Source organism: Urocitellus parryii, chromosome 2 (genome assembly GCF_045843805.1).
Source record: "Urocitellus parryii isolate mUroPar1 chromosome 2, mUroPar1.hap1, whole genome shotgun sequence".
NCBI lineage: Eukaryota > Metazoa > Chordata > Mammalia > Rodentia > Sciuridae > Urocitellus > Urocitellus parryii.
In genome coordinates, this window is record NC_135532.1 from 208,664,027 (window position 1) to 208,736,115 (window position 72,089).

Genomic DNA, 72,089 nt, shown 5'->3' on the forward strand with positions numbered 1-72,089 from the left:
TCTCACTATCTTCTACATATCTTCTAAGATGTTAGTTACTTAAGATTTCTTTTTAATAGATCCTTAAAACACAATGGAATTTTTAATGTTTTCATTAGTGCCTTATAATCATATGTAACAGTGGGGTTCGTTTTGACATCATCACACTTTTATAGGTGGAACATATAATAAAAATAAAGATGGAAGTATTTTTTTCTAAACAGCAGACTGCTTTAGTATCCCCCTCCCACTTGTCAAAGAATGTGGTAGGTAGAACCAGTGTTCTTTCAAATTGTCATATTTTGCTCCCTCAGAAGCCAATATAGTCTAGCAAACTGTTTTCATTCAGATTGTGTGACATCTCCAGGTGATTTTAACTCTAATCCCCAAAATCAGAGTACTCTAAGGCAGAAAATATATTTGGTTCCTTACAGGATATTTACTTATCTCTTTAGGGGACTAAAAACTTCAGTTCCTTGTTTTTCCAGAATGTAGCCCTTTGAAGCAACTTAATTACAATAATTTTGCAAACCTTTCCTTCCCCGTGTACTCATTAACTTAGCTGGTGACTGAAATGAATAGAGCCCCACATTTTACATGTAAGTAATTACAAAGTTGGAACAAAGTTGGAACAAATTTAGAACAAAAAATATTCTTATTTATCACTTCATTTGCTAATTAATTAGTGGAATTTGAAATTGGGTCAGTCCACAGAGCAATGGTGCATTAGCTAAATTTTTAAAAATATTTGGTGTTTGGATTTAAAAAAAAAAAAAAATTCAAATTTTTCAAAAAAGAGCTGACAAGAACCACATAGAGGAGGGAAAATGACGCCATACCTCTGGGCCTCAGGTGAGGCAGAAAACCATGGCAGAAGGTGTGACAGAAAAATTCAGTCTTTCTGCTCACGAGCAATAAAATATCAACCCCAAAGCCACACCTCCAGTGACTTTCTCCTCCAGCCACATCCTACCTGTCTATGGTTACTACCAGTTAATCTATATCAGTAGATTAATTCACTAATTAGGCTACACCTCTCATAATCTAATCATTTTAACTCTGAAGATCCCTGCATTGTCTCACACATGAGCTTTTGGGGGACACCTCATATCTAAACTGTAACCCCTAAAAGAAAGAAACAAATACAATTGATGGCCAAATCCACAATAAAATATAAACAGGAAGAAAAATACATCGAATTGTTTTAGTGAGGTTACTATTGAATGAATTGGTAAACTGATGAGTGAATGAATGGATAAATTAGTATTAAATGGAATGAGTAAATGAATAAATAAAATGTATTTCTCCATTACCTCATTTATTTTTATAATATTGACCATGGACATTCCTATTCTTTCCTCGCCAAATAGCAAGCCATTTGGATCCTCTTCTTCCAGCTCTTTCTATACTATGGAACAACTGTCATCTTTCCCAGCAGAAGACTTTATATCTCTGTCTATAATATCTGTCAGATGACACTAAAGTTCCTTAGATTTTCTTCTCTGTGACAAATAGAATACGCCCTCAAATACCACCAGCCTTGGCCTAATAACACGGCTTGATTATTTGTGTTTACTTTTAATTTTCCCACTCCAGCAGTCATTCAGAGTCAGCTAATCAATCTTTGTAATTACTAACAAAGGGTAAACCAATGCCCTATCACCTGTAGAGTGGTATGCAAAGATATGCCTATCTATAAAGTAAATTTAAAAAAAACTGTTATCTTGTGGTATGGCTTTTGTCTGTAGACATTTGTTTACTTTTCATTCTTCCTAAGCCAATAGTACACAAAAAAATGATTTAATTCTAATGTGTCATATGGTTTGGCCAATATTGGCACCAACTAGTAGACATTAGACACCCTTTAGGTTTTATTTAATGTTTAAAACATCTTTATGCAACAATATCAAAATTAATAAAGATAAATGCTGACAATTTTTCAAATAAATATAATAGAAAATAGTTGATACAAAATATTCTGCAGTCAACACAAATAGTACCAAGGAGAAAAATAAGTATCCTAAGAAATATGTTGGCTTTCAAGATGGAGCTACATTGATCTTCAATATTTTATGGATATTGTACAAATTGAACTACCTGAAAGCAAAAGTATTGCACCTGTAAATCTCCTGTCCTGTCACCTTCATTTCAGTTGCAATGCAGTTGGTGCATTTCCATTCTACTTAATGTGACATGAGAGGTGTCTTAAAGTTGAAGTTCATTATCTCAGTTTTGCAAGTGATAAAGCTGGAAAAGAGAAGTACTGAGTAATCTTTCTCAGACCCACAGGTATAGAGTAGCAAGAGCCATGCCTGGAACACAGGTCAGCTTTTTAGGAAATGGCATCTCATAAAGCACTGCTGGGGCCTGAACAATGTGTTTTAAAGCATTGATTTCACAGAGGCATCGCTGGCCTTTTGCACACCCCTAAATGTGTTTCCTTGCAGTGATGGAGTCCGTGGACAATCCTTATAGCCACACTGTTACAGTCTGAAGCCTGTAATATCCTTCAGTCATCCCGAAGCCTGCTTTCTGAATTCCCCCATGTGGCAACGTGCTGATTCTGAGAAATGGATCTGGGCACATACTATGTTATTCTTTTGCATTTTCATATCAATTACATATACCTTATGCAAACCCTGCAGGGTTTTATTCTTGCCACAACATAAATATTTTACTCATTTTCTAACACAAATTTTCTTCTCCTACTTCCACTGTCATGAAATACTGCTTGGGACTTTGAAACATAAAATTGAGTTAAATTTACCCTACACAGAATCCTCTCCCTGACATCTGTAAAATCTTTCATGTTTCTAAAATCTTGTTGTTTATACATATGAACTGAAAGAGAAACCAGTTCAGTAAGGAGCTGGTTCAAGATGTGCAAAGGAAAATTCCACTAGAATGGTTATACAACTCAATTACATAAGCTCCAAGGGACTGGGCAAATTATTGGGGCTATCCATACTATTTTATTAGAGTGAAATTGTACTGTGTTGACAAAGAGGGCCTATTAGCCAAACATTAAAAAACAAAGATATTTGTTGTAATGTTATTTGACTTGTTAATAAAGTATTTCCATCATATTTTATGAAGTTTTATCCATCATTTTTGCTTTTTAAGAAATGTCAAATTGCTAATAACAACAGGAAATGTTATATTTCTGTGGAGCACAGACTACATTATTTGTAGGTATGTTAATAAATATCACTTTCTGAAATATTGAAGCTCAACAGATTACTGATAACACATCAAAATCTTATCTTAATGAATAAACTACTAAGCAATTAAGTATTTAAATTATAATACTTTTTTCCAAAATTTCATTAATAAGTTTTCAACTTATAAACATTCTTATTAAAATAGATTTAACAAAGTAGTTGAAAGGGGGATAAAATGGAAAGACAAAATACTAAAACAATATCTGGAGATTATAAATGGCATGATTGATTTTTACAGTTCATGTGTTTCCTACATTAAGATAAATAGTCCTCAAGTTTACAAATATAAAAGAAGGGAAATAACTGCAGAAAATCCTTGAAGAAGCTGTATAGATTTTCTTTTGAGAAATTACCTCACATTATGTATGGAAATGCTTGACTGCTAATTGAAGCTACTGAACAATTCTAAAATGAAGCCTTATGATTTAACACGGCCTGGACAAGGAATCTGAAACTCTATATTTCAGAACCCTGTTGAATTTTCATTCATTATGTAAATTTTGGATGTTCTTTTTATCATTTCTTATGTTTCCTCCTTTTCATTTCTTCCATAAAGAAGAATTAGCTCTTTCCCTCCTAGTGTTTTTAGTGAAATAAAGGTTAATTCTTTCTGGACATTTATGCATTCAAATAAACTTTTTATCAAGAACTAGGCCCTCCAGCCCTGATGATAGAGTATTGAACAAGAAATTCAGATCCTGAGGTTTGCAGAGTAGCAAATGATAAATGAGTTTTCAAAAAATTAATAAGATGATTTTAATAAGTGTTTGATATGCATAAGAAATATATTCTGCTTTGCTGAAATAGAAAAGAGCTAACAAATAGTTTGAATTCAATGTTGGATAGGTCTCCATGGGAACGGTAAGTATATCTGATACATGATTTTATATAGGATCCAAAACTGGTATAGAGGCAAAAAAAAAAAAAATAGCTAACGTAAAGATTTCAAGGAGGTATATGTAAAAGAAGAAATTTAATATTGGGAACCCATAGCAATTAAGGGAGAAACTGCTATCTTTGATTATTTCACCCCATCTACTGCTTTGGTTCATTGTTGGAGTGTATTTTCCAACTTCCTTTTGATTAGTTATATTCATGTGACTGAGTATAATCAGCAAGGTCTGGGCATAAGACTGAGAATCGCTCATGTATTCTTCCCTGCACTTTCTCTAGATCCAATGCAGACATCACCTGTTGATTGGACAGATCCATAATATGAAAGAAGCTTGGTTTACATGCTCACTATTTGAAGCAGTAAAATCAATTTATCAGGAACCTTGTTTCTGACTTTTAGTGGAAAAAAAAATCCAGTGTTAAATCACTGATATTTCCATGTATATAATTTAATAATAACTAGATTATTGAAATTCAGTAAAGTATTTGGATTTATTTCAATGGCTATATAAAAATATGACTTTAAACAATGTGATTGGTATAAAAATTTATATGTCTAAAATATTCTTGATACTATGTACAGAATGGATTTTCAAGGGAAAAGAGCAAGGGAACTAGTTAGGAGGCTACTGGAATAAACCAGACAAAAGCTGACAGCATCTTTGACTGGGATGGTACTCACAGAGATTAAGGGAAGTGAACATTTATATTTAAATATTTAAACATTTATATTTAAAGTAAACATTTATATTTAAATGTTTTAAGGCAGAAACTAGCAAACTTTGCTGACAAGTTGGTTGGGGGAGGGGAGGGAGAGAATTTCCAAGGACAACAATTTTTTATTTTAAATTTATTTAAATAACTTAAAAATTTTTTACAATAGGTTTAGATTTACTGACATGTTGCAAAAATTTCACCCAAATTTTCAATGCATCTCTTGCCCAATTTCCACAGAATACTTCCAGCACCCTAAATATTCTCTATGCTTTCCTTAGTCAAATATTAATCTCCCTCCTATCTAAAGTTCTTGACCACTGGATGAACTACAGTCCTATTTTTTAAATGGTAAGGGCTATGGGGTTATTTCCATTAGGATTATTGAATTTGAGGGACTGTAAGGATTAATAAAGGGAGACACAGACAAGGGGCAGAGGCAGGAAAGTGGCAGAGTGGCTCCTTGTTCAAGCGGCCACGCTTATTGATACCAATAGGTTACATTAGGTCATTAGTACCATAACTACATTATTGTAGTTATCAGTATCAGTAAGGTTGCTTATTCTGCAGTTACATGTTACAGTTACAATATGCAATGTTAGAACCTCTGTGCAGCTCACAAAAAAGTCCATTGTCTGAAGTTACTGTGAGGCAGGCAGATCCAGGAGCACCATAGCTTGGTGAAACATTGTAGTTATCAAGCAAGCAAGTTCCTGTATTCCCAGGAGTTATGTGCATAAGATTGGGGTAGTTGATAAGACTCTAGCATGGAGGGCATTACCATAGTAACCGGGCATCCTATGCCTTTGCCCAGAAGCTTTCCCAGCCACCAAGCATGCCACAGCTATGAAGTCATCAGGGACCCCAATCCCCAAACACAGAACCCCTACAAGGAACTTTAATATCATTAATATTATCAGGTAGATATCACTACACTGTGGTCTAACTATGACCATTTCACACTCTAAATTTTAGAACACATTTCCAAAAGGAAGGGATTTGTAAAAAAAGGAAATCATTGAGAGAAGATATAGAAAATTCAGCAAAAAATTGAAACATATTTTTCTTCTCAATTCAGAGAATATTTTAAAATCTAAAAAGAAGTATGTTGAATGCCTATAAAAGGACATTCATTTGTACACTAGTTTAAAAGATAACTAGTTTCAGAGTCATAAACAATCAAGCCCAAACCAAGTCTGTGGGGTTTTCAAGGTCCTCATGAACTATAAGAGGATATCTTCACCTATGAAAAGATACATCATCTTAAAGCTATTTTTCTCAAAAAGTTTGCTGGAAGAATTAGCAGAAAACTTAGAAACACATACTAAAACAATTTTAAAGTCTTAAAAGTCTTTTATTAATCTTTTTTAATAGCCTTTTTTGGACACAACATGATGTTTTAATAAGTATACATTGTGGTATGACTGAATCAAGCTAATTAACATATTTGTTAATTCACATACCATTTTTGTAGTAATACCACTTAATAGCATTAATTGCAACTCTCATAAATATAATACATTGCTATTAACTATACATCGCCATTAACTGTAGTCTCATGTTGTGCAATAGACCTCTATCTAACAGAAATTCTGTGTCTTTTGACTAACCTCTACCCAAACATACCCCACTTCAGGGGGCTCCTGGAAACCATCATTCTATTCTCTACTTCTATCCAGTCTACTATTTTTTTTTTCAAATTCCACATACAAATAAGATCATGAGACATTTGCCTTTCTATGCCAGGCCTATTTCATGTTACATAATGTTATCCAGAGTTTCTTTCTTTCTTTCTTTCCATTTTTTCCACATTTTTGTTGGTACATTATAGTTATACATAATGATGGTATTTGTTCTTACATTTGTACTTGCACACAATATAACAATATAATTTGGCAAATATTACTCTCCAGCACTTCCTCCCCTCCCTTGTTAGTTTTAGTTTTTACTTTTTCTTTTTATATATACATGAGAGTAGAGTGTATTTTGACATACTATACATACATAGAGTATAACTTGTTCTAATTAGTATCCCATTCTTGTGGTTGGACATGACGTGGAGTTTCATGGGTCATGTAATCATATATAAGGATAGGAAAGTTATGTCTGATTCATTCTATTGACTTTCCTATTCCCACATGCACTCCCTTCCCTTAATTCCCTCTTGGTCTAATACAATGAACTTCAGTATTCCCCTTCCTCACCCCCACTTGTTGTGGATTACCATCCACTTATCAGAGAGAATATTTAGCCTTTGGTTTTTGGGGAACTGGTTTAAAATCAGCAAATTATAGTGGTATAGACAAATCAATGATTATAGACCCAAACTATGGAACCAATCTAGGTGCCCTACAACAGATGAATGGATAGAGAAAATGCAGTATATATACACAATGGGATATTACTCAGCCATAAAGAAGAATGATATTGGGAACTATAGCAATTAAGGTAATTATGACATTTGCAGATAAATGGATGAAATTGGAGAATCTCCTGCTAACTGAAATAAGCCAGTCCCCCCAAAACCAAAGCAAGATGTTTCCTTCTTTTTAAAAATCAAATGATATTCCTTTGTGTATATATACCACATTCTCTTTGTCTATTTATCTGTGATAGACAGATAACCTAAGGTAGACAATTAGGTTGATTCTGCACCTTGGATATCATGAATAATGCTGCAATGAACAGAGGAGTGCTGATAGATCTTCAGCATACTGACTTCATTTCCTTGGATCACATGCCCAGTAGTGGGATGCTGGGTCCAAGATAATAATAGGATTTATTTTTAATACAATTTATGCTCACTGCAAAACTGCTCAGACAGTACAGAGAATTCCCTTATGTCCCTCCCCCCACATATGCACATCCTCCCCTCCCTTCAAGTATCAACATCCTTCAATTTTTTAAGAAATAAAAATTCAAGATTCCACAGTCACATTCAACAGTTGGCAATAAGATATTTTATTTCTTTACTTTCCACTGAGAAAACCACGTGGAAAATAGTACATATTAACAAGGTATATGATGTTTCAAGTCGATTCTTAAAGAAGATAAAATATCCATAGCATTTCCCAGCTGAATTTTCTTCCATGCAGTAATTTTCAAAATTATATATTTTGGAAAGAAGGATATAGCATCAACAGCATACTTAACTAAATGACTAATTCTCAATTTTACCATAAGCAATTTAAGTCTGAAAATTAACATGAATTATAAAGAAGAAAAAATAAAGATGATCTATCTTCACACTTTCCCAAAGAGAAACATTGATTTAATCTTTGAAAACTGACTCAGGCTATTGACAGTATTAAGTAGTATGAATAATAAATCATATGATCTGTGAACAGAATTTAAATATGAATTTTGCTTGCATTTCTAGCAAAGGAAGAGTGAAATAGACATAATGTGCATGTGAGAGTGTGGGTGTTAGGACCGTGTGCAATGTCAGGCCAGTGTCCATTGTTTGCTGGCACTCCATGGGAAGGAAGCCACTCAGTAATCCCTTTGCAGTAGCCCAGCCACGGGAAATGGCAGAAGTTCTGTTTGGTGGCATGTTTCTTATGTCATATTGTGTAGAACATATATTCTAGAACACAAAAATCTTAGGGGCTTTTCCAGCTGACACCTAATGAATCAGCAAAATCTCATTACATATAAAAACATCTAAACATAATTTGAAATTATATGCAGCAAAATGAATATGAAAAACCAGATGTTTAAATTTGACACTTAAGAACATTGTTTTATTTTATACCATCAGAATATGAAAAGTTAAATACTTTTTTTCAATAATAAAAATAGTTCTTATAAGCAATTAGTATGAAGAATCAGTAAATAACTATTGGAAGCAACTCATAATCCACATGTACATAAGACTTTAATTTCTAATATGAAATTATTTAGTTTTTTCCTAAACCTTTCAGGCTCATGCTATCTTCAGTTATATTGCTGAAGATAAAACAATCCCAAAAGATGCAACATTAAACAAATAAACAGTAAAGGAGCTTCTAAATATAAAGGGAGGAAAGTTGGAATCCAGGATAATGGCAGCAGTGCAATGAGCTTGCAAACTCAAAAGCAACATTCTGGTCTAAGTTTAAAGAGCCTGGCAGGAAAGCAAAGGCTACATGGGAGTTAAGAAAGCTGTCTCCTCAGCCCTGCCAACATGCCAGGGTTATGTTGGCAGGAGGAACTTCCAGTCTTAAATACCATAATGAGAGAAACACCAAGAAGAGTATTTTGATTGTTTGATCTAGGTGAAGGTGACATGCTTCAAACAAAGAAATGTTTTCAACATTCCCTGAAATGATTTCTTAACAAATGTGGTCTTAAAAGACATTGTTTGCCCCTGTGGAGGAAATCTGAAGCCTTCCTTTTCTGTAGACTGGGTCTTCTACTTGATTGGCTCCTTGGATGCCAATCTGAAGGACATTCTGACATCAGCTCTGACAACAAGATGAGCCACACTCGTCTCTATACATCATCCCAGCATTCAGAAGTGACATGCTACAAAATGACTATAATAAACTGTGCCTTTACCTCTATATTTATTATTTCCACAGAATAATTAATGTCTCTTGCATAAATTGTAAACTCCTTTATTTATTACACATAGGTGGCCATTAGATGTATTTATCAAATAAACTTTGATGGAATAATACGTGTCGAGGCATGCTGAGCTATTGCCAAGCAGCCGCTCTTCTGTAATGTACAAGGCTAGTAGGCTGGAATTTTGTCCCAAAAAAGAAAGCTCAGAAATAGACTGAAGTCCATTTCTGAACTAAACATACCACTAAAAGGCATTTCAACCAGGGCGCAAGTGAAGAATTCTACAAGAAACAGTGATAAGACATTGGGTTAACTCTTAAAAGAGCTACAAGATTACTGTTGGTACAAGAAGATTCTGGAATGAGACGCTGCAGAGTGCAAATCCTAGCTTTTTACCCTACTTTGGAATGTTATTGAAAGGTGTTATATTTCAACTAGCTCATCTGTAAAATGTGGAGAACAATACTAGGAGCTGAAGAAAATGAGTTTAGTGACATTACACACACATACTACTTAGGAAAGTGTGTGTTCATAGCAAATGTCTGGTAAATGTTAGCTACCATAATTATCCAAAATATTATATAATTACCTCACCCATGGATTGGGGTTAACGTAAATGTCTGTGACAATAAAGTATAATAGAAGTTTTATCTTAGGGTGGGAAGTCTTCCTAAGTATTGCATGATAGGAAAAAAAAATGTTTGAAAGGGTAAACAATACTCTCTGAGTCCTTATATTATTTTAAAGTAATATACATAAAATTCAGATTTTGTGGAGTGGGGTGCCCTTATTAGGTGATATTTTAGAAGATAATTTGTGAGAACTGGGAGGGAGGAATGAAAGACATTGAACATAATACAAAAAATAAATTTAAACCAAAGCAGCATTTTTTCACATATAATAATGATAACGTATTATATTGGGAATTATAAATAAAAAGGCAAATAGAGGATTCCAATAATAGAGTAACAAATATTGGAATACATATAATATGGTCCAAAATTATACATTTATATTTTTGCATGAATGTATTTGTATGTATGTATCTCTCCCAAGGATAAATAGACTTAATATCTGAAAAATATTGTTAACAATTCTAAGTAGCAGAAATATGAGTGTCTTTAATGTCTTTATATTTCAGAGTTCCTCTTGTCTTCTACGGTATATTTATATTATTCATGTAGCTGGGAGAGGTATCTTAAAAGAACAAATTTATTTCTACAAACAGTAAGAAAATAATATCCAGTCAAGGGAAACTGTTAAATCATTTTCTAATACATTTCAAATACACTTGTCATATCAAGAATATCTCATATTTGACCCTGCTTGCAAGCTACCAAAATAGTCTGTTACATTTTCTTAGATATTGGCAGAAAGACATGCAGTTTCTAGGCCACAGCTGTAGCAGGAGCCAGAGTATTATCTTGCCCTTGTGTTCTGAGCCCAAATTCCCATGGATCAGCATGATGAGGCTCAGGTGTTTCCTACTCCCACAGCGGGATGAATTATGTAACACTAAAAAACAAATGCCATGATCTTAGGTAGACACTGCGGGCAAATGAGCCCAGTGTCCTTTCCAGGGTGAGACATTGCCTTTATTACCCTGGAATTTGTGTCCACTCCAGTGGGGGAACATCTCTACTCTGCAAGGCTGTTTGCTTTTAGAAGCATCCTGCAATGGAAATCCAGAGAGAATTGGCTAATGATGCCTTGGTGTAGAAAATGAAACCTGTAAAAATCAAAAGATCACAGGAAAATTGTATCCCAACAAAACCATCTCACAAATTTATGAAGATGAAAAAGGCAAGTCTGTTTGAAGGTACAAATTAGATGAAGTACTTCATATTTAGAGATTTCTATGTCAGATTGAAGCTTTCTCAGCCAAACCTCCTTAGTATGTATATCCTCAAAAACATGGTACTGATGAGTTTCCCTTTGTAGCTTCATTTGACTCACTTTCCCACATAATTTATCCATTCATGTGGAATTCCCAAAATTAGTATTCTGAGTTTGAGTTCATGTTTATTACGTTTAAATTTTTTAAACAAATTCTATAAAGATTTTCATGTCAGAGAAAAATGCATCAGAAGATCTTTTGTGGAAATTCATACGAACAATAAAAACATGTTTGCCAGATTTGCTAATGATGTTTATCAACCTTCTGTATTTTATTGTTCACTCCTGTCAGGCATTTCATAAAGCTAATGTAGACACATTCACACACATACACACACAAAAAAGAACAAAAGCAGCAACAATAATGATGTTGAATTGAAGAAGATCAAAGGTCAGGGGCAAGTTAGAAAATAAAAGCTTTGAGACATTCTATTAAGAGTGCATTTGTGGAGAGAAGTCCATGGAGTACTGCATACATGGCAGACGTCAAGGGCATCTGAGTGGCAGGCCACTCCCCTAGTGCTAGGCGTGTGAGTGTCAGGCCACTTACCCCTTAGGCACAGCCCTGTGTGTAAGCCCATGTGTTGCAGTCCCTGTGCTGGCTCCACAGCCGTCTCCTAGATTGGTCGCTGCGAGGATGGTTAGCAGAAAGTGCATTGGTGGCTGCCTGTAATCTGCTTAGCTACTGCCTGCGTATATATATATATACGTGGTAACTGCACAATAAAATCAGACCGGCTTCCTGCTTGGTCTCCGGAGGTCTTGATTAGCGACTCAGCAGCCACATGCTCCTCTACCCTGTTCCATGGACCTTCTCCCTGGATGAGAGAGAGCCCACGCATGCAATGACTGGTTTCATTTATTTCCTTACTTCTAATTTCAAAAATACACACCCTAAAATAATTCTAGGTGAAAAAATGATAAGAATAGAAAGCAAAATTTCTGTTTTTAAAAAAAGTTTAGACCTGTGATTTTTGTATTTATTCAGAAATAAAAACAGGCTTGATCACTGCCCACTGGGCGTCTTGAAATTGCACCTTCTATTTGTAGGAACAAGAGTGGGCAACCTACTCTATTTTACTCTGATGCTATGGTGATTAATAATAGACAGTGTGGAATATAAATCCTAGTGAAGCTAAGATGTCCATTCCCTAAGGAGGAAGTATGAGCTGATTTTGTGAACACAAGCAGGCTTTCTCACAGTCAGCTGGAGAGAAGGAGAGAAATAGTAGCAATACTTCAGGAAAAGAACTGTGTAATACTTGAGCCAGAACTGATTTCAGAGGAATTGATGGAGCCCAGTGTGAAGCTCTGAAGCTTAATGGGTAACGTTCATCCAAGTACCTGAAAACCAACTGTGTTGATACCCAGTCTCTCCTGGAAGCAGAGAGCAGAGGGGCCTGAAGATTTCTTATTTCTCCAGGAACTTTTAGCCACATTGGGAGATACTTAAGATTGCAGGGTTTAGGCGGGTTTCTCACTTCCCACATACATGCATGAATTATATTCTTTTTGCCTGTTTCCTGTAACTTCAAATGGAGACTACATAAAAAGGGGGGCATTGGGATGTCCAGTGTGTTTTCTGAGATATTGTGACTACAACAGGACATTCTAGTGCCCTTCCTGTATATGTGCTCTCCACTTAAAGTTACAGGAAACTAGCCTAAGCAGCCTGGTAACTCCCTGAAGAGTTCACCTCTTATGGTACCAGGGAGAGAAGTGCCAGAATCACCCATCTCTTTTTAGAATTTTACCTCAGCTTTTTCACTTGGGTACCTCATTTCTCTCCATCTTGCCTGGAATTCAACTTCTGCCATATTTGTCAACCCAAGACCCTATAAATTCCATACAGGAATCACTCTTGTTTGTCTGTCTGTCTAAGCTAATTTATTCTGGCCTGAAGTTCCTTAAATCCAGCCTCTGGGTTTTGCTAGTGAATTATAGCCTCCTACATATTAACCTGGCCTGTTTTGGTGTGTGGTTCTCAGGCTGACCTGCCTCCCTCACTGGAAGCCACCTCTCCAGACACGGTCTATGCAGCCACTTCCATCAAGTTTGGCAAAACAGAATCTGTGTTTTCTTTGCTCCTGATCCTTGCCCATCTTTCCTTTACTACTTCCATGGAACACATCATCCTAGATGTTTCTTTCTGTTCACAAAACAAATGCAACAAAAGTTCCAATTTCTTAGGGTCTTGATTATTTCCAGGTAGTGGAATTCCTCACTAAGGTATCATTGACTCATTAGAGGGTCATGGAGATATAGAGACTTAATTGACCCTAAACCTCTTAGTTTCTATCCTTTCTTTCAATAAAGAGAGGTTCATGGGGGAGAAAAGCAAGGTCCCTGGCCTGCTGCCCTGGCCAAGGCTCTGGCCACACTACCTACTGTTCTGCCTCCTCTGTAGAGGAAGCATTTTTGGATCTCCATGCCTCCCAGAGGCCCAGCTTACATTGTATGGAGCAGGACTACTGCCTGGCCAACCCACAGGACCCTGAGAACAAGAAATAGCTGTTGTTTTAAATCTACAGAGTTTGGGGCTGGCTGTGACGCAGCAACTGTCTCTAAGACACCACGTGTTGGTGAGGTGACGATGGACTGAGAATGGTCAAAGAGCAAGCAAAGAGTGCAGCTAGAATTCCTGGAGTCTGGATTCAGTTCAAGGTCTGCCTGAGTTCAGAACCCAGGACCTTCCAGCACAAGATGTGGCCTCTACCATCCAATCCTTGGGACAGTGCTCAGACTGAAGAGAACAGACCCAGAGGGAGAGGAGGGACAGCCAGTTATGTACTTCCAGAGCTGGAAGCTTCTCCCATCCCAGCCTTGGGCCCTTACATGACCATACTTTGACAGAGAGCTGTCTGTGTGAAGAACAGGGGTGCCTGTCCACATCTGGGTGTCTCTCTCTGGGTGTTTGTGTGTCTGTGAGCACGTGGTATGTGTGTGTGTGTGTGTGTGTGTGTGTGTGTTGTTATTGGCACATGTTGATCTGTGTTTGTGGCGTATAGGGAGATGTATGTGTAGCGAGTGGCACATGTTGGTACCTGTTTGTTGGGGGTGGTATGTGTGGAGGTCTGTTTATGTTGAGTGTTGTGTGCACTGTGGATGTATTGGGGGTGGTGACTGTGAGTTATGTGGCATGTGGCACAATGTGTGCAACAGGCAAGGAGACCTGGTGACTGGTCACGGGTGTGCATTCCCTCCTAGAGCATAGAGCATCCCAGCAACTTGGTGACACTGATCTGAGTCTGGGAACGTCTTTCCTGAATAAACATGATATCATTTCCATTCCAAAGGAAAAAAAAGTGGAGACTCAGAAGTGTAAAGTTAACACCAAAGCTGTACTTCAAACAACAGATGCTTTCTCAGTTTAATGCAATTTTATGAACCTACTTCTGGAGTTTCATGTTCATGTTGATGGCTTAAATTCCTAAAATGGTAGATATTAAATTCAAAATCTAGGAAATTCTGAGGCAGGGTACTGATTAGCAGAGCTTCATCTCTGTTCCAGATCACACAGATGGGCAGCTATCAACTTCATTCATGTGTGTTCTGTTCAAGGTTTCCTCTCAGTACCTGTGACATGAAGCCAGCGACTCTGAGCTGAACTACAAAGACCACAAGGATTTTCTAAGATGATCCCTCAATTTGGTGCTCAAAAATTCCCTTTTCCTTCTCTAAAGCCTATTTCCAGAAAAGTATCTGCCCTTAATTGTCTTCCCTTCTTAGTCACCTTTAAATAAAGCCTTCAAGTAACTACAACTTCGAGTAACTATATTGCAATTAACTATATATGTTATATATATACACATATATGTATATATATGTAGCTATATCCTCTGTGTCTAAAATAATAATTGGGTCTAAAATATTAATTTTAAAAACTTTCTTTTTTGCAGCTTGTAAAGAAGTTATTTTGAGAATTAAAACTATTTTGGAGTCTCTATTATCAATCATCATAGCTGTTGTCATGCTTTAGCCCAGTGTCTTATTAGATAACAATGCTTTCCAATTGTTTTATTAGAAAACATGCCTAGGAAAGCACAGACTTTTATAAACATATGTTGATATTGTCACTGATTCATCTGTTTAAGAATTTATTGATATTATGTCTACAACCTTATACAAAGCATCATATGTAATTTTTTGCATCAGTGCTTACCTATAATATGAAAAGAAAATTCAACTGCAATTAAGAAATTATAACATGCATTAAGAAACACCAAATACATTGATTAATTAATGCAGCAGAGAAAAATCCAAGGTATTTTTATTCCATGTATTTGTACAAAAAGAAGTACTTTATAAAGCAGACATATCTTTGTCTCCATTTAAATTGGTGGAGTTGAAATTGTTAACTAATGCACTTCTCTCACTTTTATTAGTTCACTTCAAGAGAGCAGTTGTTCATTTGTTAGTTCCTTTTGTTGTCACTTTTAATCCTGAGGTGATTAAACACCACTTGATCTTATTTTCATTTCATTCTGTTTGGTTTCTTGAAAATTAAATTGCAAAAGGCCTTAAAATTCATGACACAAATTATGACAAATAAGAGACTAGAGAATCCACAGATGTCATCAACAAGCAAGTAGGCATGGAAAATCTGTGACAGGGATTTTAACATTTACATAGCATTTTGAAACGTATAAGCAGAGTTTGCAGAAGAATCTCAATGTTCTGTCATTGATCATTTTCTGGAGAAAGGAATTAAATATTTGGGAATGTAGGTTTTTATTTATTTGTACTATTATTGTTTAGGGGAAGAAAAATAATTTCCTCTCTACCCTTTCTGATTCCTTAGCTGAGGGTGAATCTCTGTAACAATTAGCAGATTAACAACATGAAAACACAGAAGTGGAATAACATGCAGAGCTCTGGTACATATAGGATATGCCCAGAGAAACCAGAAAATTTGAAAGACGTGACTGAGTCTGGCTTAAATAACATAATTCCCTGAAACAACAAGAGAAGGAAAGAGGGAACGCTGGTTATGGGGAGGTAATCAAGAAGTAGTATAATAAATAAAAGTCAGTTTTGTTATGAAGATATGAGACAGTGCCTTCTTCGTTAATAGGAGTCTGGGGTGGTTTAGTCATGGAAAGGAAGAAACTTTAGAAATGGAGGCTTCTTTCACAGACATAGACTTCTCTTGCAAAAGAATGACTTATACTTTTTGTCAGAGTTTGCATTTTCTCAAAATAATCAGCTGGAAATAATTATTATGCTAAAGGAGCATATTTTGGAGTCCTATATCTGGCCACCTACAATAAATAGCAAAGTGAGGATTTTTAGACTCTGAAATAAAAAGAGAGTATTTATTACACACACACACACTGTTGGAGGAAGGAAAAGATTAGAAGAAAGAGATGGATGAGAAAAGATGTGGATGCATGAATTGAGTGCTCACTATACATCTGACACTATGTCAGATATTTCATTCAACCCTCAAAATCATACCTGTGAAATAGATGTTCTTATCCACACTTTAGAAATGAGATAACTAAGGACCAGATGTAATGCTTAACACAGAGTACAAACTTAGATTATATGACTCCAGAAAAATATTTCTTTTTTTTATTGGTTGTTCAAAACATTACAAAGCTCATGACATATCATCTTTCATACATTTGATTCAAGTGGGTTATGAACTCCCATTTTTACCCCAAATACAAGTTGCAGAATCACATCGGTTACACATCCACATTTTTACATAATACCATATTAGTGTCCGTTGTATTCTGCTACCTTTCCTATCCCCTACTATCCCCCCTCCCCTTCCCTCTCATCTTCCCTCTCTACCCCATCTGCTGTTATTCAATTCTCTCCCTTGTTTTTTTCCCCCTTTCCCCTCACAAACTCTTATATGTAATTTTGTGTAACAATGAGGGTCTCCTTCCATTTCCATACAGTTTCCCTTCTCTCTCCCTTTCTCTCCCCCCACTCGTCTCTGTTTAATCTTTTCCTCATGCTCTTCCTCCCTGTTCTGTTCTTAGTTGCTCTCTTTATATCAAAGAAGACATTTGGCATTTGTTTTTTAAGGATTGGCTAGCTTCACTTAGCATAATCTGCTCTAATGCCATCCATTTCCCTGCAAAATCCATAATTTTGTCGTTTTTTAGTGCTGCGTAAGATTTAAATGCAACCCTTTCCTTGGTTAACAAACAGAGTAGTGTCTTTCTATTCTGATATCACCTAGAACTTTCTTAATACATGTTCTGTGTCACTAACTACATTTTGATTTATAAGATAATTAGAGCTCTAGTGGTACAATTAGTTAGCAGAAACACTTTGACTTCTGTGTGCCAAAGTCTTTTCTCACCCTATACTCTGACTTATGATTATGAACGGAGATCATTGGCTCTGCCTCAGTCATACTTCTTAGAGATTCCTTTCTATGTCTTGTCTTGTATAGTGTATTCATTCTCTCTACCCCATGATCTCAACAATCCCTCCATGTTCTTTCAATCCTACAATCCTATACATTTTCACTTCTCAGTGCCATTTTTTAAAACCTAATCTGAATAACCTGGCTCACTACCACACACTATTGCATTTTACTCTCTCCTCTCTTGGACTTCTCTCTTCTGCTTACCTGCCAGGTAAACCCCAGTTCAGAGTACGTCAAATTATTTGTCTCTTTTATATATACCAGCACCCATGTTGCTATATATGGGGAGAGAAAATTATACAACCTTATGTTGATCATGTTACTTCAAATACTTCACCAAGATCTTCAATCTATACCTTAGTGCCATGGGACAATTATATTTCTTCTGTAATGACACATTTCTTGGGTCAATTTACTCAATTTTATGTGACCAAATAACATCTCACTCTTTCTGATAATTCCATATTCTTTTCCCCTTCCTCACATAAACTATTACATTGTCTCTTATTTGCTAGGAAAATAGGTAATCAAATAAATTTCCATATGCCTATAGAAATACAACATATTTGTATGTTCATCATGTACTTTGTCTACTGCTTACATTCTTACTGAAGAAAATAGCCTCATCTTATGCAATATTTTATTTCCTAATCCTGCAAATAAACCATATATTTTCAATACCATTATCTTCCCCTTCTACCAGATTAATGCCATCTGCATTTAATGCTTCAATATCTCTCATCTTGAAAAAACATCATTTTACTATTGTTTTTTTTCAACAGTGTCCATCACTTCTCTACTTCCCTTTGCAGATAAACTCTTCTGTTCTGTTAATTGATTTTATTATCTAAGAACTAATTTTAATTAATTTTATTATCTAAGAACAGTTTCTTAAATTCTCTTAGTTTCTTCATCTAAAATATGTGCATAAATATAGCATCTAGCATCTAAGCATCGCTGTGAAAGTTAATGAAGTTCATTCAAGGAAACTATTAGGAATAAAATTAACTTATAAAAGTTAGACAATGAAAATAAACTTTAAAAAAGCTTATATTTATTCTTCCATGTGATATATATATATATATATATATATATATATATATATTTGTTCTGTGAAGAATATCATTGGTATTTTGTTATGTATTGCATTGATTATGTAGGTTGCTTTTGATAACATATCCATTTTAATGATTAATGCTGATTATTCAAGAACATGGGAGGTCTAGCCATCTTCTAGTTGTTGCCTTCAATTTCTTTCTTCAGTATTGTATAACTTTCTTCATAGAGGTCTTTTACTTCCTTAGCTAGATCTTTTCCTAGCATTGACTTTTGTTGTTGCTTTGTTTTGTTTTGAGGAACAAAATTGTTTTCTTGATTTTTTTCAGCAGATTCATCATAAGTGTATAGAAAAGCTATTGCTCTTTGTATTTTGAATTTGCTTCCTGCAACTTTGCTAAATTTATCAGCCCTTCAAATCTTCTGGTGGAGTTTCCTTTGATCTTCTAAACATAGGAACATATCATCTGCAAAGAATCATAATTTGAATTCTTCATTTCCTACTTGTATTCTTTTATTTTCTTCTCTTGCCTAAAAGATATGGCTGAATTTCAAGTATTATATTAAATAGGAATGATTAGAGTGGTCTTTCTTTTTGCATCCTTCTTTTTAAAATAAATGTTTTCAGTGTTCCCCAATTTATATACCAGATTTGTTTTGTTCTTTTTTTTAACAATTCCTATTTGTTGAAATTTTCTTTCATAATCTGTATTTTATTCTTTTCTTTCATTCTTTAGATCTTTTAGTTTATTTATCACTTTAACAATATCCATTTTGAATTCTTTGTTTAGGATTCCATCTATGTCAACATCTGTGGATTCAGTTATTGGGGAGGTTATGAATTTTTACAAGCATCTTAATGGATTATTTGTTAATGCTTTCTGAGATGTCATATTTGCACATCTTTTGAGATAGAGTCCCCTTCTTTTTTAATGTAGATGTCCTTTAGTGTGTCTCTATCTCTTTATAATAAGCCCTGGTTTGTGATGTACCTTATCTCCAACACATCCAGCAGCACTTTGAGAGGAGAGAATTAGCACCAGTAACAGTAATAATTTAAGAGCAAACCATATATCATATTTCAATTGATATATGAAAATTATATTGAAAAATATTTCAATTTTATAATCTCCTAACATGAGGAAGTTCTTATGGCACAAATATCATGCCGTTTGTTCTCAGCTTTGAACCAACACGCCAAACTGTGTGAAGAGTTTCACCTACTCATTGCTTGAAAGAAAATGTTGGGGGAAGGTTTTTTAATTCAGATCTGACTTTATCTTAAAAATGGCTTTGTTATTGTGCAGGGGTGAGAGTGCAGCTGGCCAGCCCTCTCACTGTGCTGCTGTAGACTCACCTGGATAATGTCACACTGTGGAGAGTGATGACAGTGATTGGAAAACCAGTGTCTGAGATTGGGGTCCCTGATGACTTCATGGCTGTGGCATGCTTGGTGATTGGGAAAGTTTCTATACAAAGGTGTAGGATGCCTGGTTGCTATGGCAATGCAAGAGTCTTATCAGTTTTGATCTTAATTCTCAGGCACACAGCTCCTGGGAATGAAGGAACTTCCTTGCTAAGATAACCACAATGTTTCACCAGTTCCCACTGTTCCAGAATCTGCCCACAAATTAGTACCAAGGGACTTTCTTGATAGCTGCACAACATTGCACATTGCAACTGTAGAATGTAACTGAGGAAATAGTTGCATACTGTTGCTAACTCTGTAACTTTCATGAATACAAAGAATCATGCTTGCATAGTCTTTAATCTGATTAATGAGACATATATAATAAAGATTGCTGGTGTAATTTTTTAGACCTGCTTCTCCATCAGAGAGCAGTTCTCCACCTGACCCCAGCTTTATCTTCAAGATCTGCATGTGTGACTTTTTATTTTTTCTAATCTCTCATTGCCTCTCACTGGAAGCTACTAGTTTGGCCATGCTGGTTACAGCATCACACCCTTCATTCTGAGAGCTTAGTCCATGTACTGTGGGAAGGTGTGGGGGACATCAGTCTATATGTCTTCTGGGGATGGGGCTATGGCATGGGGCCTGCAGTAGGGTGTCCCAGGATCACCATTTTGCACCTGACCCTGATCTGTGCCAGTTCCAGCACCTGTCAGTCAGGATCCTATTAGAGATCAGACTGCCAATATCAGGTGAAAGCACCCCTCACTCTTCTCTGCAGATATACCAAGAACAAGACAAAAGACAGGGGGATTGGGTAGAAAAAGAAAGTAAAACATGAACAATAAATTAAACTGCCTATATTTTTAGTATCCTGCCCAGAAAATCAGAGTCTTTTTAAGCTCTCATGAACTCCCCACTTTCACTATCTCCCCTGGAAAGTGCCAGAACTTTCTCTCATGCCAGCTCAGTTCATATGAACGAGCTTATATTTTTCTCACATTGAAAATTTGTTGGGCAACAGTGCCTGTGTATTTTAAACTCAGTGGGAGAATTTCTCTTGGCTTATTGTGGGGGCTTCCTCTATCCAGCCAAGTCCCTAGACACCCCAAAACTGCTGCCATTTAATCCTTTTATTAATTTTCTTTCTACTCCAGAAACCAATAGCTTGGTTTTTACCTGGTTGTCAGCTCTCTCAGTTGCCAACCAGTGTTCTCCCACAGTCTTCCAACCTCAGTGTGTCACTGCAGAAAATTATTTTAATTTAATCTCGGGGAGCTACCAAAACATTGTAGGTTTTTCTAATCTGCCATTGATTTCCTCCTTGAAAGGAGTATTTTGTTAATAGTATCTACACCAACAAATATAAATTTATTCTAATTTCAAAGAAGTGAACACTAACATTTAAAAAAAAATTTACTCAGAATCATATTATGGCAAAGTATCTAATCATGCATCATTTATTTTCCAAATTCATGCATTTATGGCATAATGTTACAGTAGAATGTTCATAGGAAATGATGATAGGTCTGATTATAGGAGCATGAAAACACAGTATGTTAAGCATCATAGAAAAAAAGGAGAGAAAAGTTCTCCACAGATGTCTGTGTATTGTCAAAACTATGAATATCTTTTTGTGAAAGCGAGCTTGTTTCCATTTGATGATGTCATCTTTTTGCACACGTGCACTTCAGAATTGTACAGCATAGAGAAAAGACTTTGAATCCTAAGAAGTTGAATTCCAGATCTGTCTCTTTTATCTGTGTGACCTCTGGTAAGCAAATTAACCAGTTTGTGCCTCGGACCTGTGGTTTTAGTACTTACTCATAATGATGTATTCAACAGGATGATGTAGATGTAAAACTATTTAGAACCATATCTGCCACTCTGTGGAATTAGTGCTTATTTGGATTTCATTATTTTGTAGTTATTTGTAGATTTTAATATTGTTTTTTAAATTTTTCTAGATTGTAAAGAAAATAATAGAGGAGACACAGAGACAAGATGTAGAGGCAGGAGAGAAAGATGGCAGAATGGCAGAAGGGCCAAACTGCCAAGCTTTATTTATATCAATAGGTTACTTTAGGTCATTGGAATCATTAGTACGTATTGCTCATTGTATTACTAGACAGGTTACAGACTTCACAACATTATGTAGCTTATTCCTCAGTTACATACTAAGTTGTAATGTGCAATGTTAGGAGCTTTGTGTAGCTCTCAAGAAGTCTATTGTATAAAGTTACTGTTATGTGGACAGGTTTAAGCTCAGTGAAACATTGTGGTTGTCTAACAAAAGAGTTCCTTTATTCCCAGGAGCTGTGTGCTTGAGATCAAGAATCTAACACAGAGCTTCCTCATGAAGAATATTACTGCAGCAGCCAGGCATCCTGTGTCTTTGAACAGAAGTTTTCCCTGCAGCCAGGCATTCTGTGTCTTTGCACAGAAATTTTCTAGTCATCATGCATGCCACAGTCATGAAGCTATCAAAGACCTCAATCCCAAACACAGAACCCGTACACTATTTATTTGTCATGTACATTTTCATGTTATTTAATATTCCACAAATTCACATGGTATGTAAAATTTTTAAATGTTCTATTCTAAGACTTGATATATTTAATTTATTAATGCACTCATTCATTCTACTTTCTCTCTACAACATCATCTCAAACCTGTGAGATATAACTCAAATGTTTTCCTGAGAACTTTATGTATCTTAGATACTATGGAAGATGCTTTATATTTATCCCCTTTTCATAATGAAGATTCTTCCATGAATAGAAAAATTGATTGAAATAAAGCTTATATTTTAGTTTGCTATTTTATAAACTTTATACATGTCAAGTGGGATATATAATAAAGTCTACCACTTTTTCACTATTAAGAATAATAATTAAAATACAAACTGCATGCAGTTCCTAAGGGTACACATTCCTCAGGTTAAAACTCAAAAAAAACATAAGAAAATGTATTTTGATAAACTCTAAAATAATCCTAAGATTATTTGTATACACTTTGTGCATGTATGTATGTGTATACATTAAGGCCACATGATGATTTTTAAACCCCAAAAAACAAGTAAATAAAATTACATTTTTAGTACCTCTCATTCCTCAACACCTTTCCAGTTTACTTTCTCTTGCATACATAGCTACTAAGTATTGCCCAGAGTGACAAACTGGTCAAGATACGTTCCTCCAGAAATTTAAAAGCAGCAATATCCCATAGCTATAAAAAGAGATGTCAATTGTACTGTTAACAACTTTATTTAGAGTTGTTTACATTTTCTTTCCTAAAAACATTTATTCCAATAAAATGTATAAATTTGAGTTGATGTTTTTGACAATTACATATATACCCATGGCCTGTGCCACAATCCAACAAAGCAAGATTTAGCATATTTGTGCACCACAGAAGGCTCCTGTGTGTCTTTTTCCAATTTTTCCTCCAGAAGCAGCCATTTTCTGACTTCTACATATAGACAGATATATTTCTTCCCCCTGATTGTCTTTCTTCTTTAACTCAGTATAGTGCCTGTAAGACTCAGACATGTGCTACATCTCAATGGTAGATTCTATATTTAATTGGTAAGATGTACAGATTGTGGGTTTACAGTGTCTATCTGTTCTACTGTTATAGGCATGTGATTTGTTTCCATATTTGAGTTATTAGGGTTTATAGTTATTATAGATTATTGGTTTATAGTCAAATGTGTGTGCATATGTATGTATATGTATGTGTGCTTTATATATTTGCATTCAACATTGGATATAACCTAACAACCAGTAAATTTTAAGTTACTGTTTAATTTCCCTAATGATATTTTTTTGTAGATTCAACTTCTGATTTATAATCATGTCTACCTTATCAGTGTCTTCCACAATGAATATTTTTTCTGTATCCTTTCTGACAAACAGTTTGCCTATCCCTAGTGTTACAGAGATAATCTTCTATTTTTTGCCAAAATATGGCTTTAGAATTTATGCTTAGATCTATAATGTAGTTAAGAACAAATTTTGTTTATTGAAAAAAAAAATTATTTCTAGATGATTACCATTTAATTTGCTATCTACAAAATACATTTTGACATTTATACAAGCTGAAGGAAAGTTGAGCTTTATGTCTCCCAGCTGAATAGATTAAATTATAAAATAAAACAAATGGGGGACACTTCAGGACATTTGAATGGGCACAGAATTTTTGGACAATGACTCACAAGCAAAATCAAAAGCAAAAATAGACAAATGAGATTACAACAAATTAAAATTTCTGCACAGCAAAGAAAACAATCATCAGAAAGAGAATGAGAGAAAATATTTTCAATCTATCAGTGAACATGTGATTAACACCAGAAGATTAGGAATTCCAAAAACTGTATACCAAATTAAAAAAAAAACCTGATTGATAAATGGAAAATAGACCTTACTGAATATTTCTCAAAGAACATATATAAATTGCCAAAAGTGTATTAAAAACATGTTCAACACCAATAATTATTAAAGAAATTCAAATCTAAGGCATAATTACATAGCACCACTCCACTGTTTGACTTTTAAAATAATTTAAACATTATATTTTTTTAAAGTTTAAAGTGACTTAAACATTATATAAAATCATGTTACCCCATTAAGAGGTATAATTTTATTTTTTATATATCAATGATGAATAGCTTTTCTTTTTAAGAAAATATAGTAAATTTTCATATTTAAAGAAGTGCATCATATTACACTTATTTTTGGACAAATTTTACTTAAAGGTATATTATATGAATTAGTATAATAGTTCTCAGAATTTAATTGAGTCTCCCCAAATTCATATATTGAAATCAAAATCCCAGTGCTTCCAAATGTGACTATTTTTGGAAACTGATCATTTCAAGAGGTAATAAAGGTTAAAGTGGGTGGTCCATAATTAAGTTTATTGGAGTATTTGTAAGAGGAAATTTGGATCTGCAAATGGACACTAAAAACACATACGACCAGAGGCAGTAATATTATAGCTAGCTAGCTCAAGAAAAGAGGCCTAAAAGGATTTCAGTCATACAAGTGCCTTGATCTTGTACTACTTAATTAATAATTAATAAATTAATTATTTATTAATTAATTACCAAGGCGCTTGAGAAAATTATGTGTATTTTTTTTTCTTCTTTAGTCACCAATTCTATGGTATTTTGTTATAACACCTGTTACGGAATGAATTTTGTCAACCAAAAATTTATATGTTGAAACTCTAACCCCTGATATGACTGTATTTGGAGACATGGACTCCAAAACATGACAATCATGTTTAAATGAGGTCATAAGTGTATTCCCATCCAATATGACTCATTTTCTTAAAAGGAGGGACCCACATGGTGCTGGTCCACAGAGAAAAGGCCATATGAGGGCACAGTGAGGTGGACATCAACAAATGAAGAGCAAGAACTCAGGAGAAACCAAAATTACCAACTTCTTTATCTTGGATTTCACATCCCCAGAAATCTAAGAAAATAAATTGTAGTTGTCTAAACCACCCAATCCGAAGTATTTTGTTCTAGCAGCCTTGTCAGGCTAATACAGCAGGCCTAGAAAATTCAAATGGGTTTCAGCCAGAAAGAAATATTCTAAAGATAGAGAGGCAGAGTGAGAATTGTTGCTGAGGAAAACTTCTAGATTTGATTCAGTTTCTAATTTGTGTCCTTTTTGATCCCCCAATGGCATGGCCTACACAAGGCTGGCTGAGATGCCTTGTCATCTATCTGCCACATTCCTCTTCTGCCTATCAATTTATGTCCTCTTCTTGTTCTGTCTCCTCCACAGCAATCATGTAAATCCAAGTTTTCTTAAAGTTTGTCTCTGAAAGTGTAAATTACAAATGAACATTCTCCATCAAATTCCTGCCAATTGGTTGACTTAGCACCTCCATGCAGTAAAAGCAAAGAGATAAATTTTTTATCACTCTTTCCTTCCATTAGTTTTTGTTTGTTTGTTTGTTCGTTTTTGTTTTTTACTCATCCATGATGAGTAAGGAAATAACAGACCAACTCAAAATTTCTGACAACACTGATGTCTCTCTTCCTTCAAAGGAAGATTAGTGTTCTTGCTAGGGAGATGGGGGTGGGGGCTGCTAATGAAAAGCTGGGAAACATCAAAAGGAAAAAGCAGAAGACTGAAAAATGCTTCACTTTGTTAAAAACAAAGCAAAAGATGTTCATCGAAAGTGTTGTTTGTTCTTGCCCAGTTAATAAATAAATTTTCCCATTAGTTGGAGGAAAAAGTGCTAAAATAGCCCAAATTCCTTTCCATGATAGGTCGGTTATCCTCGGTAGTTTGATACATTCCATTTTTTAAAGCCCAAGAATAAAATTGAAATTTTACTTAAGTATTATCTAGTGAATTTTGCATATATTTTGTTTTAACATAAAATACTCTATTTAAGAGAAACAATATAGCAAGTCCTCTGAAGACATCCTGAACATCAGTATGCTCTTAAAATAACATGAAAAAATAAACAAAAAGTAAAGTGTTCATTTAGTTAGGATCAGTTTTTAAATTAAGGACTATCAAGAACTCAGATATAGTATAAAGTTAAGCTTATTAATTAATTAATTAATTTGGTTTTCTTTTGTTGTTTTTTTTTGTTCTTTTTAATTATACATGACAGTAGAATGAATTTTGACGTATTCTATATACATACAGTATAACTTCCCATTCTTGTGGTTATACATGATATGGAGTTACACTGGTACTATATTCTTATGTGAACAACGGAAAGCTATGACCAATTCATTCTTATGTCTTTCCTATTACCATCCTCTTTTTTTCCCTTAATCTAATCGAATGAAGTTCTATTAATTTAATATTATGATGATATAGTTGTCATATGAGGTAAGTCTGGAATAGCCACAGTTTTGGTCGAATAAATTCATGAAAATAATTATTTAGTGCTATTTATTTTAGATGACATTTCCCACTGCATTTATTTAATAAGTTTTTTTTTATCACAAACCACATAAAAATGTACTATGTAGTAGTAATATTCTGGCATTTTGATTTCAGGAACAAGTACAGTCAGACGATATTTTGAAATTTCAATTGTATACACAATTTGAATCAGTCCAAAGCCTTGTGTGTGTGTGTGTGTGTGTGTGTGTGTGTGTGTGTGTAAAGTAAAATTGATGAAGACATAGAATAAGCTACCTCTTCATCAGTTTTACAACTTTGGTTGTTTATGTGTGGTATTTCAACAATTTTCCAAGCTTTCAATGTGCAACTTTTATTTTGTCTTAGAGGTATTTTCCTATAGCAAAATTCCATCATAAAACACATTTGAATCCAAAATTTCCATAACCTCCCAAATCATTGAAAAACATATAAAGAACATACTAGAGAAAGGAAAAAGGAAACATTAAAATATTAAAATTAACTATATTTCATTTTATGCACAAACTATTTTGTTATTGTACAAATCCACTCAGGTTACTATAACAAATAACTGTAGAACAGGTATTTTATAGGCAACAGAAATTCATTGCTCCCAGGACGTGGGAAGTCCAAGATCAAGACATCAGCAGATTCAGTGTCTGGTGAGGGTCTATTCTTCATAGATGGATCTTTATATGTGTCTTCACATAATGAAAGGCATGAGCCACCCAGGACACTAATGTCACTCCTGAGGACTCTGCCCTCATGACTTAATCACCTCCCCCAAAGGCCTGACTTCCAGGATGGACTTCAACATAAATGTGGGGGTCTGAAAACACATTGAAATCATGCAGTTTGATATTTGGTGTTAGAATGATATTTATCATGATTCTTCCCATTAATTTTTTTTTCATTTAATGTCTTTTCACTTAAAGGCAGAGATTTTCGTAATAAAGTCATTAAGAACAAATATTAACATGTAGTGATTAAAACATTCTATTTTTAAATGCCTCCTACCTGGGACAGTGTAATTAAAAGGAATATAGAGAAATTCAAAGCAGTAGGATTAATATATATAAAAAAAGTTCTACCATTTTTTTTAATTCCATAAAAAGGTGGTAATGAAGCATAATTTGATTTCTAAGGAGGCAGAACTCAGTATCTGAGCACAGCAATCCTTTATAAAGTGGTACCTGCATCAAATCCAGAAGCTCCTAGTCCACATTTATTGTTTCACATAGTGACCTAAGACACCGATACAGAAACCTTAGGTGTTTGGGTTTGTTACAACTTTCTTTTTAATTTTTTTTTTGTTTTAGATATAGACGGACACAATACCTTTGTCTTATTTATTTTTAAGTGTTTCTGAGGATCAAATCCAGTGCCCCACAAGTGCTAGACAAGCACTCTATCACTTAGTCACAACCCCAGCCCTGCTGTGAATCTTGATGGTGATAAAATAACACATAAAAAAGAAGCTTTCACTCAGCGAATTGTATAAGTATTTATTAGAAAAAAAAAAGTGATTTTATTAGTCTCTGGTATCTTATTCAAAGAAGTAAATAATATAATAAAAATTTATCTCAAATGCTTTTCTTACAGAAATTTAACTTCATGCCTCCAGTTTTGTCACCCCCAAGCACATAACATCTCCAAGATGGTGCCTGTCTCATTTCCTTTCCTGTACTGAAATACCTGAATTAACTAAATTAGAAAGACAAAAGGTTTATTTTGGCTCACATTTTAGAGGTTCCAGTCTATGCTTGATTGGCCCCAATACTCCGGGCCTGTGACAAGGCAGCTTATTATGATGGAAGCTTGTAGGAAAGCAACAACACTCACCTTATCATCCAAAAAGAGGAAGAGGAAGGGCTCAGATCTTGAAGTTCTCTTCAAGGGCAACCCACACTGACCAGCTCCCTCCAATGAGGTCCCCAGCATTTCCCAGTAGTGCCATTCTGTGGACCAAGTTTTTAACATACGGACCTTTAGGGGACATTCAACTTCAGTGTCCTTGTTTGACACTCATTTTCAACATAACAGCAATGATGGTTGACATAAATACCTCATATAAAGGATTTTGTTGCTCATTTTGTATAATATGAGATTTTACTATTGAAGAGATATGCTGTAAAAGCCTTTCAGAAAATTTTTAATATTGAAAGATATATAACAATTACATGAAAAGTCAAATTTTATTTTGACTCTTTAAAAACTAAAGTTAACATCCAACATCTTTTCATTTTTATATACCATCTAAATAAATATTTATATAAATACATGTATACTACATTTATATGCAATAATAACCACAATAGTTATTATAAAAATCAATCATACCAATCAGCTTTAGTATTTACATAAGATTATAGAAATGAATTAAAGTAAAAATTTAATTCTAGATGGTATTCAAATTCTATTTTTAGATTTTAAAACAAAAATACTAATTATCCTTACTCTACTATCATTCTTTCAAAAAACATATAAATTTCATTTAGTCTTTCTTTTTGAAATTTGAGCAAAAACAGAACAATATTCTGATGACTTTAATAAATGTTTTAGAATGTTATGTTTTGCAAAGACAAGAAGCATGGGGTCTAGTTCAAAGGTCATTATTTCCATCTCACTCAGAATAAGCCTCCTAAGGTCTTGTTTATCTAATCAATGGGATATTTTTCAGAATATTTGATTTAATGTATTTATGATAACAAATACTTGCTATAGGTTGACTACCTATCTACATATTTCTTATATATGCATTCATTTGTTCAGGTTCACTGTATAAATATTAGCATTGGAAATAATATAAAAATATGTCAAGGAAAATACATCAACATACGCCTAAGTAGTTACATTGATTGAGCATTAAATTTAGTTCTTGGCATCCTGGTGAGATAAAAATGAAAACATGATAGATTATCCAATTGTCATGATCTGATAAAAACAATATATCAATACTTCAAGTGAGATCATTTTTTTTGCCTGATTCTAAGTTATCCAACCAATACATCAATTTAATGGATGATATATTATTGAGTAGAATTCGTGAGTCATATCATGATGGCTTACTGAGGAGATCTATCAATGCAGAATTGAGGTCACATCAAAGTGGGTTTGTTGCTAATAACTTACCCCATTATAGGGTAGAAGAAAAATCTTTTGGTTTAAGAAAATTCATTTGCAAGTGGTTATTTAAATAAAAGTGAAAATATTCAGCTTTAGTAATAAAACTGGAGATTGAATATATGAAGTGGACTTCTTCAAGCACTTAATCAAAAAATATTTACAACCCACACCCACACTGTCTTATTTATTTTTTCATTCCAAAAAAAATTGCAATCCGTTCAACTTTATACACCTAAATAAAAATCAGCTCAACTAACATTCATGAATGACCCCTACATTTACTAAACACTTTGCCAGAGTGTGAGGACATAAAAGATTGAATTCTGTTCATTTTACTCAGTTACAGAGCTAGTGTTGAGTGACGCTGTGTGTTGACACTCCCACAGCAATGAATCTGCCTCTGCTAAAACCATAGTTTCTGTTCTAAATTCACGAGGGCAGCACACTAGCTGAGTAGAAATTTTAAAGCACTATTCTTTTGGGAAGAAATGTGCAGTACCTTTAATGGACAATGCAGTAGTGCATGTGTCTTAGTCCACCCAGGATGGTTTTTAAAAATACCACTAACTAGGTAGCATATAAACAACAGCAGAAACTTATTTCTACTAATCTATCATCTGAGAAGTCCAAGATAAAGACCGTGGAAAATTCTGAGGGAGGACCCACCTCTTTATAGAGAGCATCCTCTTACTGTGTTCTTACATGCCGGAAGGGAGAAGGGATTTGCTTGGCATCTCTTATGGCACTAATCTCATTCCTGGGGGCTCTACACTCATGACCTAATCACCTCCCAAAAGCCAACATCTTAATACCATCACCTTGAGGACTAGAATTTTAACATTAATTTGAAGGGACACAGACATTTGGTGCTTAACATTGTATTTCCTGTTTTTAATTTTATTTTCAAGTAGGAAGAATACTCATGAAAATGACAATTGGACATGGTAAATATGCCATTTACCATGGACTTCACCTAGTTCTTCTTTTTCCTGCATGGATTCAAATATATATAGGATCTATCAGAGTTAATATTTCTAAACTCAAGCCACAGTCATTATTTTCCCAGCATTCAGGAGCACAATTGGATATATCCATCAATGTTCTCTCTTAGGAATAACTTGGTACTGTAAACTGGTTGTTCCAGTGTATCAGTTTTAGCCATCATTAATCCTCCAAAGATAACATTCACAAGAATGAAACAAAATGGAAACTCTTGATCCCTCTTACTTTCCTATCTTTCTATGTGTGAGTAAAGAGATCAGCTTTGATAGTAGATTAGTGAATGTCCCATGTTCTCATTGAAACATCAATGAATTTGGCAAGCGTGCACACACACACACACACACACACACACACACATTTAAAAAAAAATTCTGGATTTAGCACAAAAAAAGTACATTTTCCTGATCTGTCAACAGCACCAACTGAATCCTCATTTCTCACAAATGTCATCCCACCATGCTGAATATTTTCTTAATCATGCAGTCAGTTTATTATAATTCCTGTTTGGCACAGCTTCCAAAAATTCACATCTGTCACTTGGAGCTAAGAATTGTGAAGGCTCACCACTATTCTGGGAAACTGTAATGTGGTAGTTTTGTTGCATTTTCTGATTTAGATGCCAATAAAATATCTTTAAGGGACTTTAAGCCAGCTGTTTTCAGCTTACTTACAGATACTGCTATCAGCTATTTCTTAAGAGCTTACTTTAAGCCTCAAATTGGCAGCTTTGAGCACCAGTGTTTGTAGGAGGTAATGACCTTGTCCTTAGAGTTACATTCGGACAACATTCCACCATTATAGTCAGGTGTAAGCAAAATTGAATTGGTTAGGATTGCCCATTTTCTTACATTTCATGTACTTTTGGTCACCCAAGAAAGAATTTCCTATCAAAAAAAACTTATCAGACTTATGTCTAGAAAAGAAATACTGCTTAGTTGTCATTGAGGTATAATTATGTCAACCCAAATTCAAACATATTCCACTGTCTGCAGTCTCAGGGCATTTAGCTGGCCAGGTTTCTTGGAGACAGAAAGATAGACTTTCTATTATCCCAATGTAATGGAGTAAGAATAAATACATAAACATATATTGTCTTTATCTGTCTTTTTACTCATTAATTTGGAAAAAAAATAAAGCATATTAAGAAAAGGTGAGTCCAAGAGAAAATCCAAAAAACAAGACAATTTTTCTTCACTCAGAATAATTAGAATTATAAAAAATAATGTAGATTTCAGTGTTTCAATCCAAAGCCAGACACTGATAGTTATCAGGTATATAAGATATTGAGATATATATATATATATATATATATATATATATATATATATATATATATATAATCATTCTTGTTATTCCCCAGAACCTCTTCCAGAAGTAAAGAAGCCAGACCTGTGAATAGCAGTTATGGAATATGAACAAGAGGCCATTAGTTCACACAAGAAGTACTTCTGTCTTGTAGGATGTGGAACATTCTTAAGGGAAGTGACATGAGTTGAACCACTCATTCATTTATTTAAAAATATGTATTATAAATGGAATTTGGGGTCTCACATAATTTTCTTTGGAGAATGAGGTTTAATTCTCTCTAGGGGGGAAAAAGAGGCTCTTCCCATTCAGTCCTGTGGGTAATAATCCATTTAATCTCTTATCTGATCAAATGCAACTCCTAGTCAAGTTATGTAGTGATTTAATCCTAATAGTTTTTCTTGTAACCAGGACAGGAGATGAGCACAAATCCCAAGAATAAGACATGTATTCCTAGGGGAGCTGCAGTGCTGCCATATAGTACTACAGTACTGGCATTAAATAAGCACAGATTAGATATTAGAAGTAACTGATACCACAATGACCAGTAAGCAGAATTTCTTTTGTAGACATAAGTCTGATAAGTTTTTTGAGATGAAATTCTTTCTTGTGTCACCAAAAGTACAAGAAATGTAAGAAAGTGGGCCATCCTAACCAATTCAACTTTGCTTACACCTGACTATAATGGTGGAATGTTGTCCGAATGCAACTCTAAGGACAAGGTCATTATCTCCTATAAACACAGGTGCTCAAAGCTGCCAATTTGAGGCTTAAGGTAAGCTCTTAAGAATTGGCAGAGAAGATGCTAACCTTTAATAGAGAAGAGTCGATGCTTCTGCATGAACAGATGATCTAGGGAAATCTGGGAATTCAAACCCAGATATTTCCATCATATGACTAAGTCACTTTATTTTCTCAGTCAGTGCCTTGCTTTTACATAGGAGAACAGCCTTGGTTTTACCTTTGAAGCTTTAGTACTTGAATTATTAAATCTGTGTTCTAATTTCCTCAAATTTAACTGTACTCTGATTGTAGTTAGGGTGTGCTATTCTATCAAGGAAACCATCTAATGTTCTTACTTAACTTTTAATTACTCTCTAATCATGTGTGCCTTTGGATTACCTTTTTTCAGAGCATTAATTTGCTTCTAGGAGAAACCACTTGATCCCATTTTCTTTATGTCCATTTACCCCAGATATCTCAACACAGAGAGATGGCTAGTCTTTGATATTGCATTCCTTCCCAATAATATACCAACTCAGTTCACTCCCACTGAATGCTTTGACAATATTGCTCTCTTGTGCGAGTTCATCTGTGCTCATCTAATGTCAGTTATGGGATCCTCATCATGAGCTAGCATGTGAACTGAATTCCATTTGTTATTTCTCTAATCCATCATGGTGTCAACTATTCAGGTTGGTTTCCCTGCGAAGCAGAATCTCAGGAGGTTAACGTACAAGAACTTTACCACTGAGTGCTTGGCACTTTAAAGAGTAAGGAAACAAAGCAGGCCAGAGTGGACAGAAGAGAAGTTGAATTATGATGCAGTCCAAAAAATGGTCATCTCCAAATCTATGAGTATCTCTGAAACTGAACAATCACCCAACACTGTCTTTATGGTAGAGTGAGGAATGGGATTTTATATTCCTTCATCTATCAACATTAAATGTAGGTTGTCCCTGGGAGGGATTATGACCTGTGGTGAACCAGATGTCTCTAGCCTGGGGCATTTTCTAGAAAGAGTTGTCATCTGAAGGCAACTGACCTGTGATATTCTGAGAAATTAGATGATGACTACCACATATTTGAGTCCTGAAGGGAAGTCTAAGTGGTATGTCATAAAATTCACTCTGGAAATTTAGAGATAATCACTAGCCTCTGGTGCATGTAAACTCTTTTCAAAAAGATGCAGAATAATGGCATACTAGAAACTATAGCAGATGGACATATGAGACAGGCAGTTCTCCAAACTTCATGAGATTTTGGGGAAATTCAGAATTGCTTAAATACCCCGGATAGGAGTCAAAGACATTCTGCAAAGATGGTGGATCCATAATGACTGGAATCATTACAAAGAATTCCTCCAAACATCAGTGTGATGACTTCTGACACTACCTACCTATATTTGGGTCAAATTTGACAGGTTATCGACACAGTTCTCCACAGGACAACCCTTCTGTCAGATGCTAGCCACAAACTCAAGGATCCCAAGGGTGACCCATACCTCTGATCAACAGGCTACAACTTCAACAGTTCTCACTATGGCCTCAGTTTTAAAATTCAACACAATGACTTGTGGAACTCAAAAATGTGTTAAACTTACAATTTCAGTTTTATTACATCAGAGGGAAAACAAATCAGAACCAGCCAAAGAAAAGATGCATAGAGTTAGGTCTAGGACAGTTTCAAACTCTAAGCTTCTGATGTTCTAATCCTGTGGAGTCAAGAAATGTCATCTTCCTGGCACACTTAAGTGAAAAAAAATATGCCCAGAGTAATGATGACCAGTGAAAATCTCTCAAGGTAGACATCCAGAGTTTTAATTGAGGTTTTTTCACATTTGCATCATTGATTAGATCACAGGTCATGTGCCTGAGCTCGCATCTCAGAACCATGTAACCCCATCCTTCCCAGAATATCTGTAACAAGAAAGTTGATTGCTCTTTCTTGTGCTGTCTTTGGAGTATTGGATTTGGCTCTGGGGAACTCTATTTAATCGACGCAAATGTTTTTGCTCTCTGATTTGAAGTCTCAGCCATCTGAATACAGCTAGCACAAAATATGAAGCCTAATGTGTGGGAGGATAAAGAGAGAAGTTCAGAATTTTGCCAATAACATACTCAAGGGAAATCCACGAACTAAATAAACGTTTGATGGCTGCTGACTACATATATCACCGTGCCACAGTCACAGACTCAGTTTCTTGATTTTGAAAAGTTGATATTTCTGAATCTGTGTGTGAAATTTGGCTTGGTGGTCATACACCATGTTGCGTGCCTATAATCCTAGCTAACTGGAAGGTTGAGGAAGGAGGATCACAGGTTCAAAGCCAGCCTCAGCAGTTTCGTAAGACCTGGGGATGTGGCTTAATGTTAAGCACCCCTGGTTTCAGTCCCCCCTCCTCATCAGCCCAAGAAAATATTGGCTTGATTATGGCCTTAGAGAGACAAAAAAAATGTGACTATGGAAAAATTATACAGGAAATAGAGGGTGGAATATAAACGATGGCTAAAATCGTGGGTGAAAGAAATGATCTGCAAACTATGTTAAGCCATGTGAAAAACAATTAGGAAAAAAAATAAAGGCTTAAGCAAGGCACAATATATGTCAACTCTAGGGTCACCACAAAGACCATGTTCCCCTCCCCCATTTAAAAAAAATTGACTGAAAAAAGCAGGGCTTATTAAACATACCAAAAAGTGGAAAACTCCAACTTTACAAACTCTTAATAGCATCAAAAGGAGGAAGAAAGAAAACAGCATTACAGATTTTATCCCCTGGGATCAAATGAATTACTGTGGGTCTTTCAAGACAAGAAAAATAGTTGGAAGTTCATGTCATGCTTTGTTATAGTTTAAGATTAGTGAATACAGCAAGGTCAGTGTCTTGAAACCACAGGGGCAAGCCAGCTGCCGTCCTAATAAGTGAGTCTTCTGTCTATTAGAACAGGATTTTAGCCTGATGGGATAAAAGCCAGATGAGAAAATTCAAATAAATTGGTTTGTAGAACCTTCCCAAAACAATTTTTGGCTAGTTAACACTCTTTTATTTTCCCAAGAATTTCTTGAACAAACAGTTAAGTTTTATATATTACATCTTCTTTTGATCATTCTTCAGGTGAAGTTAGATGGTATCCCAATGCCACCTTCTGTGGTCATTCTATAAATACAGAATGCACCCTCATCCACAACTGGGTTCTAATATTGAAACTGATGATACCATATATGCACACCGGGAAGGTCTAAAATGTTTTATTATTTGAATTGGCTTCTCTTGTCGATCAAAGCCAATCATAAATCAAATCTCAAACGGCTTGGGAGAACATGCAAAGGAATTTGGTGCAGAGTCTTTAGTGTGAGCAGGGGCTGGGGTTGTGCCTCAGCAGCAGAGCGCTCACCTAGCACATGTGAGGAATTGGGTTCAATCCTCAGCACCACATAAAAATAAGTAAATAAAATAAAGGTACTGTGTCCAACTGCAACTAAAAATTATATTTAAAAAAAATTGTGACTGCAATGAGATTCGTGCACATGAGCACAAGCTTACCTGGCTTTGGAAAATGCCACACAGTATCCCATCAATATATACAATATGCATTGTTTTTATATCAGTTGAAATAAATTTAAAAAGGAACATACCTTTAGAATATATACTCTCAGTTACTTAATTCATTGTCAAGTTCTAATTTTGAAAAAGATGGGCTAAAAAACAAGCAAACAAGAATGTTACACATGGGTTGTTTAACTTCAGAAATGAAACTCCCACTGTAGGTATGTCTCAACAGGTTTAGCTGGTTGGGGTACATGCTATCTAAAAAGTCGCTTGGAAAACCAATGGACTGGCACCAAAGAAAAGTGAGTGGCATCCAAATACAAACCCCTAGTCTGTTTCATTTTATTATTTCATGTTTTAGCCAAATCATGAACCTAGGTATTATATCCGTATAGGAAATGATTGGGGAATAGAAAAAAAAAAAAACAGAGTAGAGGAAGACATGATAAAAAGGCAACTGAATTGGAGGGTGGATAGAGAAAGGGCTTCTGCAGGGGAGGCTGAGAACTGAGTCAGGAGCTCTGCAGGAGGCATTGGGAAAGGGAACAATAGAAACCTCAGCAGCAATCAAAAAGAACCTACAAAGTCCAACACGCATATGAGAGGGTTGGCTTATGCCTGAGTTTTGGACTCTTAACGTTCAAACTAATTCAGTTCCTCTTAATTAGACATGCTTCATTTTAGGGACTGAAATATAGATGGGGAAACAAAGGAAAAGCAAATACCAAAGCATAAGAAATGCAGAAATGCAAATGCATCTGAATTTGTCGGTATACATTCATTGAAAACCTGACCATTTGCAGATTTTTTAACATAATTATGGTTACTCCAGACTATTGTTCTAAAGATACAAATAATCAGGTGGCTATAAAACACTCTCTCTAACACTTTTCAAACAGAAAAGAATAGGAAAAAAAAAAAACAGGCACTCACTTGTTTGACTTGAATATGTCATGCTGACCCACCCAAATCTCAATTTTTCAAGTACCAGGAATGTATCTGCCTTTGCACAAAGCAGATATGCAAAAAGACTCAGAAGGTGGGACAATAAAGTCATGTTGAACCTTTTACAGGATTACTTCTGCTGTGTTCAGAGCAATTGCTTTTGCTGTGAGTGGGAATTAAATATGCTGCCATTGACAAGTGCAAAAAAAAAAATCAAATGTATCCCTGGGAATTACAACATAAGCTATATGCAAATAGCTCCACAAGTTCTAAGGGCCTGTCTTCTTTTATTTGGTACTGCTGATACTTCAATTTTAATTTGTTGAGTCTCTTTTTCCCCTTAGAAATGGAAGCAGAATCTACTTATTAGCATCAGTATAAAATAACCTATTGTCCTGGGGGGAAAGGTTATGAGTCACTTAATAGAGACTATTTCCTTCTAAAAATAAAAAAAAAATCATTGTCTTATAATTAAAGCAAATTATACAGCCAAAGAGCCTTTTGAAGGCTAATATTGAGACCAGGATGCTGTGATAATTTGATTCACAAAATATGTGAATATTAAAACCTCTCAATTTTGTATGCAAATATTACATAATAGTCAGTAATGGCCTATTTGGCCCTTATCACTGTAATAATGCTCTTGACACAGTTATGAATATTTAATCATGAACAAAGTTTTATCCACATCCAGAATTATCTAGGTTTTAAAAATAGTGAATAATAATATACACCTAAAACTTAAGAATATCTTAATTACAATAACACATGCATGTAGTTTAAATAGCCAAATAATCTGTAATTCTTCTAGAATGTAATCATTTCCTGTGGAATTGTGGAGAAAATGTTTCTATGTCTTTATATTAAGAGCTTTATGGATACATTTTGTAGAGACTGGAAATGGATGAGATCATTTAACCAATGCAGTAAGAGAATTCTACAGGAAAATTTTCAGTGATTAAGATGGGGGCTGAGAAATGGGCTTTTTCAACCTAGCTTTTCTGACCTAGACACAATGGCCATATCTCTCCTCTGGAAAGACGAAGGTTCCAAACTAGAGTAAAATACCCTTGCCAGGAAGCACAGAATCCAGATTCTTTCTTCCTGGGCCACTCAACTGTGATACAAACCAGTATATGCAGGATAACATCCACATCTCACTGCTTCTCCTCTGGGATCAGGAGTTGGGGCATCAAGAAGCCACATGCCTGTTTGCTGCGAGTAAATTGGGCTGGGGTTGGAGCTCGGTGGTAGATTGCTTGCCTAGCACATGTGTACTGGATGGAATTCTCAGCACTGCATATAAATAAATAAATAATAAAGGTCCATCGACAACTAAAAAAAATATTTTTTAAAAAATGAATGAATCATTCTATGCAAAACTCTATCTATGGGCACAGAAAGAAGCTGTTACCAGCAGGCATTATTGGAAAAGAAAGTCTTGTGGCAAGAAGGCTTTATTTGTGTACCTTCAAATATCAGAATCATGTATATTTTCCCTTCAACCAGCCTTCTCTGTTTTGTTTTGCTTTTGTTTGTTTTATTATTTTGCAGAATAGCATATTGGCTTTCTGTTTTTATATGAACTTGAGAGAAGAGCATCATTTCTAGTTCTGTGAGTTCTAAGATCAGGTGAAGATGGGGCTGTGTGTTTTGTCATCTGTGGAAGAATTTTTTTCTGAATTCTCTTATTTTCAGTGTTCTACTTAGATTTCTGTGGTGTCTTATGATCCTTTGTTGTAATTATTTCTGGCTTTATCTTCTCAGAATATGGGGTTCTAGGTGGGCAGTGATTGGGAGAGGAAGCTGTCCAATTAGTTGTGTCAAAGTAAGGCTCAGGGGTCTGCTGTTCCCTGCGTGCATTTCTACTCTCCTCCAGTTTTCAGTCCGACTTGCTCACCATCCTTTGTTTCTTCCCTGATACAATGTGCAGCATGTCACGAACCTCTCCTTTAATCTACAGAGAAAAGTGAGTTCCTCTCTCATTTTCGTCTGGATGATCTCAATGGTTAACAGTTCCAACTCCTGCTCTGCCCCACCACCTGCAGATGTCTTAGGCTTGCATTCACCTACAACGCACAGTAAGCTTCATACTGCACCATATTTATTCTGGTTTAAGAAAGAGAGAAGAAAAGGAATCATAGCATGTGTAAGACCAGTAGATTCAAGATCTTATGACTCCCAAGAATGGGCATGAGAGAGGAGGCTGAGTGGCTGCGGACCAACTTAACTCTAAGAAGCCATCAGTTCTAGGGTCCGTATAGCTATAAACATGTTATAAACATGCTTTGTCTCTGATGATGCTAAAACTTATCATTTACAAGACATTCATCAAATAGGTTACTAATTGATATAGTTTAGATCTGCAATGTGCTCTAAAGGCTCATGTGTTAAAGGTGTGGTGCTTCTAGGAAATGATATAACCTTTAAGAGTTAGACCCTAGTGGGAGGTCTTCAGGTCACTGAAGGCATACTCCAAAAGGATCATGGGATGCTAGTCATTCCTCTTTCTCTTTTGCATGCCCCAGCCATGAGGTGAGCAGCTTGCTCTGCCACACTCTCCCAGCAAGATGTACTAATTTACCACAGGGCCCGAAGTATCAAGGTAAACCAGTCATGGACTAAAATCTCTGAAATGAAATGAAGACACCTTTCATCTTTGTAAGTTTACTTATCTCAGGAATTTGTTATAGTTTTGGAAAACTGACTAGTATGCCAATCCATAAGATGACCTAATTAACAATCTCTACAACTAGGTACAGAAGCTTTATTTGGTACAAAGCAATTCCAAAAGTACTCCCATTTTGTATGGTTTAGGGTGATCTTTTACATTCCTTGAATCTATGTCACTTGCTAATTTAGGCATCTGTTGTAAACAAACCATGATTTTCCAAAATTCATATGTTGAATCCCTAATCCCCAATATGACTGTACAAGAAGCTATCTATCTACAAACCAGGAAGAGAGCCCCCTACTGGATACAACTAATTTTGAGTCAAATTAATGTAAAGGATTTTTTTTATAATAATGTTCTAAATTCAAAGGGAAAAAGTAGAAGCCAAGGACAATAAGTTAAGAATTGTTCAACTTTGTAAAATAAATAATTTATCATTTTACCAAGAAAACTAATCTTGAAAGCCTAAGTTTAATAAATGGCAAAGCAAAATTACAATAGGAATAGTGAAGTGTATAATAAACACAGCAAATTTCTCAATGCATAACTTAGCCTGGACAGATAAAAAACACAGAATTCTTCATAGTTAATATGAATTATGCTTTGCTTTGTACTCTCCTGGAAGTTCTGGCAGCACTAATGAAGCATTTAGCAGTTTCCTATCTAAAAATAAATGATATTCTGGGAGTACTTTCCATTCATTATGATGTAATTTTTAGGAAAGAGATAATAGTGCTGTCCTCACATATTTTATAGCAATGAGGGATAAATTTTATTCTCAGGGTATAATGCTAAGGAAATACCAAAGTTACCATTTGTTGAGATATCTTTCCAAATATTTTTTAAAAAATAAAATTTAAATATAAAGTAAAAATAAAAGCGTAAGAATTGAAAATTATTTTCTTTCTCATTTGTGACCTATAGATTTCTTATTAACTTAATAAATAGCATCTTATACAAATCCTTAACCATATTACTTCATAAACAGTTACCATTTAGACATAGTTATAGATTTCATTTTTTGAATGAGATTTTGAGAGTCAAGCAGCAGTTTTAGCTTCAAAGCATAAACCATTCTGATAAAGATTTATATTCATTAGAGAATCTGACCTGAATTTTAAAAATATGTAAGTATTCAAAATAATAATTCAAATAATTGACTCTTAGAAAACTCCAAGTCAAGTGGTTTCAAATGTATCAGAGCAATTTGATAAAACAACCAGAAATCTGTAAAGTACATAATTCTACTATGCTAACATTTATTAGTTTAACACATCTATCTATTTAAGAAGACCCTGAAGCCTTATAAAAGACATTTCATTCTGTGTAGTACAGCTAGCTGTCATTATGCAACTATTAAATTGCCATTTTACTACATTATACATCATCTCTGATAACCGTGAGTCCTAGTAACAGGCAGACAGGTCTAATTGAATTCACTATACAGGTTGTTCCAGTTTCCTCCTTCTTATATCAATATGAGAGTAACCAAAAATCACACTTTGATAGTTATTGTAACTGTGGAATTTTTTATTTATTTTTTTACTTTTGTTTTTATTCAAATATGTAAAATAAGCTATTTTCAGATTTATGCTGTCAGAAGGCATGACAGAATATTTACAAATATAGTCAATGACATGTTTTCAGCTATTCTATCAGGAAGAATTTTATTAATTTAGAAAGTCTTAGCTCTAAAAATTTTGATTAACCAAAAAGGATCAAAAATAATGCAGAAGATAAACAGAAACATAATATATAATATCAAAGTCCTTTCTATAATGTAATAATCTTAAAACTGAAATTTGTGATTACACCTTTGTTAATCTTAAAACTGAAGCTATACAATGTGTATACTTGAGTGTGCTACTAAAGATTTATCTATTTTCTTTACTGATATTAAAGAAGAAGAAGCATTGGAATATTTTAAAGACAAAAATTGGGCAAAAGTGAGAAATTCAAAGTTAATGCTGAGAAAAAATAGTCATTGTTAGAAAAGTGCACGGTGTTAATCTTGCAAATTGAATTTTACATCTATTATTTTATTTGATAAGAGTAAGAATATCTACAAAATACAATTTCATTCTGGCACAGTATATAGTCTTATTTTGTGTACATTTTTTCATCACCCAGATGAGAAGAGCAGAAGGATCTACCTACAGAGTTGCAGTGAAGATGAATTAAATATAAATACATAACACAGTTTGAGCAGCATATGCAAAGTCACAGTGCCACTTAAACACTTCATACTATTTTATTATCACAAGTTTGTACTGAGTTGCAGAGACTATAAAGTGTAACTGTGGGATCCTGGGATTCTAACACATTGGCATTTAAATAAGAAGACTTGACTCATGAAAATAACCAGGAGCAATCCATTGAGAACAATAGTTTTCCAGAAACAGAAATGCAATTTTAAAATATATTTTGTCATATATTAATATTTATGTGTCCTTACAAGTATATATATATATATATATATATATATATATATATATATTCATACAGATACATGCAGCCCAAAGTAGAGACTCATCCATATTAAGCTATGAGAAATTAGACATTCCAATGAAGCAGAACAAACCAAGAGTCTATAAATAAAAAGGCCATCAATAAACATTATAATAAAAAATATAGAATAAATGTCTAAGTGAATTAAAAATCAAATTATTACCACATAAAATATTTTTCTTTTTTGTGCAGTCAAGGTGTATTCATATTTCCTAACTAGAATTCATCTCAGCCACAGCAGAGCAACATTTTAGTCCTTCTTACTATTGAAATAGGTACTAAAGACTCAAAATTATTTTGAGTCCATGTAAATTAGAAGGTTCTTGTTTTTTTGAACCAATATCTTGAAATGTGGTATTAGATTTGACAGCCATTATCTAGGAACACAAAAGCTTTAGATGACTGTGAAAAAGAGTGGAAGCAATAACTTTAGAAATAAAGTTAACCCCTGACAGTGCTTAGTCAGCAAAGAACATCTGCATCTTCCCATCAATTATTGATGACTATTGGATGCCAATTTCATGAACAATAAACCAGAACAGGTTCATTTGGGGTTTTTTTTATTATATTTTTGCATGAGTCTGTTTTCCATTGCCCATTTCTATTAGGAAATACCTAAAGCTAGGTACTTTATAAAGAAAGAAGTATTATTCTACTATAGTTTCTTATTAAAAGTCTTATTCAATTATAGTTTTAGAGGATGAAATCCTAAGAATTGACAGTTCCATTCATTTGGACTCTAGGGAATGTCTGAAACATTTGGCAACACAACACTGCACATGGTGAGACACAAAGCCAGAAATCAATTCAGTGTCTGGCTTGCCGTTTCATAATAATTCACTCTTGGCAACTAACTGGGGTCCTATGAGAGTTATTTTAATCCATTCTAAGGGGGGTGCCCTCAATGACCTAACTACCTCCCACTACTCCCAATTTCTTAAAGGCTCCGCCTCCTCAGCACCACCTCACTGAAGACCAAAATTCACCACATGACACGTGCTATGTTTAGGGGACATACCACATCCAAACTAGTTCAGGGACTTTGGATATGAGTTGATAATGTTTCCCCAGAAGTCTAAGGCCTTATTACATTCCATGTCAGTAAATAAACGTGGTGTGGTGGGGATCTTCCGGATATAGCAGAAAAAGTTCTTTCAAATCAGTCCTCACACAGGTAACCATTACCAGCTCTGGAGAAAATACAAAATACAACTACTATAAGCTAATGTAGAATGGGTGACCAAGAGCAAACAAATTCAAAATTCAATCCTGAAAGTGTGGAACAGTACTGAAAATTCATGATCATATGTGTTTTCGCCTGAGGTAATTTCCCATATGCATGAGGCAGATGAGGCAGCACAAGCAGAATAAAGCAGAAAACTATATTACTATATTACTACAGTATTTTTTGTTTTCTGAATAATAAGAGAACATAATTCAAAGCTTCTTGAAAAACAGTCAAGGGAAATATAAAATAGAGGAAACTGTAAAAATATAAATATATATATTAATAAATATATATTAAACTATAAATAGTAAATATATATTAAAATATAAATAATATATATACACTCTAAATATATATATATATATATATATATTTTTTTTTTTTTTTTCCAAATTCTGGACTTCATTCTGCCAAATTTTTGGCAGATTCCTGAACTAGGCCTATGTATAAAATTTCAAACAGTCAAGTTAAAGGCAGTAGCTGAAAGAATAGAAATGAATGAAAATTTTAGTCTATGTTCAGCTCAGGAGAAACATATTGTATTCATCAAGATAAGCTAACTGCCTTCAAGAACAAAAATCAAATAAATTACTGTAATTTGGATAAATGTACCCAAAAGTCCATGTGTTAAAGATTTTGTCCCCTAGGTGGTGCTATTGAGAAGTTCTGTGGATATTTAAGAGATGGGGTTTATGAAGGGTTCTAATGTTGTTGGACCCTCAAAAGGGATTGTGGAATCCCTCTCTCTGAGTCTTTCTCTGCTTGCTGGTTCATGAAGGTGTGTTGCCTCACCACATCCTCTGACATGATGGGATGCCTTTGCCAAATGCCCAGAGGAATATGACCAACCTACGTAGAGTGTAAACTACAGCATCATGAACTAAATCAACATTTGTTTTTTGTAAGTAGTAAGTAACAAGTAGTTCATTATAGCAACATGAAACTGCCTCAAACAAAAAGACAAAAAACATACTTCTTAGTGGAAGGAAGGAGAATCCAGACTCTACAATATCCCATCCCAAGGTCTAGCAAATTAAAAAAAATTATTAAATGTAAAAAAAAAAAAAAATGAACTCTAGTTCAAAAAAGTAAACATAACTAATCCCAACATGATTTTCATATTTTGTTTAGTAGATGCAGGTACTACAAATAAGTTCTAGGATCTAAGAGAAATAATTGCTTGTATTGAATGGAGATATGGGAAATCTGAGAAGAATTTTTAAAAAAAAATTCTAGAACTAAGAGGTAAAATATCTAAAATTTTAAAAAATGTAGTTACTTGGGCTGGGGATGTGGCTCAAGCGGTAGCGCGCTTGCCTGGCTTGCGTGTGGCTCGGGTTCGATCCTCAGCACCACATACCAACAAAGATGTTGTGTCCGCCGAGAACTAAAAAATAAATATTAAAAATTCTCTCTCTCTCTCTTAAAAAGAATTTAAAATGTAGTTATTACAGTGTCTTAACAGAAAAATTAAAATGACAGAATAAATATTTGAAGTACTTGGGCATAGGTATATAGGAATTATCTGACCTGACAAATAAAACAAAAAGATTTTTAAAGCAATAGAAACTTTGTGAACTCAACTATGGAAAATGTGTCATGTCCTAATTGATGTGTCATTGTATTTGCAGAACAGGAAGCTGATAGGAATGCGGCAGCAAAAATAATTGAATAAATAATGGCCAAATATTTTCAAAATGAGGTGAATCTTCAATTGTGACAAATACAGACATAACCTGGATGGGCACACATGTAGACAAACTGATCAAAACTCTAAATATGGGGAAAAATACAAATGCAGCCTGAGGGGAAAAAAAAAATGATCACTTACTTGTTAGACAACAACAAGATGGTTAATGCTGACTTTTCATCAGAATTAAGCTAGTCAACAGGACAACGAAATGACATCATTAAAATTTTGAAACAATGTGGTGCTTTACACAGGAAATTAAATCTCAAAACTTAAGACAAAATAAATGTATTCACAAATAAGCTAAAGCAGAGCGTGTGTTACTCGTGGACCTGCCGTGAAGAAATGGCAGTAGTTGATGTTGAAGATAATGACACCAGGTGAAACCTGCAACTACTGTGACATATAAAGTATGGGAAACACTAAGTAAGTGTTGGATTTTGTCTGATTCCTTTATGAGACACATTTGTTTGAAACAACAAATACATTATTTTTTTCTAGGTGTTATAATATAAGCTTATACATTTGACCACTACAGCATAAAAGATGATATAAATGAAAATATAATAGTCATTGATTTTTTTTGTAAAATGAAATAATATTAACTCTCAGTAGATTGTGATTCCTTAAGGCCACATATTTTAATTCCTACAGTGCCACAAAAATATTAGAAATAAATATAGCTTGTTGAGACACAGCCAGAATTTGAATATGATTTGATTTTTTAAATGTGTCTAGAATCTCATAAACTTAATTCTAAAGTTTACTAACCTACCACCTATTAGTAATCTGATTTTTTTCAATTAACTTATCCTCTTTGCAAAGCAATTTGATCAGGCATATAAATAATCTCATGGTTGTTTTTTAAAGGACTATAACATAAAATAAAAAAGAACCAAATATAGTCTCTGTGGTTCAATAAAGAGATTATAGTCATCTCCAATTTTCCTCTTCATCCTACCAACAGCCACAAGGTTACTTCACTGCCAATAGCAGCAATTCTCATAAAATTTCTTTTATAAGCATCTGAATATAGTAGAAAAATAATTTCAGTGTTGAAAGAAATATATGGAATTACAGATAGGTTAGTGATTGATATGTCAAATGAGAGAACATATAAGATTGTATGAACATGTAATTTAACTGTGCTGCAAAAAATATAAAGCTAATCCAAGAAGGTAAGAGTGAGAGAATTCTCTTAGAGTGAATGGCATGTAGAGAAGGAAGGATAAAAGAGAGAGATGAGAAGCAGTGTAGAGATGTGAAAAGCTCCTAGCAGCTCAGAAGACAGGGATGACATCATCGTCTCCGCTCAGAAGCAGGTGCACAGAGGAAAACTGCAAAATCTTTTCATCTCTCAGTCTTATTACTAGATGACTGGTCTGTGAAGAATCAATCTTAAACTTAAAAGTGTAGCCTCATTACCTAGTTACTTGCTTTATTAAATATTAAATTCTACCTTGCAGTGACAAACGTGAATAGCATGGATACATGAAAATGAAGCTGACAATTTTTTAATGCAGTTAAATTATAATTGGTCTACAAATTCAGATTAAAATTATGGGATAAAGAAGTCCCCCTCAGATGCTAAGCCCTAAGAAAACTCCAAGGATTTGAAAGCAAAGCTGTAATGTGTGTGAGCAGCTTATATAATCACTTGAATTTTGATAGACTCTCTTATGACTTTTCATAATACACAGTCATGTTTCAGCTTTAGAATATGATGAAGCCCAAAATATTGTGTGAAAATATTGATTTTAATATATCACACAACGTTCAGCTTGTGGTATTTTATTCATTACTATTATAGTTTATTATAGGATTCAGTAATTCAGAGACAAATGGTATAGTGTGCTCAAGTCAATGAATCGAATCTGTTTCTTCGTGCACACGACACATGCTTTGAATCTTTACTGAAGATGCTCATAAATTTAAAAAACTTGCTAAGCCCAATTTCTAGGAGCCATAAATGCATGAGATACAGAAGTGTCTTTGAAGAGTTATGTTGCTAGTAACACTATCAAAAAGGCTGTACTTTTTCTACCAATTCATAGGATTTCTTAAGAGATAAACAGTAATTTTTAATAGGAATGAGGATGTACAAAGGATGACAGACAAAAGTAATAAAAAGTATATGTACAAGATAACAAGGAAGGTAACCAGAAGGAAAGGAAGAAGAGGGAATGAAAGAAGGGTGGTAATTTGTCTTGCTTCAAATCCCAGGCACCTGAGAGGCTGAGGCAGGAGAAGTACAAGTTCCAGACCAACCTGGGCAACTTAGTGAGACCCTGTCAAAAGAAAGAAACTCAGGGGAAGGGGAGGAGGAAGTGGGAGCTGGGGTGTAGCTCAGTGGGTAGAGCACCCCTGGGTTCCTGGGTTCAATCCCCAACACCACACACACACACACACACACACACACACACACACAGAATTTAACTGTTTTGATGTTTGTTTGTTCTTTTTCTTCTGCCCCCCATTTGGGTAGGAATGTTTGGGTGCTCCCTCCAAACTGTATACAAGCCCCTGCCCATCCTAAGGAGCATTAACCCCAACTCCATCCTCATTCACCAATAAAACTCCCAGTCTTTTTCCTCCATGTCTTGAAATGATTTCCTCCTCCACATCCTTCTGCCATGTTGTTCTGCCTCATCTCAGGTCCAGAGCAATGGAGTCGGCCATCTATGGACAGAACCTCTGAAATTGTAAATCAAAATAAATTGCTCTTGTCAGGTCTTTGATCACTGTGGCAAAAAGCTGAATAAAACAAGCCTCATCCAGCTTCTGATGACCACCAAGTGCCTTTAACGTAAAATAATCAGCATATCAAGGTGCCATATTTCTAGTATTTTTTTAAGCCCCAACTCTATCTTGTCCATATGATGTTTGGGGTTATTTTCAGGTAAGCTTTTCCATTAAAAAAAAATCTTTGCTGAAGAATTCCATTGGAATATTGGGTGTATCTAACATTACACATACTCAGGTAACACAGAACTGATATCTAAATGGAAATATGCAAAGTTGCTTGGAATATGACCTCAGTCTTGGCCTTTGCAGATGAACAAATAAATCTGTCTCTACAATGTGTATCACAGTACTTTACACTTTTGTTATTGAGTATATATGTTTCAATGATCACATTGCTCTCTATACTACAAGTTCTGCTTGTCAAATTTTCATTGAAAGGCCACATACCTTGACTCCTTTGCCTCTGCAATCTCAGAAGCTCTTACTTGTCCAATTTTACTCCATCTTTGTTTTTAGTCTAAATTTCTCTATTCAGTATCTTGTAGATTCAATGAACCATAGGACAAAAAATATTTGAAAAAGAACAAAATATAGCAGTTTAACAAAAAATAATAAAAAATACAGTATAACGACTACTGAAATTGCATTCAGTATTCTAAGTAATCTAAAGATGTCCTTGTTACCTGGTAAGAAGTGCATAGTTTATACACAAATATTGTGCCATTGGATACAAGGGACTTAAGCATCTATGGATTTTAATACCTGTGGGGTTTCTGAATATTGAGTGTTTTAGTCAGCTCTCACTGTTGTAACCAAAAGATCTAACAAGAACAATTTTAGAGGAGGAAAAGTTTATTTGGGGGCTTACATTTTCAAAAGTCTCATTCCATAGATAGTCACTCCTCAGCTCCATTTCTTGGGGCTCAAAGTGAGGCAGATTATCCTGGTAGAAGAGTGTGGTGGAGGAAAGTAGCTCACATGATGATCAGAAAGCATAGGGAGAACTCTACTCAGGAAGGACAAAATATGAACAATAAGGGCACATCCTCAAGGAATGCACCTCCCCCAGCCACACCCTACCTGCCTTTAGTTACTGCCAAGTTTATCCCTATCTGTGAATTCATGCACTGATTGGGTTAAGGATCTCATAACCCAATCATGTCACCCCTATACCTTCTTGGACTGTCTCATTGTGAGTTTTGGGGGACACCTCATATCTAAACTATAACCTTGAGGGACAATTGTTTTCATTATTAGCTTTTATAATGTTACCTGTGTTTCTCTTTGATATTGGAAGAGGAGGATGAATGAGAAAATGAGTGTGAAGGAAAGGGAAAGGGAAATAAGACAATGAGAGAAAAATGGTAAACTTAGCATTATTCTAGCTTGATAGAGGAACAGAAATGTAGTTATAATAAATGATCCTAGCACATGGTTAATACATGTATATCCTATAAATTAATTTGTCTCCTGTCATTTGTACTGCAAGATAAAGTGAAACAAATCAAGTTGAAACATATTTTTCAGATAAAATGAGTTTTGTGAGATGAATGAATTAGTTTAAAAAAAAATTTAGGATTTTTTAAATGCTAAATCTACCACTGAATCTGGATGAAGCATTGAAAAAATTAAATTTAGGATAGAAGTATGTTATATCATTGACTTAGTTACAAAGGGTGCCTCAAAGATCCAAAATGGTATCCACTGATTTCTTCCAAGGAAAGAGATCAAAACACTTTGTAACTTAAAATTTCTTACAGTTGACAGTTTAAATAAAAGTTAAGCTTTATTTTACTGTCTCAATATGAATGGTTGGAAAATTAAACCATTTTCCCATTTGCATAACAAAATCTATTATCTGTGATTAACTAACTTTAGAAAATGTATTTTTCATTTCCTCCTGTCCAACATATCTAGAAATTGTTATGTTAATAAGCAATAACATGTAAGCAACCACATTAATGTGGAGGCTATGGTAAGTGATAGATGGATGAATCAGTCAAGTCCTAGTTGATTAAACAGTTATCATCACATAGTTCAATTGAAAACATATGGAGAAATATATCCTTGCTAAGGGAAACAAAACCCTAAGATACCATCTTGTTTACACTAATCAGCTAAGGAAATCTTTTTAATCAATGCCATTTACTTAGAATTCCTTTACATTTTATAACACTATAGTTTACACCACGGCAAAATATGAATATGAAAACCCAATTGTTCCCTTTCTAATTATTCTAATTCAACTGTAATATGTGAGTACTTTCTTATTGAAATTAAAAAAAAAGTTTTAGTGATATTTTTTAAAATCTATAGTAATGTAGTAGAAATTAATTTTTTTCACTCCACTCTTGTTATAAGAATTAATTTTTCAGAATTAATATGTATATCCTCTCATTATAAAATATGGTTTATTATCCCCTCAGGAAGTAAATAAGGAGGGAGATAGATAGATGGATAGATAGATAGATAGATAGATAGATAGATAGATAGATAGGCAGGCAGGCAGATAAATAGGCAAGACTGAATTGTATGGCTATAGAAGTTAAACAGATTGCCTTCTTTTCAATATATTCAAAACTTTAACAACAAAACCCTTGTTTTCCCTTAGAGTTTGTCAAGTTCTGTTAAATGCTCTATCTAGTCATTACAATTCATAGAAGGAAAAGCAGTTGTAGCAGGTGGCATTATGAATTTAAATTAGATCCAATGTGCAGAAGGACAGCAGGGGATCCTCTATATCAGTTTCCTGAATGCATGACACCAGCAATATTGTGTTTTCCAAACTAGTCAGTCCATTACTGCTCTACGAACATTTTTTTCCATTTCACTAGAGTGCTTTATTTCTCTCAAGATACCAGTGTATTGACTCATCAAACTCTTTTCCCTAACATAAGAAATTTAGGGTATTGGAAATGGAAGATGTAAAGTGGAACTAAGTAGAGTGCATGATTTTCAAAGCCAGTTCTAGAAGGGTGAGCACTCTCACGACATGCAAAATCAAAAGCAATGTCCAAATGAACTTCATAACTTACAGTTGTCAACAAAATTAAGTATATAAGTTGCTTAATATTACCTCAGGTAGAATTTATATGGCTTTACTTTTTTAAATCCTGGACTTTTGATACATTAAAAAAAATAGCTTTTTATGTTTTAGAAACTTTAGAAAGACTACAACCCTTTAAAGAAACAATTCATATATTCTTATCATTTATTTCCTATCACAATAATTAGCCACAACATCCATCTAGATATTTGAGACTTGTGATTTCTTCATCACTATTCACACATATGTCCTTCAAGTTTTACCTCCTAAATTGCTCTGAAATCATCTCACTTACCACCATCTCCACCAAATTCACTTGTTTAAAGAAATCATTCCTCTGGGTCAGATTACTGGACAGAGGAAATACAACCCCTAGTTCTAAAGTAGAATTTAAATTCATCAAGAATTAAGTTGTTTCTCACTTTTTCAGGAATATATTAAAAATATTTTAACTGTAGATGGACACAATACCTTTTTTTTATTCATTTTTATGTGGTGCTGAGGATTGAACCCAGTGCCTCATGCATGCTATGTAAGCATTTACTACTGAGCCCCAGCCCCTTACAGGAATATTTTTAAGTTATATTTTTTATTGACTGTTAAACATCTTATACACTACACACTTAATTATTAAATCTTGTCAACCTGACCATTAAAAATTTTATGAGTTATAAATAAGCATTTATCTCTGCTTTGTCTAATACTAATGTTATTAATGACTGCTATAAATTGACTGTTTAAACCACACAAAATTCATATGTTGAAATTTAATCTCCAGTATGGGATTTACTTTTGTTTACCCTTATTCTAGAGCTATTGAAAATACTATGAAATAATTAATTGAAAACTAGAGAAATTAATATTATACATAATGTTTTGTATTTATACCAAAACCCTAAAAATCATCACATATAAGAAGCTACAAAAGTTTAACCCAGTAATGATAAAGTTGTTAGATGTCTATAGAGAAAACTATGTATCTGTAGGTGCATATAAATAATAAAATAAAAAAGACATATAAGTCATGTTCTTGAATTAAGCCACAAAAAGATAATTTCTTTCCAAATTATTGAGAAGTTTTCATGTAAACCAAAGCAAAATACAACTTTGTCTTTCTCTTCTTTGTATTTTTCCCTTCTTCCATCCATCCATTCTTCCTTTCTGATTCCTTTATTCATTACATTAAATGAATATTCCATGTAAAAGAATATGTATCACCTACTATAGAAATTCTAAAAAACTAGAGGCAATAATATACATAGATATTCATATATATATATATATATATATATATATATATATATATATATATATTCTCATATAACTATGTATAATGTGTGTGTTTATACAGTTATATACATATTTCTTCTTTTTCAAATAAGAGTAATAAATGAGAAAAAATGGAAAGATTTAAAAGACCTCATATTTGTTTTTTTTAAAGAGTTGAATGAGAAATCTTATGAAATGTTAAGAGACTTCTAAAAGATAATTCATTGTATGTAATAATAACCTATTTTGCTGAATAAGTAGGACTATTTCTCAGATACTAATTTTACCCAATTTTAAGTATAGGTTTAGCAGCACCACGATTAAATTTCAGCTAAGAATCATCTTTTAACTTTGAACTCAGATGATTTTAAACATTTGTTCAGAAGGAACAGGCAAAAGTAGACAGGAAGTGGCTGGGAGGGAAGCCCAGGCAGGACTAGGTAAAGTGCATCCTCAGGGCCAATGCTGCACCTCTATCCTGCAGCAAACTGAATACCTGGGAAGAATCATGTAACGGAGTCTTTGAGGGTACAGAGAAGGAAATCTAGATGGGTGATGTATGCAAAATGCTAACTAAGAGAAAAAAATTCTATAGAGAATTCTAGACAAAAGAGAAGAAATAGAAGCCTGGAGAAAGCATGATGCACTGAGAAATTGAAAGCTGTTCAGGATGGATGAAACATATAGTGTGGGAATATGGAAAGACAGGGCTGGAAAGGTCCATTGGAACTGCATCCAAAGGTCACACTAAGTTCAGTGGACTGAATGTGTGCACCTCAAAAATCATGTTTGAAACCCTATTTCCAAAGTGATGGTGGTGAAGCTTTTGGAAGTAATTAGGTCATGAGAGTGGAGTTCTCACGAGTGGGATTAGTGATCTTTAAAGGGGAGACCAGAGGCTCTGAAAGCTCCTGTTCTACCATGTGAATGGAAAATAAGAAGTCAACTATTTGTAACTTGGAATAAGCCCCTCATCTTATGCCAAGCCTAATAGTACTTTGGTCTTGTACTTTCTAGCCTTCAGAACTTTGAGAAATAAACTGAGATTTATAAGCCACCTGCCAAAGGTACTTGTAGCAGCTTTAACTGATAAACATACTAAGTAAATAAGTCACTCTGGACTTTACCTTGAGGGCAAAGAATCATGGAACTATTTGAAGCCAAGGCAGTATCAGATTAAATCTGCATCCTGAAAGAGTCTCACTTGATTTATTTTTTGATGTAAGGAATTTGAATATTTTGAACTGCTAGTGTTATGGGCCAGGCTCTATGGGCAATGACCAAACAGACTCCAATTTACCCTGAGATTCATATCATGTAAGAAATGCTTCTCCCATGGGAAAGCCCCACTCTGTATGCATTAATAGTTACCTAGAATAATATAATTGGCAACACAAAATAGCAATTCTTATACAATGTAAAATTGTTCTCTTTAGTTTCCATTTTTCTTGGGCAGTGTGCCTTGTCAGAGATTGATTGTCTAGATGTTAGTAACCTCTCTAACTTTTACTCAACTAGGGTCATTTTCACTCACTCACTTTCTTCTTGCTTGCTGCTATGCCAACCTGGAAATTCCCATGGGAAATACTAATGTACCCATTGCATGATCTTGCTAACTGCCCAATTCAGCTTCTGTACCTGATTGCTTGCAGCTATGTCAACCCAGATGTGGTTTTTGCCTTTAGATATCCTAAAATGCTCAGGCTGGGGACTCTTCCTTGTAGAGACAGTTATGAGTTCTGCAGGGAACAGTCGCCGGCTGTCCGAATAAATAAAGACTCTTCAATTTGGACAAAACTGGAACTTGGTGTGTCTTCTGAGTGACCTGTCCCACAACACTAGTTGAAGGAAATCGATAGATCAGGAAAGGCTGATGATAGAGGGTAATTGATGAAATGAAAATCCCACCGGTGTGAGTCTCAGATGAAAGGCCTAAACTTAGAAGAAGTACTATACCTATAATAATGTTAATACACTTGAAGAGAATTTCTGTACCTCTTTGAGACCTTGTTAAGCAATTTTTATGAAAGAATTAAGATACCACATGAAAGCCCCAATTTATATACTATGTAAGGCTCATTTATATCTACCTACTAAGATTCCATCATATATAAATAAGAAGCAGTGTAATGAGTAATTTACTTAGTTGCTTAATACAATATGTAGTAGAAATCATTTATGAATATATTATTATGGCAATATTCCTGGATTAAATTGCATTTTTCTATTGTCCAATGACAAATTACTGGTTTTAAGAACATATAAAATGTCAGATTGGACTTTTATAATCTTAAATATGACAGATACATTTAATATCAAAATTTATCCTATTAATAATAATGAATTTATTTTAAAATAAGAGATAAAATTTACATTTTTACATAAAATTTACATTATATACTATAGTTTGTCAGAAGCAGAAATATGCCTTTTATTATGGACTATGCATTTTCAGATCTAGCTGAGAATGGATTATGTGGTATTTGAAATGGGCAAATGTGATCTATGTAAGAATGTCTCTTGGGTTATGAATGGCCTAATAAAATCCATACATTGTTGCTTTGTGAATAGTGTGGCAGTGACTGAGGGAATTATCTAGGAGATTATGTTCTCCGTGTAGGGACAGAAAGGAGTATATCTTTTCTCACCCCTTATGAAGGTCTTGGTTGATGCGCCTATAATGAAAGAAGGTTATCAAGAGAAAAGCAAGATAGATTCATTTAATTAAACTTTTATGTGACAATGAGCCTTTAGGAATGAAGATCCAAAGACCCAGAGAACACTGCCTTTTTTGTGTTTAAGTTCAATGAAAAGTAGCCATATGGAAATATGACTGGAGAAAAGATATGATCTAATGATAACAGACTGGGGGGACAGAGCATCTGTTCAGATTCTTCTTGGCCTCCTTATGTACTATGTATTCCTCCCAGGTAGCGGGTAGGATCATATGCACTACAGACAAAGTAGGAATGATGCACTATTAGACAAAGTAGGTCCTAGAATTTCTTTGTGGCCAGTTTCCTCACATAAAAGCAAGGTAAGGTTAGAGAAACATTTCTAATTTCTATGTTTCTATGCCTGACTCAGAGGAGAATGAGGTTGAGAGACAGGAAGGCTGAATGGCAGAAGGAGACTTTGCATTTGTTATAGCCTGGATATGAAGTATCCCACAAAACCCCTGTGTTAATACAAGAATATTCAGAAGTGAAAAAAAATTAGATTGTGAGAGCTGCAATCTAATCAGTCCACCCTAGGTTGAAGAAGATGGGTCACAGGGAGCATGACCTGAAAGGGTTTATCTTTTCTGCAGTCTTCTATCTATCTATCTGTCTGTCTGTCTGTCTGTCTATCTATCTATCTATCTCTCTCTCTCCTTCCTGGCCACCATGAGCAGAGCAGAGTGCTCCTTCAACAAACCCTTTCACCATGATGTTCTTCTTCACCCTTAGGCCCAGAGCAATGGAATCACCTCACCATGGACTAAACCACGAGCAAACAACTTTCTTCTAAGTTGTCCTTGTCAGGTATTTGGTCACAGAGAAAAAGCTGACTAACTCAGCATCAAAGGCTGCTTCTGAGGCCTTCTTATCGCTTCTAATTCTAAGTATTCACCAGGTCAAAGCACTCGACTTTAACCTGAACCCTAATAAATGATATACCTAAAATTTCACAACTATTCTTACATAACTGAGAGTGTAGATGGATTCATTGCCAGCATGTTTTTCACAGAAAGCTGACAGAAAATTTGCACCAAAACTTGCTTCTTTCTCTCTATATCTGGTGTCATCTTTCTGGTTTTATCCCACCGTCTTTATCAAGATGACCAGAAACCTGGAGTCCTGCAGCATGTATAAAAGGTGCCAGACTACTTCATCCAAGAGATTTCTTTTTTTTAATCATACACTATTTAGTAGGAAATATCTGAGGACTTAGATAAATACATGGGATCCTCAGAGCAGCTAAATAGGAATGAATAGCCATTATCCAACATGCTACTGAAGCATGGTCCTGCCTGTGACTTCTGTCTTCCCTCCAGATCTGTTCTACACATTGCTTTGTGCCCTCAGAGGCTGACCCACAGGGATTACAAGAAACACCTTCTTGTTCTATGCTTCCATTTAGCCAGCAAGTACTACTGCTGTCTGGCTGGAGGCTGAAGGAGCTTTGTGTTGGGGTCTCCCTCGGGGACTCTTCTTGTAGTGATTTATGATTGGATTTCAGTCAACCAAAACATTTCTTCCAGGAATTTTCCCTCATCACCTCACATCCTAGTGAACCATTTCTTATCTTTTCTAATAAGGGAAACTTGAATGCTAGGGAGAACCCTTAATTAAATACAAATCAGGATTGACCTTGGATGAAGGACAGAGTTGTCCAGCACTGTCCCCAGCAAATTGTAGCCCTTAGTTAAATACCAAATAAATTGATAAATCATACCTATCATTTCACCTTGAGGAAGTTTTGATACAAAAGAAATTACACTAAGGTCACTTACTCTGCTTTTCTTAAGTAAAATTTGATGGGTTATTAGGTAAACTAATTTTTATTGTTCTTTAGGGACATGAGAGATGTTCTCACATTGCAAGAAAATATGTGTCAGCTTTTTCAGCACCAGTTATCCAATTATCTGACACCAACTGGATACCTAACAATTTAATTCTGATACTAACTATTCAGAGTTAAAATCAGATCCCAAGGTTAAGAACTCAGTTACAAAACACAATCCCACTCTACAGTCCAATCATAATGAAAGTGCTGTGGCTATTCATGGTTCTTCCCAGTTGACTGCAAATTTCAAACTTCCCAGAAACCTCTCTACTATAATTTGGATATGGAATGTCCCCTAAAGGTTTATGTGTTAAAGGCTTAGTTCCAAGCCTGTGGTGCTACTGGGATATGGTGAAATCTTTAAAAAGGGGGACCCTAGTGGAAGGAAGTTAGATCATCTATAGCATGCCCTTAACGGGAATATTGGAACTCTAGCTCCATCATCCTCTTTCTTTGTTTCCTGGCCACAACATGCTCTTCCCATCATGTACTGTCTCACCACAATATACTGTCTCACTACAGGTCCAAAGTCAATTAGGCCAAGTGACCATGGACTCAAATCCCACAAACTTGGAGCCAAAAAAACCTCTTCTCCTTAAAAATTGATTGTGCTAAGTATTTTTGTCACAAAGATAGAAAGTTGACTAATACATCCCTTCTGATTTGATCATTCACTAGAACAACACCCAAAAGTCAGGAGATCCATTTGTAGATTATTGCAGGCTCAATTCAAGAAGAATTAAATTAAGGTGACACATAAGGTGCCATATAGGGAATGATGTGATACTCCCATGCCTAAACAGGCCCACTGCCCCTCCCAACACCTCAATGAGTTTGCTGACCTGAAGGCTCTCTGAGTCCTACCACCTAGGAAGGGTTTTATGAGGGATTCATTAAGCAGTTATGATTGATTAAATCATTGTCCACTAATGATTGAACTCAATCTCCAATCCCTCTCACTTCCTGGAGGTAAGGGGTGAAGCAGTAAATAAAAATTCTAATAATCTTCTAATCATAGCTTGGATATTTAGATAATCATGTCCCATTCTAAAGTGGTCTAGGGATGACTAAAGACATAGCTTTATGTATATGTGTATACACACACATCACAAACATACATACATACATACACACACACATATTTTGTATATTTTATATTTATATACTTTAAATATTTTTGTATTTTATATATTCATAGTTTTATATTTTTTACTATATAACAGATATAAAAATCTGTTTTATAGAAATAATCCCCTTCATCCAAGTCCTTTTACTCCTATGAGTCCACACTTTAATTTTTTTCCTCCTCTTTTTTGAATATTTATTTTCTTTTGCTGTTATAGTTCCTAAAGCATGAGTCATTATATCAAATTTAAATCATGCTTAACAGCCACATGGAAGACTTTCAGGTAAAACCTTTAAAGGAAACATAAATATACAAAATGATTGCATTCATAGAGCTCAAATAATTGCTTGGTTATTAACCACCTTGAATGATCAGGCCTCTATATCAAAGGGACAAAATAGCATTCAAATGACAGTTGAGCACAGAGCAAAATCAATTTAATATGAATATCATTTAATTGTAGAGGCTGAGTTTTATCTGTACTTTATGTATAACATGTATCATAAGCTTTGGCACAAAATATAAAGTCATGGATTACTGAATGACTGGAACACACTCTATGAAACACACTGACAGACAATTTCATTCTAGGAACATCAGAGTGTAGTAACACAAACCTAGATGGTTTAGATAAGTCACTCACTTGATGTGGCCCCTTGAGGCAATCAAGAGACACAAACAGAAGTTGTATGAGACTTCTGCCAACATAACACAGACTACTCTCTTTGAGTAAACTTTCTTTAAGTAGAAGAAGTACATTCTAAACTAATAATAAAAAGTATAGTATTTTAAATACATAAGCCAGGAACAAAATATGTTATTATTAATATCAACATTATTTGTACTACACATAATTATTGTAAGTGCTATCTTTGTATGACTAGCAGTGCTGTGGGATTTTTTACACAGCATCACAACAAACACATGAGTAATTCTTTGAGCTATAACACAGATGCCTCCAGCATCCCTAGGAAATTAGAATTTCTCAGCTCCATTATAATCTTCTGGGACAACTCTGAAATACCCTGTCTACTGTTGAGTAAAACATCTTTAGGTGGTGCATGGCTATACTTGATAAATACTGTTTAAATAATGAATGTGTGTACATCGTTAAGTGTACCTCTGGATAGGTTTCTATAATTTAGATACACATACTCTTTCTGTTTCCACATCCTAAAGTTATAGGAAAGTTCTGCTTCTGTGTGTTTCTTGGCACACTCTCAGGGCCATGAGGTTATGTAGGTGTCCACAGAGTGTGAGCAAATGTGGTGAACAGCATTACCAGGCCTGGCCTCTCAAAGGTTGCCCCTGTTTCTCTACTGTCTCCATTTCTGCAGTCTCTGTGGCTGGAAGCTGAGGATAATAGATAATAGAGGCCTCTGATAGAGAGGTACCAGGTGGCTGAGTTATTTCATGGAGGTAGGAAAAAGAGAGTTGCTTGATCTCCTTCAGACTGTGACTGTGCCAGAAATATTGTCATCGTGTTAACTATAGGGATATAGTCAAAGATCGTGGCACTGAGGTCAACGTTTGAGAGACAATATCTACCTTGAATTTTGAGCCAAGAACCAACTGATACAATTCAAGAGGCAGTAACCAAAAAAGGGGGGGATACATAATGCTCTCCAGAACCTGTTTAGCTCAAAACTTAATTATATATTCACATTCCCCACCCTAAGGTTTCACTGTAGTTGCACAAGAATCCTTACTGCATAGAACCTTAGTATTTAAGAATTTGGGAGTCTGTTTTTTTCACCTATTCTCTGTGCAACAATTGCCTCTGCATCACCCTGACATGCAGCTCAAAATTCATTGTGTAGAGCAATTCTTTGTCTGTAAATGCTGCTGCTCTATTGATGGTTATTGGAGGATGGAGATAAAAAGATATATAAATGATACATGGATGGTTGGATGGATGGATGGTTAGATAGATAGACATCTACCTTAGAAAAATATGTTTAAAATAGAAAATTCACAGATATTATTTTTTCTCTAGGTGTTAAGATTATGGAAAATGCCTATATGGAAAAATACATGTTGCATTTTTCAATTTTTATTTCCTGAATTCAACATTTATTGTTTCTGCAGTAAGAACAAACTCTGCATTCATACTTTAAAGAAAATAAATAAAAAGTTCTTTTTCTTTTTCTTTCTAAATTAAGAACACTGTTCCTCAGGAACAAAACAGAATTCAATCAATGATTTATATAAGAATTCTACAGATACTAAGCTATAACAATATATCCCTTAGACTTCTTTCTCTGAGTTAATCATGACTTTTTCTCCCCCACCCCTCACTGATTTACTTAAGGAAGTTTTCTTGAGATTATGTTAAAATGGCTGAGATTATCTGATGGGCTTATTTTGTTCAGTAACATCACTCCTCAGAAAATATTGAGCTTATATGTATTTTATAAAACATAAGGATTAATAGTGAAAAACTCCTAAGGAATTTTACAAAATTACATTTTTTGCAACATAAATGACCTGGTGTTTACAATGGCATTTAGTTTTGTTCATAATTATCAGCAAGGAAATATTTAACGTAAAAGAACAACTGATAGGACTATCTGAATAAATGTGGCTTTTTAAATGAACATTCAAAGGTAAAACTATAGATGCATGATTAACAAAGTCACAATTTGACATTTTGAGAGAAGAAAAAAATATCGATTATTTTCAGAAAGAATTGATGTTTTGACCTAAAAATATTTTGGTGAAAATATCAAGTAAATCTACATCCTGATTAGAGTATAAGTAATGAGTTCATATATCTATGTGAAACTTAACAACTTGTTTTTGTTTTTGTTTCTACCAAAAAGAAGGGGGCAAAAATAAGCAAGAAAGTTTGGTTTTAATCACACAAAAGAATATTATTAATAATGATGAATACATATGATACTATTTATTAATTAGCTGGTAGTTGTTTATAACATCTAACATAATCATATATACAGAGAGAACTTACCATATTATATTGGCTGTTAACATTGTTGCTTACAAGTATGTGTAACTATCTAATATGGTATCATGACAAACCAATGCAAGGTATTTTATTCTTTAAACATAGGCTGTCTTCATGTGTGTGTGGATTTTTTCCTACTCATTTATTCTTGTATTTACTTAGTTCATATGACAGCTGATTTGCAGTATTTTGCTTGTCACTAAATTAAATCTGTGCAGATGAGAAAGAATCGGCTGAAATAGCTACGGCTAATGAATAGCTAATGCTGTTTACCATGTAATTATCTTGCCTGAAATAACAGGATTATGTACAGCAGTTGATAGGATAATTTGCCAGATATTATCCCTCTTTTTAAAGGTTTCATCTTAAATCATGTAAAATACATTCTGACAGCATCTTTAAGTTTCTAATTAACTTACAAAGAACTTTGGAAGTATCTTTTCTCACATGTCAATTTCCCATATTTTCTTCCAATTGCTACTTGCTTATTTCCTAGTAAAAGCACAGTGGTACTACCTTTTAATTTTTAGGAAAAATCACTCATGTGAGGAAACTATAGTTGTATCTGTGAATGAAGCCTGATGAAACATTTCAAATGGCTTCTTATAGTCCCCAAATAGTCAGACTTTACCTGCAGAAACTTTATTGAGAAGTTAACCTCTAATAATAATAATAAAAATACATTTTCTGTTTATATTTAATATCTCTACTACAGGCCCAACTCTGTTCCACGTTCTTCCTTTATTAAATGCTTACCAGTAAATTATCTGGGAATGAATAGGCTTTCAGAAAATTTGATATAATCTGATTACTGACATGAAGATAACTAGATAAGATTGACAAGGAAATTTTTATATTCTTGAAGAATTTTATTTGTTGTTTTGTTTTGTTTTGTGTTTTGCCACTTTAAGTAAAGTTTGGATTAGATACCAATCTAGGTATTCGTTGAAGATAAATGATTAACATATGACTTCTTCTGCTTTCAACAATGTGTTTTCCATATTAATGCTTCCAGTTTATTTCAGATGACCTTAGTACCTTCATTGATTTTAATGAAATTATACAAAATGTGATTTCTCCTTCTTTTTCTATGAATTTTATTCATTTCTTATATCTATCTGCCAAATAGGCTTAGTGTATAGGGACTCATTCTGAATGACATGAGGCAGGTTTGCTCACCCAGCAAACACTTTGATAGCTTTTGCTTTCAGCAGTTTAATTTTTCTTAATGCTTAAACCCATTCAATTTTTCAACCATGTTCTCATGCAGTCAGAAGACAAGAGAAGGAAGAGACATCACATCAGCAAACCATGCTCATTCAAAGGAAGTATGTATTTCTGTATTTTATAAAATAATGGCTCAGATGAGTACTACTTGGATACAAGTGGAACATCCTGATTTCTTTAACCTGCCAAGGAATCGCAATACTTTCCGTAACACCTAAAGTAAAAAATAGTTTTAAACAATCTAGCAAGAAGTTTTCTTTGTCATTTTGCTAAAATCCGAACAATGCCTTAGTACCAGAAAACACAGAAAAATGTATCATTTATTCAGCCTAAAATACTAATTAAGAAATGCATGATAAATGGCATGTATAATGGTTAGCAAATTTTACAAGGTACTTTTATTATTTTAAAAGTACTTTTATCCATGTATTTCCATAAGCTTTCCTATCATAATCTCCTCCTTTTTTTAGCTTACTGTAACTTCAATATTCTTTCACAGCTGATATTCTTTCTTCTCAAGAAGAGAAATGATTTGGGAAATGATGTGGAATAGGATTCTCCTGCTGCTTTCAATCCAAAAGATGTTATGGGGTGAAACTCGCCTGGGGGTCCCTGCTGCTCCATAATGTTCCAACAGCATTGCCAAAATGTTGCTCCTAACTAGCTATCTTATCTATTTCTTTGCCCACACAGGAAGTACTATTATTGCCTCTGGGTGACAGTTTCATAAAATAATAAGACTGCACCCTAAGACCTTCAGAAGACCATGATTAAGGAATTCATTCATTCAATCATCCATTATTTCTGACATTCACACACACATACAAACATATATACATTTATCATATACTCTCTCTCTTCTAGGGCTTATGTAAAATAAATGGTAACTTTTGTGATGCACTCAAAATGTAAATTTAGCCATGTAATTGGGGTAAGTTCTATTAACATTGGACAGGACACTTATATAACAAAATTTAAGAGGCCATAGTATAAGAATTACATGTTAGCATATATAATTAATGGTGCTGAGATACTTTTAATTATTTATGCAGGTGTATAGTAACAGTGAAAAATGTCTTCTTCACTAAGCCTTCCTTTGCTTTCCACTTTATTTAGACTCCCCTTGTCACCAAAGTTCCCAGCATTGTTTGAAAAGTATCTGATACTAATTCAACATTAGTTATTAACGCTAGCGCATTGTCCCTTATGGAAGTGACTGTATTTCAAAAAGAAATTTCTAATGGAAGATTGTCAGTATTGGGGGTACAATATTTTAGAGACCGGATGATCTACAAACTAAGCCACAAGAAACAACTTCTCCCATCCATGTAGAGGCCAGATGTAAGATTAATGTAAGCAAGTCTTTGCACAAAAGTAAATGAGCTCACAAAGAGAAAATTGAATGCCTATGAATATATCACTTAATGATAAAATTGAATCCAATTAGTTTGGCCCTAACTCACTTTTTCAGTTCACTAGTTTGCAGGCAATAAAAAGATCATGAACCTTAGAGTAAGATCAATTTTGCCTCTGCCACTTACTTGTTGGCTAGCTAGTTCCAAGAAGCTAACTGATGTCTCTTGCCTGTTTTCTCACATATTTGGCATCTATGGAACACACTCCAAATTCAAGACATCACCTGTTTCAATATAGAATGTTTTATTGGAGCATAATCATGTTTATTTATCTGGGCATTCTTTTCAACTGCTGTGTCCTACTACCACAGAGTTGAGTATTTGCTAGCTTGCAAGACCTAAAATACATACTGTTTGGTACTTTACAGGAAGTTTGTTCAACCCATCTCTAGAAGTTGCCCAATCCAAGGAGAATATCTCTTTTCTTGCAGAACTTGCCCTCCCTCCAGAATGTGTTGTTGATCATCACTTCTGTGTGGTACTTCCTATGGGTTTTGTTCTTTGACTCTACTCACTCCTGTGCACTTCCTACCCTCGTAACAGCTTTTTCTTTTTTTCATTTTCACCTACTTTTAAAATTTTGGTGATCTCCAAAATGACATCGTTAGATGCCCTAATTTTCAATCATTCATCATTTTATATAATTTTTTTCACCTATAAACACTAGAACAGTTCCTCATTGGCCCACACCTTCTTCTCTCATCAAAATTAATTCATTATAAAACAAAATTATCCCAAGGCTGTTTAAAAACTTTTTCCCATTTGATTATATTCCAAGTAACTAACCTAGAATTAGAATGCATGGAATGTTCAGTAAATATTTGTGGAACAAGTGTAGTAGATATCTAGTCTCACTCTCAGTCACCCTGTTGAAATTTATTAGACTTCTCTTTCTTCCCATTATGAGCTCTTATCAGACACCATAAGACCATAAGATAAATAAAAACATCCTAAACAAGTTGATACTCCCAACACATGAGTACTATAGGTATTATTAATGTTCTCACTCATGAGTTGATCAGATAAATACAGCAACATAACAATACATCATATGAAGGTGGAGTTAAAATGTTTTAATAATAAAAGAGAATAAAATAAATGATCATCATGGGACAACAGAAAGGAATTAAATAATATACATTTGGAATCATAAAAAAAGAAGAAACATTAATGAAACCAATTTACACCTTAGTTCCTCTATTTAATTATGGAAAAAAAGCACAACTCTCATAGCAATAATTGTTGGCTCTTTGACAGAAATGAACTATCAAATACATAGCAATGAAATAACTCAATCTCCACCCTCTTTTTGCCTATATACATGATCGCAGACCTCTATACCCTCATTTCTGAATAATTTTATATTGCCTTAAAGCATAACTGAAGATAGAAATTACGCTTCTTTTGATACATAAAGCAACTTTCACTTGAAAAACTGTCAGGAATGATTGCCAAATGCATAAAAGACCCCCTAGCAATTATGAAGAGACTAAATCTTAAAGCAAGACTGAGATATGGTTGAAGATTGCAGCTGGTATTTGAAATAAAATTGCCTTTCTTTGCTCTCCTTTTTTTAAAAAATAAATTCACAGAGCCTGGATTATGAGTGATATGCCTGTCTCAGAAACACCAGCCAGTTTGGAATTATAGCTTGCACTGCGGGTTTGTTTGCAAATAAAATAAAAGCAAGGAGAAAAGCAGAGACATAATTATGAAAGACACTAGAATGTGGAAAAGAGATTAAACCTTATTAAAATATCATTCCTAGGCATTAACAGCACTTCTATAATTAATAATATAACAGTTGACTGCACTAAGCACCATAACAGAAATTAAATTTTCATTTATGAACAGGAATAATGAAGTAATATAAAAAGATTGGGTTTGGAGTTTTCTGCTACCGATGATTAATAATTGCCTAAGGTCTTCACACAAAATTAAGACACACATTTGGCTGTAGAGAAATATAATTCATAGAATATGCAAACATTCTTTAACCCTAGACTGTGGTCATGACATGAAATGGTTGCAGTTTCCAATTCACCGTTTCTGGAGTCAGGCTTCCCTCTATTGCCTATGTTATGCTAGAGGAAAGTCAAAGTGTACTTTTCAGAGAAAAAAAATAAATCAATACAAATGGACAGAAACTTACGGTTTGTTTTGTTTTAAAAAGAAGCCCCTAGCAATATAAATATCCAGTGCATTGTTCTTATGGCAATTGATGAGAGACTTTTAACATTCATAAGATTTAGTTTTCAGAGAATAAGCAAGATGCATGGAATTTCTTTTAGCAATTATATAAAGACTGCTGTAGAGTTTTGCCCTTGTTTTATTTTCTAAGCGTTTTAAAAATAATATTATAGTGCTTTAGTCTTGTGTATGCAAAGTTGATAATATTTATACCATCATTACACAACTTAGCACTCTCAGGAACAAAAAGTTAAGAAAATATTGTTTTTATTTTATAACTGCAGTGCTTATTTTAGAAAGGAGAAATCAGTTTTTACCTATATAGAAGTTTAAGAATAAAGACTTTAACATAATTGTCACAAATTGTGACTCACCAAATGCAACTTGTAGATTTGGTTATCTCTTTTGGTTAAATTCAAACAACAGGTAAAGAGTCAAGAGTCACTCTGTGGTAGATGCCAAGCAGACACTTCAATGTGGCACATCCTCATATCTTCAGAGACCTTGTGTCTGACCTTTCCATCCCTGTTTTACAGGGAGAGAAAGTCAATCTAAAAGAGATTTAGTATCAAAGAATTTCAATCCAGATCACTTCAAATCCAGCATTTTTTTTTACTTTACTATATGATCCAATTAGTCCTCAATGCTCCTAAAAAAAAAACTGATGATGATAATTTCAGAAATGTAAACATATTATTTTACCTAGAAAGATAAACACACAAACACACATGCACATATACACACGTACATGGTCCCTTTGATTCTAGCTTACTAGAAAATATAGCACAAAAGGTTTTATCATGATTATTATGTTTCTTAGTCTCCTTTTTATGCTATCACAGAATACTTGAGACTGGATAATTTATAATGATCAGACATTTATTCTCACAATGCAGGCTTAGATCAAGGCACTATCAAGTTAAAACCTGTACTTTTGGCTTTGAAGAAGACACTATGAACTCTGTCCTCTGGAGAGGAGGAATATGTGTCCACATAGAGCAGAATGAGAGAGAAAGGGAGAGAGAAAGAAATTTTATAAAGCATAAACCAACAAGGACAAAGAAGATGAATCAGCTTTTTTGAAGACAAGTGTTGTACGAGTGAACGTTGAGCCTGGACTTTGCAGAGCGGATAAAATGGAAACCTCAATGTCTTCAGTGGGGCCATGATTATTGGTATCAAAGATCCAGCAAAATTCAGAAGTTGGGTACATCATGGATCACACAAAGACAAGATGAGAGCTGGGACAGAAAGGGATGTATTAGTTGAAAGTAAGGACATCAGGCAGTTTGGTTCCAACATCTCTTTCTACAATAGAACCTTTTCCTGAGACCTTAGTTTAGATTTAGTACTGTTAACTTAGCAATTAGTACCAAGTTAGAGTTAGGAGTGGAGATCAATGGCGAATACAACTTCAATACTTTGCCTCATCCAGGTCACTCAAAGCTAATTCTCAATGCTGTAGTGATGTGCAGTCCAAAACCATGTGCTGGAAACTTACCCTTCAAAGCAATAGTATTGAGAGGTGGACACTGATGAGAGGCATTTAGGTTATAAGGGTTCCTTCCTATTGAATGAATAATGATATTATTAAAGAATTTGTGGATACAGCCCTGCCCCTCTCCCCACTACTCTCTGTATCTCATGTGTTGAAAGCTTTCTAGTCCAGGAGGTGATAGAAGTTTTAAGAAGTAGAGCCTAGTGGAAGGAAGTTAAGTCACTGGGAACATGTCCCTGAAGGAGGTACCAGGAAGTGGTGCCTCTTGTTTCTCTCTTGGTTCCCAGGCTACCCGGAGGTGAACACATTGCTCCAACACATGCTCCTACTGTGATGGCCAAAAAGCAACAGACCAACCAACCTTGTACTAAACCTTCAGAATTATGAGGCAAAATAAATCTTTCCTTCTGTAACCTGATTATCTCAGGTATTTACAGGGAAGGAAGGGTAATAGTAGAGAAATCTGACAGACTCACCTCAACCAGACAATCAAAATTAAATTTAACATTATAATTAATTTGCTAGTCCATATTCTTAATATGATGTGGTAAAAATGAATTACATCTGTGGACTACCTCCCCCCCAAGGGCAAACATAATCCCAACCTAATAATGAGAAAAACATCAGAAAATTCCCAGTTGAGATACATTCTGCAAAATCAGTACCACTCAGAAGTGTGAAGATCATGAAAAACAAAGAAAGTCAGAGATAGTGTCAAAACCAAGAGGAGCCTCAGGAGACGATGACTAAATGTGGAATTTGGAACAGTGAAAGGAAAGTAGGTAAAACTAAGGTAATCTGGATAAAGCATATGCTTTAGTTAGTAAAAATGTATCAGCATCAGTTCATTAATTTTGATAAATATCATGTATGAATGCAAAATATTAATAGAAAAAAACTGGGTTGAGTTATATAGAAACACTCTGTGTTATCTTTGCAACTTCTCTATAAATCCAACCCTATTGGAAATAAAGTTTTTCTTAAAGGTCTTACACAAATGCCCATCTCAAGGCCCATGACCCTTAGCCATCAGCCTCTTCCAATGGAAAGAAAGGTCTTGTCATCAAATGATGTGAACGATGAATTATGTTGAAATCAACATTATTCATGCTCAGTATTAATACAAAATATTTAAAACTGTTATTCCAGCATTTTAGTGTTTTTGAAAAAACTTGAGGAACTGAATCTTTTCTCAACTCTAAATTCTACAAAATTTAAATACAGATTTAATATTTTTGATGAAAATTTAGTGTTTAAATTGAGATATGCTGTGAGTGTAATTAACACATTGGTTTTTGAATACTCTATGTGGAAAACAATTATAAAGGATTAAGGATTTTCTCAATCTGGGGTGGTTGTTGAGTGGTACTGTGCTTGCCTAATAAGTGTGAGGCCCTGGGTTTGATCCTTAGTATCACACAAAGAAAAAAAAAGTGATGCTTCAATGACACTATTTTGGATACTTTCTTTTTAATAAGTATTATTAAAATTAATTTCACCATTTTTTCTGCTTTTCTAACATTACAACTAGAAACATTTAAATTATATATGTGCCTTACTTTATTTTTGTAGTGGTGATTGTTGATCTAAAGCCCTATGCCCTAAAGTGAAAACCATAACTAGTTATGGCCAGCAACTACTGGAACATTTCCATTTCCTGCTCACACATTGAACATACTGATAAAAAATTAAAAGTTTTAATAATCCCTAAAAAAAATCACAAATATAAAATGTCTCCAACTTAACATGGCTTCTAGAACTAAGTCTGTGATTTGAAACTTCATCAGCATGGAAAAGCCAGGGCAAGAAAAAGAGCACATGGCTTCAAAGAAGGCTAAACAAAGGCCTGAGGTTTGTCCATCTGCCTAAGCTGTGTGTCTGCCTCTGTCATTCCCATTTTCCTTTTTCAGATATCAAACTGAAATAACACTGCCTTTTCCACTGTTGCACAAAATATAAATAATGCATATGATGTAGCTGGTACTTTGTAGACAAGCAATGGTAACCATTTTTACCAAGGTTAATCATAATTCACTCTTTATGAGCTACTTTTAAAATGAAACTCTGGCTATTTGGGAAAGAGTTAATATTATTTCTTGATGATAAAGTACACATTTTCAAGGGTGCTCTCTCTCAATATTTTCAAAAAAAAATATTTTGAAAAGTATTGGTTCTTTTATGAACTGGAGAAATGAGCAGCCAGCCCAGACAGCGTACTGCCTTTATAGCTAATTCAGTTCCTCTCATCTATAACAGAACACATGAAAAACAACAGAGAACTCCTGAAATCCCTACATGTTGACTACACAGATGACTCTTAGTATCTCTCTTTGTGCTATAAATACAGTGTGAAAATAATTACCACTGTTGCTTCAATATATTCAGTTGTTGAATAAAAGAGAATCAGGCTCTGAGAGAAATGGATTTTTTGGCAGTTAGGGTCTATATTATCAAACTAAAAATTAAATAGCAATTTCCCCACAAGCCAATCACACATTAGGGAGAGCATCACTGTTGTTAATTATGTAACAGGGAGAGAAGTACTTCCAAGAAGGATCTAACTGCTTCGTTCAAAATGAAAGTTTTAAATCACGTGAATTTAAAGCAGGTTCTTTTAGACTTGAAAGATACCAAAGTAGTTCTGAAGTTTTGATCCCACATAACTGCTGATACTCAAATGTTTGACTTGGAAATTAGAAGAGTGAAATGAAGGTCTACGGGTGATTTTATTTAAACCCACCATATTCATTTCACAATAGTAACTTCAGTGCCATTTTTTGCATTTATTTCTACTTTAAAATTCAAAAGAAGCAGCAATATTCCCTTTTTATGAGTAACATCAACTTCTGCATGGGTTTATGAAAATATTCCTTTAAAGGAACGTATGTCACATTTTTAGCTTAGTTCTTTAAGAGGAAAAAATGCAGGATTGAAAACACTGTTAGAAGTGCTAAGTGCATAACCTTAAAACATCATATAGATATACAGAATGGGAAATGCATTAAATATTTGTTAGTGAAATTGAGCCTGGTAACATGTTTTAAAATTTATTCATCCTTATTCAGTATTTTTATATCAACCTTTAAGAAGCTTTAGCTATTTTGACTGTTGACTGTATCATAATGCAAAAATGAGAATTTATAAAGCTTTTGCATAATTTTTGGTAACTATAAGAAATTAAACTTTAATTAAGAACCTGTGACATTAAGTTTGACATTTATGTCACACATATAGAATTTTCTTTTCAATACAATCATATCTAATCTCCAATGTTCAAATTACAAGATTTACTTGGGCTCAATTTTGAGCTTTGACTTTGGCCATTCCTCATTTGACTCTGCTCTGTCTCCTCCCTATGTGACAAATTTTTAACCTTTACATACATTTGCAAGTTTCATGATCCAAATAGTCTTTGTGAGATGCATATTTCACCAGTCTTTTATAATTTCTCAGTTGTAACTGTAAAGCAGATTACAATTAACCATCTCCCAGTTTGCTCAACAGTGTAAATGCTTGTTATTTTTGTTAATTATATAAAGCAGACTTTTTATGGCTTTGGCAAACAAGATACAGAGATGATAAACTAAGCATCAGAATGGGCCATAACATTTTTCTGTTAAATCAAGCTCCATTGCTGGCCTGAGAATACATGTATAATGTAGATTAGATATGTTTTTGAAAATATTATAACAACTTCAATGCATTTGCTTTCCTTTAATAAAAAATATGTGACAGATGTACTGAATTCAACTTGTAGCTACAGAAGATCACTGATCAGACTTCATTCCAAGTGTCCATAGGGTCAAAGTGTTTTCAGGGACAGATAAATGAAGCAGTATGCGGCAAGTCTTCAATAAAAACTCCTTTCTAATTTTTGATCAAGACGTTTTCATTGGCTCCATCCAGCAGTTGGTACGGTAAGGAGAATAATACTAGGAGAAACAGCACTGAAATTGCTGGAAATTTGATCCATGGGGATAGCAGAATAGGCCTTACATATATAAAGGATTTACGGACTTGATCAGAGCAGCTTCAGTTTGCCAACCATTTCTTAACCACTAACAAATTCAATCATTAGTGTTGAATCATCAAGTTCATTATTTCCATGGACAAACTAATGGAGAGATATTTGGAGGATAAACTTTCTAGTTTAACAAATTAATTCTGATCATTTGGATAATTTCCAGTCTTTCCATTCCCTTTGACTTGTGTTGACCAAGATTAAGTTATTCTTAGTTGCTTTGTGTTTGGGAGTGGGGAAATTAATTTAAAAGCAGTAATCATGCTATGCTGGTGCTCCA